General features: G+C 45.8%; 1 protein-coding gene and 1 pseudogene across 4 annotated transcripts; one reads left to right on the plus strand and one right to left on the minus strand.

The window, feature by feature from the left end:
• Positions 1 to 520: 520 nt before the first annotated feature.
• Positions 521 to 14,861, minus strand: LOC146010103 (uncharacterized). Of its 3 annotated transcripts, none has more exons than XM_083151022.1 (2): positions 10,970 to 13,411; positions 521 to 3,080 (listed from the first exon to the last, which is right to left on the minus strand). In XM_083151022.1, the coding sequence occupies exons 1-2, from the start codon at positions 11,208 to 11,210 to the stop codon at positions 2,302 to 2,304; spliced, it is 1,020 nt and encodes a 339-aa protein (XP_083007148.1). In that variant the 5' UTR covers positions 11,211 to 13,411; the 3' UTR covers positions 521 to 2,301. The 3 variants fall into 3 exon arrangements, 2 of the variants coding, with proteins under 2 accessions (XP_083007148.1, XP_083007147.1); XM_083151021.1 differs by having other exon boundaries at positions 521 to 3,083; positions 10,970 to 13,410; XR_014444722.1 differs by lacking the exon at positions 10,970 to 13,411 and adding an exon at positions 14,714 to 14,861 and having other exon boundaries at positions 2,949 to 3,083.
• Positions 14,862 to 14,933: 72 nt separating this feature from the next.
• LOC146010032 (uncharacterized) lies at positions 14,934 to 53,320 on the plus strand (annotated as a pseudogene). The gene is made up of 5 exons (XR_014444717.1): positions 14,934 to 15,143; positions 23,211 to 23,330; positions 32,630 to 32,818; positions 44,137 to 44,815; positions 51,615 to 53,320. The product of XR_014444717.1 is annotated as an uncharacterized LOC146010032 (transcript).
• The last annotated feature ends 242 nt before the right edge of the window (positions 53,321 to 53,562 follow it).

Consider the following 53,562-nt stretch of genomic DNA (forward strand, 5'->3'; position numbering starts at 1 on the left):
AGAAAATGGGGTCTGGGGGGCATTTAACATTGGACCCAATGTAAAATCGGGTCTTAGGGACCATTTAACATTGGATCCAATGTAAAAATCGGGTTGAGAGCATCTGATTGTATGACTTAAGTTAAGGCATACAATCCAAAAATCGGGCGCCCAGATAATACATAAGTACTGACAGTTCTTTAGAACAAGCTGAAATGTGCGAGAATTCCGTGAGTTATAACACTGATGTCTCTCACTGGATGCAATTTCTATAATAATAAAGATACACTTGCCGACAGACAGCGCATTAGTGGTCTTTCCTCGTCGTATGGTAGCCGGCGAGATTTTTTGGTTAAGAGAATAATATTGATAAATGGGTTGACTGTACCCAATAATTATAATGTGACAGCCCGCAGTCCCAAATATTACTATTTGCAGAGAATTTCTTTTTGTTATCAATAACACTTTAGACAGAAAATGCCATACAGTTTATTTGAATTTTTAAGAGGGTAACCGTCTCCCCTAAGTAATAAGACAGAAATGTGAAGAGAAAAGGCTCCCAAATAAATTATTCTGCCCAGATTGCTAATACTCCGCTATATACACCGAAGTAAGCAGTGTAGGTCATTAGGTAGTCATTGTAACCACCTTTTCAATTGCAGGTTACCGCTTAAACAATATTAATTTAACACTTCTATTTCTTTTAGAGTTCTCAAATGAGGAGAGGTACAACCGTGTTTGTATAAAAAAAGGTAATTTTTACTTTCTTGAAAGGCAATTATTAACTTTACAGGGTAATTATAATAACATATAACTTCATGAAACAGACAGAATTCAAAAAACGGCTTTGTAGAACATATACATATGCATAACAGTAAGTACCCTCATAGAACAAGCAGAATATAATCTCACAGAATACAGTTAATAACTTTGTACATTCCCCTCTGTCTCCTATACATAATCATTGCATGCGTCTACAAAAATGACCAATTACTGGCCAGTGAGTAAAAATGATACATTTCAATTAGCAATACACGACAATGCAATACTAGTATTTCGTTGGTGCCCTTACATTACTGAAGATGTAAATAGGGAAGTATATAAACTCAGGCTGCCTTAGAAATCTCTCTGCTAGTCCTCACTAGGTATCCCTAGCACTAGTCTATATATCTCTGTCCCTTTGATATATGATGCTAATTACACAATGTATTTAAGTTACTGAGGTTAGATACAATAGTCTGGCTTTCCCTCAGAGAAGAGAAACTTTCTATCCTTTTCCTATAATTGTTTGGCTGTAAACCCAGGAACAATTCTTGCAAAATCTTTAAGTTAATACTTTTCTCTCCTGTTGTGTGTAGCATAAGGTTTAGTTATTATGCCAAGGCAGCTATCTTTTGGTGCAGCTAATTTAAATGTCTGGGATTCCTTGTGGTGTAAAAGTGCGTTAAAAGGGGTTGTTTTAAGCTCACCCAGTCTGGCAGCTTTAACTGGTCTAGCTAGGTCTCTGGTCTCTTTCTGTCCTCCTCTTTCTCCTAGCTTGGTAAACTGTCCCTCTTTTATCTTTCTCTTACTGCTTGACTATCTTGGATCTGCCTGCCTTCTTTTCCTCAGCCTAAAGTGACTACCTGTCACTCAGTTACCCCACCTCCCGCAGGGTGCTGTTGTTAATACACACAGCCCCTGGGTGTGGAGGGGTGCAACTGGGCTCTGCTTATAGTAAGTGGCAGCAATGGGTGGCCACAGTGTTCTTCTTTAGCTGGATACACTTGCGGTAGGCGGCTGTCATTAGCTGCTGCGCCTCCCGGCTTATGAGAGATGGCGCTTCCCTGACTTGTTACAGCAGATGTCTGATGGGCAGCAGTCTCCTCCCACGGTCACTTTCCCCTCCCGTCTCCCGCAGGGAACCACTAGCTGAATGCAGGCGGTCCCTGGGTGTAGATGGGTGTGAGCAGGGAGGCAGCGGCTTTCTTCTGGCTTCAGCGGTGATGGTGGGCGGCGGCTCTTCTATCTTGCGGGGCTTCTATCTGGGGAGCACTTTCTTGGGCGGTCACCTGGTGTATTCACCTCGCCCCTCCCGTCTCCCGCAGGGCACCTCCGTATGTACTGCGGTCACTGGGTGTAGAGGGGCGCGTCAGGGTTCTCCTTCTTGGGCCATCAATCACTGGCAGTGGGCGGTGACTTCTTCATTCTCCCCGGCTGCAGCGTCTTGGATTAGGGATGGGTAATCATATGATGTTTCATCGGTAACATCGGATTTATGGTTCCAATGTTCGATGTTTAACCCTGCAATGTTCGCTTCAGGTTGCAGTTCCCGATTTGCATTTAAAGTTCTGATTTGCATTTAAAACATTTCCCACACTCAGAGCATGGAAATGGTTTCTCACCGGTGTGAAGTCTTTGATGTTTAAGAAGTTGCGATTTGTATGTAAAACATTTCCCACACTCAGAGAATGGACACTGTTTATCACTTGTGTGACTTCTCTGATGTGAAACAAGATCTGATTTGCATTTAAAACATTTCCCGCATTTAGAGCATGGAAATGGCCTTTCATCTATATGATTTATTTGATGTTTACGAAGAATGGATATCCGTGCAAAACATTTCCCACATTGAGAGCATGAAAATGGCCTCTCACCTGTGTGACTTCTATAATGTGTAAAAAGATTTGCCCTAATTGTAAAACATTTCCCACACTCTGAACATGGAAATTGCCTCTCTCCTGTGTGACATCTCTGATGTGTAACAAGAAATGACTGTGTAAAACATTTCCCACAAACAGAGCATGGAAAAGGCCTCTCTTCTGTGGGACTTCTCTGATGTGTAACATGTGGTTTAGATATTACACATTCCCCACCCTCAGAACAGGGACATTGTGTATCAAGTGTGTGAGCTGCACAATGTGTAACAAAAGCTGAGGTATTAGAAGAACAGACATCACGATTAGAGGGATCAGATGATATATCAGCACTGGGAGGTACTGGATGTATATTTGGGGTACTGGGGAGGTCTCCTGGAGAGTCTTGTGTGATGTCATCTTCTAGTTTAGTATCAGCAGACAAGATGCAATCTTCCTCCAGGACATCCCTGCTTGTGTCTCCCCCTGCTGGAGATAATATAACTATTATTATTATTATGCCCAGGACTTTATACAGTGTAGACACATAACTCCACTCTATAGAGACTATATAGCAATTCCCATCAGTACCTGCCCCAGTGGTGCTAACACTCTATATTCCCTGCAAGACAGCACTGCTCACCCCTACATCACCGTGTCACTATGATGTCATCAATTTGTCAGCTGGTGACATTGCTGAACCACAATATCCATCCAGACTGCCCTCATACGTACATACAGGAAACTTGTGGGCTGAATTACTGGTTGGATATATACATAGATATATCAAATAGGTAGTAGGAATAGCAGCCTCTATATGGTCCTCTGATAGAACACACGAGACCCTGCTACAAAATTAGGCCAATAAAACACTGTATAGAAAAAACTACTAATCCAGAATATGTGCACTGAACTGCATCATCTGATTTATCTAAGTATCTTCAACATTTTCTGCTTGAAAGTATGCCTTTAATTCACAAGAAGATTCTTTTGTTTAGGACTGGATACTATAAAAAAAAAACAAAAAAAACCGGTACTGCAATGGGCACAAGATTCGCTCCAAGTTATGCTAATCAATTTATGGGCAAATGGATATTAGAACAAAACAGACAAACAGCCTATTTGGATATAACCAGGTGTCCCACATAGATAATATTGTTATCATTCGGAACGGAGGGAAAGACCATTTAAAACAATTTTTTGTATTTCTTAATTCTAATCAACAAACACATTCTTGTCACTTTTGAGGCAAATTATAACATGACAACTTAAAAGATATCACTATTTAATAAGAGGAAGAAAAGATGATGCAGCTGGAATTACTTAAATCCAACAGATTCAGTAACACACATTCCAGTCACCAGCTGCCATCATTACAGCCAGATTAATGCTATCCCGAAGGGCCAAATGAAATGGCTTACATGTTTACCCATGAGTGTGGTATGACATCATTGCCTTTATATACTTATTTATACTTGTTAATGTGTGAGTCAGGGTATGCTACCCTCTGTGTCATCTTCTGGGTGGAGCACATGACGTAACAACCTTTCTGGGTGTCACATCAGGTGAGTAATCGTGAGTTTGGGTACAGTACCCCAGGGGTTCTCAAACTCGGTCCTCAGGACCCCTAATAGTTCACGTTTTCCAGGTCAGCCGGCAGGTGCACTCATTACTCATTGACAGATTTTAAAAGATCCACAAATGGAGATAATTGTTTCCCTTGTGATTCTGTGAGGAGACCTGCAAAACATGCACTGTGCGGGGTCCTGAGGACAGAGTTTGAGAACCTGTGCACCACCCCCATCATCTGTGTGATAACGCAGGATTTACACTGATACATATACTTTATATTAATAGACATTTGAGAGACTACTACATATTGTATCTTAAAATACATTCATGGGGGGGGGCGTGGCTTTGACGCCAATGGAGTAGCACATGCTGTGCTGAGCTCCTCCCCTAAATCCTTCATCTATCCTGATTGACCCCCTTCCTGGGTGGCGAAACCGCATATATTGACCTGTAATATGGTGGTGCACCCTCTGCCGTGTCTGCTGTGTGTCTCCATGCAGAAGAAGCCAGTCGCCGCCCCTTGGTTGGAGGTGGAGTGCGGCAATGAGATAGGGCTGTGCCACATGTCCTGCCACCCTTCGCCCAGATCCCCGTACGCAGGAGGTAGCCGGGATAAGACGTCCTGCAGTGACAGGTACCGGGACCTCCTTCTTCACTCCCCGCTATGCTGCTCCAGACCCCGGAAGTTCCCGCCATTTTCCCCCATCGCTGACAGCGTGACAAGGGCCGGCTATTACTATAGACTTATACTCGGCTTCTGCTTCCTGACCACAGGTATAACTGCTCATATACCCGGTCTCTGCTGCCTCACCTCCATTATCCCCCTTTAGCCCCTGGGGGTGACACGGCTCTCCCACACATCGCTGGGAAATAAGCCACTCACTTCACATTATCTCTCCCTACATTATCTACTTAGGGCCTAGACCCCATTTAAACCCGCTCTGTGCACTGCCCGTATGACCCTGATTCACTTCACTATACTGCAATTGCCTATCTGACCGGTCCCATATCCAGGCCTGCTTTCTTTTCTATTGGTACGGAGACCATATTCCCTGCTGGTAATAACCTGTCTCTTACTAGTCATTTATCATTTATTTACTTATACTGCGCGCTAGCTGACAACCAGGGAGAAGCACCATCAACATAACGCTGCATATGCCAAGCTGGAGACATTATACAAGAACCCCCCTTCCCAGTCCAAACAGGGAAGTGATACTCAGGAACCTGCTCCCCCCTCACCCTCTGCAAGCCTAGGTTCCCCAGACCCCTCTGCCAATGCTATTCAAAAGGTCCTGGATGCACTGATGGCGAGTGAGACCAGGCTTGCTTATAAAATTTCCACAGGTACAGTTAGACCTCTCTATCTTCCATCAGGATCTGCAGCGGGTCCGTGGATGGGTGTGGGAAGTCGAAATTCGGGTATCTACAATGGAAGACACACTCACCCCACTGGAACATCGCACGGCTACTATGGAATCTCAAGTGACTGAAGTTCAGAGGAAACTTACAGACATGGAAGGCCGTCTACGTCGTAACAATGTCAGAAGATGGTGTCTCCCCTGAACAGTTCCTGGAGAAATGGCTTGAGGAATTTTTGGCCTAGATGACTTCTCCTACAGTGTAACGAGCGCACGGTGTCCCTATGCGACCGCACACCTCCATAGCTCCACTACCTAGACAGAGACGCAGTACTTCACCTGGCTTGTACCAATGGTCCCTTGAAATGGAATGGATCTAATATCTCAGTTTTTCCGGACTTCATCATTGGTGTACAGAAAGACAGAGCCATATTCTCCCTAATAAGAGACGCCTTTGGGACCTTCACATCCCATATGCTATGCTCTTTCCTTAAAAATTCAGAGTATTTGCCGATGGAGTGAAAAGGTTCTTTCAAACCCCAGAAGAAGCTGCTGCGTGGTTAGACTGTCATAGGCCGGCATGGCCTTCACTGGACAATAGCTGACCTGTATCAACCTGAAATTTGCTCCTGGCGGATAAGTATAACTATCTCTGAATCCTTAATACTCCAACTTGTTGCCAGTTCTTCCTTACTTAAGATCTCTTCCTTGACATAGTTTTATTTATTTGTTTACTTTTTTTTTTATACTGTATTTGTTGTGCTGTGATGCGTATGGTGTTGGAGGCAGCTAATGGTGGGAATGCACTATGTGCATCACTAGCCTCTTCTAATTGTAAGTGACCTCCCCCTCCGCCATTCGTCTCCATTTTACTTTGTTACCATCTGTGCGAAATTTATTTATTGCACCCCATAGTATCAGTACCTTACATTTAAGTTATTATTTTGATGCGGACCTCTCCTGGCTGGAGTCCGAATTTTCTCAGGACGGTCTGGGAGGAGGCCCTGTTGCGGAGTTATTATATTCTTGGCACTACGAGTTACTAGCGGCTGAAACTGGCACATCAGGTGCAGATTATTTCCTGTTTTTTTTATATTTTATTGGTTTGGGAATTAAGTGATATGATGTGAGGGGGAGAGCAGGAGTATAATAGGGGCTGATGGCTCCTGATGTATGAGATACACCAGAGAGTGTGGGGAGGAGACTGGTCAGATCTCTGGGCTGGTAACACACAGTGACATGATGTGAGGGGGAGAGCAGGAGTATAATAGGGGCTGATGGCTCCTGGTGTATGAGATACACCAGAGAGTGCGGGGAGAAGACTGGTCAGATCTCTGGGCTGGTAACACACAGTGACATGATGTGAGGGGGAGAGCAGGAGTATAATAGGGGCTGATGGCTCCTGATGTATGAGATACACCAGAGTGTGCGGGGAGGAGACTGGTCAGATCTCTGGGCTGGTAACACACAGTGACATGATGTGAGGGGGAGAGCAGGAGTATAATAGGGGCTGATGGCTCCTGATGTATGAGATACACCAGAGAGTGTGGGGAGGAGACTGGTCAGATCTCTGGGCTGGTAACACACAGTGACATGATGTGAGGGGGAGAGCAGGAGTATAATAGGGGCTGATGGCTCCTGATGTATGAGATACACCAGAGTGTGCGGGGAGGAGACTGGTCAGATCTCTGGGCTGGTATCACACAGTGACATGATGTGAGGGGGAGAGCAGGAGTATAATAGGGGCTGATGGCTCCTGATGTATGAGATACACCAGAGTGTGCGGGGAGGAGACTGGTCAGATCTCTGGGCTGGTATCACACAGTGACATGATGTGAGGGGGAGAGCAGGAGTATAATAGGGGCTGATGTATGAGATACACCAGAGAGCGTGGGGAGGAGACTGGTCAGATCTCTGGGCTGGTGACACACAGGGCCTTATTCTAGTGCACTCTTTCTGACAAAAACCTTCTTAGATGGACAGAACCATGTGCATTGCAGGGGGGTAGCTGTAACTTGTGCAGAGAGAATTAGATTTTTTTTTTTTTTTTTTAATTAATCTTTATTCCATTTCTTTTTTCTTATCACAAACATTAAAAGACATTACAAACCATTTATGCATTTACGGTGTATTATTACAGTGTTGTCAATATTTATTTTTCTTCACATACATTCTTATGCTTCCCTCCTGCATTCCCCTTTCACCTGTATTTAAAAGAGAAAAAGGGAAGAAGACAAACATTCCCCTCCCCCTTTCTTCTCTTTTTCCATTTCAATTTATTTTCCTTATCGTTGGAGACCCCTCCACTGTACCACCGTCCAAACCATTGCTGACACTTATCCACCAATTTAGTTATAGTTATCAACCATATTAGTACTGACAGATTTCCAAAATTCTATCTCGCTTATATTAGGGAGTGGATTTAACAATTAGAGATAGTAATTTCGTTTCAGGTGGAGTCCCCATATAACCAATTTAACTAGCACCTTTTTTTTTTTTTTTTTTTTAGATACATCCGTGCCAATAATGTGCTTTTCATTATATATAGTTTCTTACATATCCTTATTATTGTACCCTTATTTCGATAGTTCCCCCCCTCACTCCCTCCCTCTCACTTCCCTATGAATTCTGTGACTTTTGTGTTTTTTTTTTTTTTGGTGTTTAACATGAATTTCGGTGTTTAACATTTACGTGGATCCCACACAACCGGATTTTTATACCCTTTTTTTTTTTGTGTCATACTTTATATAATACTTATCTCTACCAAAGTGTATGCTTCTTTGCCAACATATTTATATAATTTGCTCCTTAAACATTTTTCCTATTGCAATAATATTCTGTCCGTTGCCACCCATCCCATATTTCTAAACACCTTTTTGTGCTTTTCCGTGTGTTACTAACATATTTTTCATGTTCAAAGGTGAGGTTCACTTGATTGATCCATGCTCTAACCTCTGGACCGGTATTTGCCATCCAGGAGCGTGCGATCATGACTTTGGCTATTGAACTTAGATATATTGCCAATTGCCTTTGTCCATGCGTCATCTGATCATTTTGCCAGACCCCTAGAACATAGTCTAGTGGTGTAGCATTATGTATCGGGATTCCACTTTTCTCCATCACTACCTCTATTTCTTGCCAGTACCTCTGTATATGATCGCATTCCCAAATTAAGTGATAGAATCCACATCCCGTCTTTTTACATTTTGGACAATTTTTAGGGGAGTTTGGTGAAAATGTATTGATTTTTTCCGGGGTCATGTATGTTCTATGTAAGATGTTAAACTGTATTTGTTGTATTCTCATGGAGTTAGTGGCTACTATGGGGAGTCTAAGGGCTATTTGCCATGATTCTATGTCCAGTCCTGGGATTTCTTTTTCCCATTTATCCCTAAGGGCTTCCAAGTCGTCTCCCTGCGTACTAGCCAGCAGAAATTGATAGCACTTCGATACCATTTTCTCCTTACTTAACCTGTTTATGAATATTTTTATCGGGGTATCTGCTATACAGAACTCTTGCTGTTTATCTAAGTGGGAAAGAGCACTCCTCAACTGTAAATATCTAAAGAACATTTGATTGAGGAGTTCATATTCTCCCTGCAACTGATTAAATGATTTTACTTTATTATTTTCATACACTTGTCCCAACCTTGATATACCATAGTGTATCCATATTCTTACCCCCTGATGTTTTTTAATCTTCTCGAAATATTCGAGTGAGAACAGATAAGTTTCTGGGTCTGTAGTTACTGTACCCATGATTTTACTTGCCCACTGCCAAATTTTCATGGCCTGAATAATAATTGGGGGATAGAATTTGGGTTTGGATTTAAGCAGTAGGACCTGTAGTGGCGTATGTCCCGGTGCTACACAGCCTACTAATTTCTTCAGTTCTGGGGGGCATTCTTGTGTATTTAGCCATTCTTTCAATTGCGCCATTTGTGCCGCAAAATAATACAACCTAAAGTTTGGCAACGCCATTCCCCCCTTTGAGAGAATTAGATTTAGGTGAGTTATTTTGTTTCTGTGCAGGGTAAATACTGGCTGCTTTATTTTTACACTGCAATATAGATCTCACTTTGAAGTAAAACCCAACCCAAATCTAATTCTCTCTGCACAAGTTACATCTGCCCACCTGCAGTGCACATGGTTTTGTCCATCTAAGAAGGATTTTGTCAGAAAGAGTGAACTAGAATAAGGCCCACAGTGACATGATGTGAGGGGGAGAGCAGGAGTATAATAGGGGCTGATGGCTCCTGATGTATGAGATACACCAGAGAGTGTGGGGAGGAGACTGGTCAGATCTCTAGGCTGGTAACACACAGTGACATGATGTGAGGGGGAGAGCAGGAGTATAATAGGGGCTGATGGCTCCTGATGTATGAGATACACCAGAGAGTGTGGTGAGGAGACTGGTCAGATCTCTGGGCTGGTAACACACAGTGACATGATGTGAGGGGAGAGCAGGAGTATAATAGGGGCTGATGGCTCCTGATGTATGAGATACACCAGAGAGTGTGGGGAGGAGACTGGTCAGATCTCTAGGCTAGTAACACACAGTGACATGATGTGAGGGGGAGAGCAGGAGTATAATAGGGGCTGATGGCACCTGATGTATGAGATACACCAGAGAGTGCGTGGAGGAGACTGGTCAGATCTCTGGGCTGGTAACACACAGTGACATGATGTGAGGGGAGAGCAGGAGTATAATAGGGGCTGATGGCTCCTGATGTATGAGATACACCAGAGAGTGTGGGGAGGAGACTGGTCAGATCTCTGGGCTGGTAACACACAGTGACATGATGTGAGGGGGAGAGCAGGAGTATAATAGGGGCTGATGGCACCTGATGTATGGGATACACCAGAGAGTGCGGGGAGGAGACTGGTCAGATCTCTGGGCTGGTAACACACAGTGACATGATGTGAGGGGAGAGCAGGAGTATAATAGGGGCTGATGGCTCCTGATGTATGAGATACACCAGAGAGTGTGGGGGGGGAGACTGGTCAGATCTCTGGGCTGGTAACACACAGTGACATGATGTGAGGGGGAGAGCGGGAATATAATAGGGACTGATGGCTCCTGATGTATGAGATACACCAGAGAGTGTGGGAAGGAGACTGGTCAGAACTCTGGTAACACACAGTGACATGATGTGAGGAGGAGAGCAGGAGTATAATAGGGACTGATGGCTCCTGATGTATGAGATACACCAGAGAGTGTGTGGAGGAGACTGGTCAGATCTCTGGGCTGGTAACACACAGTGACATGATGTGAGGGGGAGAGCAGGAGTATAATAGGGGCTGATGACACCTGACTTCCCCACTGGGCAAATAGATTCCCCTCATAAGTCTGTACTGACAAAGGAGGGTCTAGGATTAGTGACTGGAATATTGACTGAGCGAGGAAAATATAGGACTCTTATGGAATGACTGTTTATTACTCACCTATTCTGGTATCTGTAGGGATTTCCTTCTCCTTACACTGCTGATCACCCATCACATATGGCTCTTCTCCCTCTGTATCTTCTGCTTTCATATCACTCACATCCGTCTCTTCTTCTCCCTCTGTATCTTCTGCCTTAATATCAGTCACATATGTCTCTTCTTCTCCTCCTGTATCTTCTTCCTTAATATCAGTCACATATGCCTCTTTCTCCTGTATATTCTGCCTTAATATCAGTGACATCCGTGTCTTCTCCCTCTGTATCTTCTACCTTAATATCAGTCACATCCGTCTCTTCTTCTCCCTCTGTATCTTCTACTGAAACATCAGTCACATCTGTCTCTTCTTTAATATCAGTCACATAAGTCTCTTCTTCTCCCTCTGTATCTTCTTCCTTCATATCAGTCACATCCGTCTCTTCTTCTCCCTCTGTATCTTCTGCCCTAACGTTACGACGGTGTGAAGAGCGCCCGTAGGGCGCGATGAATCGCCTAGTTGTATATATGTGATTATCCTGGGAATACAGAGGATGGGGACATCTCTCTGGGGTGTTCCTGTTACTGGCCCCATCTGCAGGAGACACGCAGTGACTGAGGACATTGTATATATGTGATTATCCTGGGAATACAGAGGACGGGGACATCTCTCTGGGGTATCTCTGTTACTGGGCCCATCTGTAGGAGACACACAGTGACTGAGGACATGGTATATATGTGATTATCCTGGGAATACAGTGGACGGGGACATCTCTCTGGGGTATCTCTGTTACTGGGCCCATCTGTAGGAGACACGCAGTGACTGAGGACATGGTATATATGTGATTATCCTGGGAATACATAGGACAAGGACATCTCTGTTACTGGCCCATCTATAGGAGACACACAGTGACTGAGTACATTGTATATATGTGATTATCCTGGGAATACAGAGGACGGGGACATCTCTCTGGGGTATCTCTGTTACTGGCCCATCTGTAGGAGACACACAGTGACTGAGGACATGGTATATATGTGATTATCCTGGGAATACAGAGGACGGGGACATCTTTCTGGGGTATCTCTGTTACTGGGCCCATCTGTAGGAGACACACAGTGACTGAGGACATGGTATATATGTGATTATCCTGGGAATACCGAGGACGGGGACATCTCTCTGGGGTATCTCTGTTACTGGGCCCATCTGTAGGAGACACGCAGTGACTGAGGACATGGTATATATGTGATTATCCTGGGAATACAGAGGACAGGGACATCCCTCTGGGGTATCTCTGTTACTGGACCCATCTGTAGGAGACACACAGTGACTGAGGACATGGTATATATGTGATTATCCTGGGAATACAGAGGACGGGGTCATCCCTCTTGGGTATTCCTGTTACTGGGCCCATCTGTAGGAGACACACAGTGACTGAGGACATGTATATATGTGATTATCCTGGGAATACAGAGGACGGGGACATCTCTCTGGGGTATCTCTGTTACTGGGCCCATCTGTAGGAGACACACAGTGACTGAGGACATTGTATATACTGTATGTGATTATCCTGGGAATACAGAGGACGGGGACATCTCTCTGGGGTATCTCTGTTACTGGGCCCATCTGTAGGAGAAACGCAGTGACTGAGGACATGGTATATATGTGATTATCCTGGGAATACAGAGGACGGGGACATCTCTCTGGGGTATTCATGTTACTGGGCCCATCTGTAGGAGACACGCAGTGACTGAGGACATGTATATATGTGATTATCCTGGGAATACAGAGGACGGGGACATCTCTCTGGGGTATCTCTGTTACTGGGACCATCTGTAGGAGACACGCAGTGACTGAGGACATGGTATATATGTGATTATCCAGGGAATACAGAGGACGGGGACATCTCTCTGGGGTATTCCTGTTACTGGCCCCATCTGTAGGAGACACACAGTGACTGAGGACATGGTGTATATGTGATTATCCTGGGAATACAGAGGATGGGGACATCTCTCTGGGGTATTCCTGTTACTGGCCCATCTGTAGGAGACACACAGTGACTGAGGACATGGTATATATGTGATTATGCGCAGCTTCCTCTGCAAGCTCCCCGCGACACAGCTTACACACCTGGAGATCCCATCCCTGTGCCAGTGTAGCTGCTGCAGTCCGGGTGGCCCCCGCCAGGAGCAGAGAGGTACATTCACAGGCCGCTCCCCCTGAAGAGTAGGACACACCACAGGTCGCTCCCCCTGTATAGTAGGACACACAACTGGCCGCTCCCCCTGTATAGTAGGACACACCACTGGCCGCTCCCCCATTATAGTAGGACACACCACAGGTCGCTCCCCCTGCGTAGTAGGACACACCACTGGCCGCTCCCCCTGCATAGTAGGACACACCACTGGCCGCTCCCCCTGCGTAGTAGGACACACCACTGGCCGCTCCCCCTGCGTAGTAGGACACACCACTGGCCGCTCCCCCTGCGTAGTAGAACACACCACTGGCCGCTCCCCCTGCGTAGTAGGACACACCACTGGCCACTCCCCCTGCGTAGTAGGACACACCACTGGCCACTCCCCCTGCGTAGTAGGACACACCACTGGCCGTTCCCCCTGCGTAGTAGGACACACCACTGGCCGCTCCCCCTGCGTAGTAGGACACACCACAGGCAGCTCCCCCTATATACTTTGAACACAATAAGCCGCTCCCACTATATAGTAAGGAGACCAAAATTCCACTCCCCCTGTTTAGCAGGATGACACAGGCCACTCTTCCTGTACAGTAGGACAGTACATGATGCCCCCCCTGTATAGTAGCATACCGCCCAACTTTCTTCATTGTAGAATAGGAGGCATGGTCTATGCTAATGAGGGCACAGCTAATGCTAATTAAGCCGCGCCCCCGTTTTGGGCCGTGAATAGACGCTGTGCGCATGCGCACAGCGTCTATTCGGTCAGATTGGGGGGAACTCCCAACTCCCCCCCCCCCCCCCCGGGACACCGACGGCCGCGTGAGGGACGCGGGAACGTCCCCAAAAATCGGGACGTTCCCGCGGGGACTAAGTAAAAACCGGACCCGGATAAGACATCGGAACGCCGGACCAGACATCAAACTCTGTATTCCGGAGCTTATAGTGTCTGGTCCGAGGGGTGTCCCATGCGGGGGGTGTCTTGTCCGGGGGGATGCCTGTGATTGCTCACACCAGGGACATGGGGAAGGGGAGATTACAGCCTCCCCGTGTGGTCTGGACCGTTCCAGTTTTTATTACACCCCCGGACCATGCGGTGAGGCTGTATTCTCCCCCCTCTCCTCTCCCAGGTGACAGGCGCGAGAGCAGCCTCATCAGATGGAGCACCCCCGGACAGGACACCCCCGGACCGGATACTACATGCTCCGGAAAGCAGAGTTTGATGTCCAGTCCGGCATTCCGGTGTCTTATCCGATTCAGGATTTTACCCATACCCCGTTCCCGCGTTTAGCGGGACAGTTGGGAGGTATGTAGTAGGACACCACAGGCTGCTCCCCCTGTATATTAGGACACCACAGGCTGCTCCCCCTGTATAGTAGGACACCACAGGCTGATCCTCCAGTATAGCAGGACACACCACAGGCTGCTACCCCTGTATAGTAGGACACTGCATGCTGCTCCACCTGTATAGTAGCACACCACAGGCCGCTCCCCGGTCTAGTAGGACACTAAATGCTGCTCCCCCTGTATAGTAGGACACTAAATGCTGCTCCTCCCCCTGTATAATAGGCGCCATTATTACCTGCTGTTGCCGGACGGCGAACGCAGACTCGGAAGATGCAAAACTAGGGCGAGCCCGTGAGGGTGCATGCAGCTGAAATAATAGAAAATAAGCCACACGGTCACCTACGTAAATTACAGATAAAATAATAAAAACTTGTGAGGGCATCTACCTACTTCCGCCCTCACCTGACGTCACATCCTGGACAAAGATTAGAAGTTGATCTAGAAACAACCAAAACTATTGTCGATTCCACCCGATATCTGTGCGTTCCAATCTACACCACTTCCGCCTTTTCCACGCGAATTTCACAGTTTGCGACCTAATTTCCTCCCTGTGCGTTCCACCCGACTTCCGCCCTGTGCGCTCCAAGGATCTGTCTACATCCGGGTCCCGGCGGAGTCGGTACTCGGTGGAAGCGGGGTGGAGGTGACGCTGTGCCTGACAGCAGGTAATGAGGTTTATTGCTATTACTATGCAGGAGGAGCAGCCTTTGGGGTACTATGATTGTTATTATTATCCCCCGGTGGCCTGGTAACATGCAGCTGGTGGAGGGGACTATGGTGTCCTGCTGTTTGGATACAGTGGAGCTGACTGCTGCCATGTTACCATAACACAAGTGGAGCAGACGCTGGTGTCCGATAACTATACATATAGAGCAGACTGTTGTGTTCTACAGTTATCATATGAGTGTCCCAGCTATAATATGCTGCTGTTATTATAATATAGTACATGTGGAGCAGACACTGATGCCCTATGATTATAATCAGGGCTATTTTTGTGCAGGCTCCAGCAGGAACTGAGGCCCTTATTCTAGTTCACTCTTTCTGACAAAATATTTCTTAGATGGACAAAACCATGTGCACTGCAGGTGAGGCAGGTGTAAAACCCCACCCAAATCTAATTATCTCTGCACAAGTAACACCTGCCTCACCTGCAGTGCACATGGTTTTGTCCATCTAAGAAATATTTTGTCTGAAAGAGTGAACTAGAATAAGGGCCTCAGTTCCTGCTGGAGCCTGCACAAAAATAGCCCTGATTATAATACATGTGGAGCTGGCTCTGGTGCCGTGTTACCATTACGCAGGTGGAGTATAATGTGGTGACTTGCAGTTATATTGCTGGTGGAGCAGACTCTGGGCTTCTGGTGTAATGCTGACAGTGCAGAATTTATTGTCCTGTTATTATTATACAAGCGGACAAGTCTGACGTCCCGTTATTATAATGTAAGGCAGGTGGAGCAGCTTTTGGTGTTCTGTTATTATTATACAAGTTGATTAGTCTGACGACCCGTTGTTAAATATAACATATACACAGGCCGGGTGCAGGATTTCATTTTAGTCTTGAATTTTCTGTGAAGCAAGAAAAATGTAACATAAATGTCCTGGAATTGGCTAAATCGATGCTTTATTTATGTCACCCGTCTCTTCATCCTGGGCACAGTGCAGAGACAATGGTGACAGCGGCTTCTTATCACAGTCCTAACTTGTGACCTGATATTGGGACTTCCTCTCCTCCCCCCTAATTTGCACACACCTTGCTCTAAAGCCCCCAGTATAAAAAAAAATGTGGTACAAAGAAAATGTCTCCGCTCTCTGATGAAGCTGGTTGAATGCCTATGAAACGCATCACAAGCAACATTATACTATAAATCCTCTACTATTTAAAGCACATGCCCTGCTCATGCCCATGGAGGACAGATGCAAATTCGGAGGTCTATTTACTAAGCATTGGGCAGAGATAAAGTACCAGTCAATCTGCTCCTAGCTGCCATCTCTAATTAGCCCTTTATCCATCTCTAATTATTCACTATGATCTCAGAACTTGATTATTCTAGACCAGAGTGTACTAGAACCACCAGATTAGAGACAGCGACACCACAGGCAGGATGGAGGAACTGCAGGGGATGTGACCGGTACAGGACTCTGAGTGATGACAAGGTGCAGGTCTTACTTTAAGGAAAAGGGGAAATATCCCATAGTGGGCTGCCATGGGATCTCTAGGAAGAAAAGGAATTATCGGGAAGTGTAATTCGACTCTTCTACGATCCCCATGGCAGCCCACTATGGGTCATACCAAAGCAACAAAAGGCTGGGGCACATGAATGCAAAATTATTTATTTAAGGCACAATTTAACTCTTGACCACCAAACACATTGGAAGAAACATCCAGGGCATAATGTCTGGTAAACGTGTTGATGGAAGACCATGTGGCCACTTTACAGATATCAGCAACTGAAGCTTGTGCCTTCCTAGCCCATAATGTTGCTACTGCTCTAGTTGAGTGTGCCTTAATGTGGTACGGTCCGACCTTCTTGCTCCTAAATGTATGCAATTAACTCTCTGGTCCACCTAGCTAGAGTTTGCTTGGAAGGAACCAAACCCTTTCTTGGACCTGCCGGGACTACAAACAGATGTTTAGTCCTTCTGAATTCCTGAACTCTGTCAAGATAGATGGAAATAGCTCTGACTAAATCCAACAAGTGCCAGTTCCTTTCCTCGTCATCCCCTGGTTCTGCATGGAAGGCTGGTAGAATGATCTCTTGATTCAGATGAAATTTAGATACTACTTTGGTCAAGAAATCCGGATGAGTTCTTAGTAACACCTTGTCTGGTTACAAAAGCAGATAAGGCTCCTCAGCCCATAGAGCTTGGATCTCACTTATCCTTCTGGCCGATGTGATGGCCACTAAAAAGACAACCTTCCGAATCAGGAATTTTACTTCAGTCTCTTCTAGTGGTTCAAATGGTGCTGTCCTAAGTGCCTTCAGAACCATAGTGAGATCCCATGGAGCAACCATCGACTTAGTTTGTGGTCGTAGTCGTTTGACTGCTCTGCAGAATCTAACAATAAGATTATCTTTAGCCAGTTTGCGCTCCAGCAAAATACTGAATGCGGAAATCTGACACTTCAAAGTGGAAATAGTCAATCCTAAATGATATCCTTGACAGAGAAACTGTAAGACTTGTGCAACAGAAACTTCTGCCAATACCACTGGCTCTTCCAACCATGCTAAGAATTTCTTCTAGATCCCGTAATATGCCATCGATGATACCTGTTTTCTTGCATGCATCAAAACTTCGACCACCTGGTCTGATAAACCCTGGCTTTTCAAGGATTGCCTCCCAATCTGCAGGCCCTGATACAGAAAACTCCCGGCTTGGGATGGAAAACCGGGCCTTGATGTAAAAGATCTGGTACCACCGGCAGAATCATGGGTTCCTGAACTGCCAACTTCAACATCATAGGGATCCACAGTCTTCTCGGGCAGAATGGAAGTATGGCCATCACTGTTACTTGTTCTTCCTGAACCTTCTTCAGTACTAGACCTATGAGTTGGATTGGTGGAAAAACATATCCCAGCTGGAATTTCCATGGAATCGATAGGGAATCGACTGCCATAGCTGCTGGATGGTAAAATCTGGAGCAGAATGTTTTCACCTTGCAGTTGGATCTGGTCGCCATGAGATCCAGCTCTGGTACTCCAAACTGTTTCACCACCATCTGGAATACCTCTTGACTTAGTTCCCATTCTCCCTGCATGATGTCTTTTCTACTCAGGTAATCTGCCAGAACATTCTCTTTTCCTGGCACGTAAATTGCTGACAGAGACCGCAAGTTCTTTTCCGCCCAGTATAATATCTTTCCGACTGCGGACATCAGAGATCTGCTTTGTGTGCCCCCTTGATGATTCAAGTGGGCCACCACTGTCACATTGTTCGAAAAGACCCTCAGATGAGTCTGACTCAAATGCTTTTGAAAGTGCTGTATTGCTCTCCAAACTGCAATCAGTTCTCTCATATTGGAGGACATTAGACTTTCCTCCTAAGACCAGGAGATGAAGAGAAGTAGACCTCTCCCGAATTCCTTGTGACCACCAATTCAGAGATTCTCTCACTCTCGAATGTAATCGGATTCTTGTTAACTTGTGTCTCTTGCATCTGATATATGGAAGAAGTTCCCACTGAAGGATCCTCATTATCCATTGTGCCCAGGAACAATGTTGATTTCAGATGCCATCATCCCTAGAAGCTGTAACCCCATCTCCAATGTAATGTGTTGACGCTTCAAACAGCTTAATGCAAGATCCTTTATCTTCATACATCTTTCTGGCGATAAAGCCACCTGGAATCTTGATGTGTCTATCAGGACACCCAGAAACTGTATTGTTTGAGATGGCTGAAGTTTGCTTTTCTGCATGTTGATTATCCAACCATGTCTCTCTAGGTACTCTATTACTATCTTCAGACTTACTTGTTTCTGCTTCTGTATCCCCCGCAATCAGCAAGTTGTCTAGGTATGGCCATATTTGAATTCCTATATCCCTTAGCTTCGCTATCAGGGTGTCACGATCCAGAGTCTAAAGAACACTTACCTTTCATCTAAGTGACTGTCCAGACTTGCTCTGAGGTATACACCTAATAAACTTCAGTGCAGTACTCTTGCTGTGGATGGTCCATCATGCCCGTAGGCCGCAGCCATACTCACAGCATGCCGGGATTTCCTCCGGTTCCCTGACATGGGCACGGCCATCTTGCTTTCTCTCACATGACATTCAGAAACCAAAACCTGTCTGCCTGATTCTGACATCATCCAGCTAGGTCCAATCAGCCCCGCCCTGATTCCTATAAGTATGCTGGGAAAATGGTCTGGAGTTGTCAGTGCAATGGAGTCTACAGCCTAAGTAGCATCTAAGGGTCTGCTCCTGTGTTATTCAGCCTCCAGACCAGTGCTATTGTCATCTCCAGCACAGACTAACTCCTAGCAGTTCTGCTGCATTCTCTCCTGCTGATTCCAGTCAGTTCTGCTCCTGCAGTTACCACAGTGTCTATCTGGTTCACCATCGGTTTGCCATCGGCTCACCAACGTTGTCATCGACCACTGCGCTTCCCATCCACCTACAGCTCTACTACCCGGTACCATCTTCTATTACCAGACACCCTTCAGAGAGTCATCATCGATTACAGCCACCATCGGTGACCCAACATCGAACAGCTATCCTCATCGGTGTACTTTCTTTCAGTGACTGTGTTGTTGGTACTTTCCCGAGCTACATACTTACCTGCAGTGCTCCATTGTTGTCTCCGACACGCCATCGATGTTCAACATCGGTTTCTGCCAAGTGAACCTCCAGAATCCAGATCACTGTGATATTGTGTTATTGAACATTTCTAGTTACTGTGTTGCTGGCTCCAGTCCAGTCCTCATCATCTCAGTGATGTTTTGCTAATCTCCAGTCTTCTGAAGTTACTTACCTGTCTATGTGTGCAAAATTCATTAAACAACCAAGTTTTCATTTGACCTCAGCCTCAGTGTCAAGTCCGTCCTCAAGTGTGACACAGGGTTACCGATACTTTTGAAAAGACTCTCGGTGATGACGTCAGACCAAAAGGTAGGCATGTGAACTGGAAGTGTTCCCGGAATAGGCAAAATCTCAGATACTTCCTGTCCTGCTGGCATAAAGGTATGTGGTAGTATGCATCTTTTAGATCCAACGCTGAGAGGAAGACATTGGTCCTGATCCCTGTCAGTATGGACATTAATGTTTCCATTTTGAACCTGAGATCTAGGATCGATCTGAAGCCCCCAGTACTTTTTGTTACCAAGAATAGGTTTGAGTAAAACCCTGTTTTCCACTGACCATGGGACTCTTTCTATTGCTTTCATTGCAAGAAGTTGTTCCAGAATGCTTGTTAATGCTTCTCTTTCTGTTTTTCCTTGCGGAGGCCGAGATATCATTGTTCCTTCCAGGACGCTGACGGAATTGAAGTCTGTAACCCTCTCTTACAATAGACATCACCCATCTGTCCTTTATTGAGTTCCGCCAAACCTCCGCAAAGGTCAAGAGTATTGCTCCTACTGGAGGGACTCCGGCATAGTCATTGTTTAGAATAACCTCTGACTGGTTGACGAAAGGACTGCCGTCCAGATGCGTGCCTCTTGCCATACTTTCGCCCTGTTCAGTAAGACATGGGTAATGGAAACCTGTTCCTCCTGTCTTGTGGCAGACGCACAGACTTGCCTCCTGATATTTTATGTATCATCGTATCAAGCTTCTGACCGAACAGCAAGGCTCCTTCGAAAGGTAAGGATGCTAGACGATTCTTAGAATGTACGTCCGCATTCCAGCTTTTTAGCCACAAGGATCTTCTTGCGACTACACCTGCGACCAGGGTTTTAGCCGAGAAGGATACAACATTCAAGGAAGCCTCACATATATATCCTATAGCTCTCTGCATAACCTCCAGGTTTTTTTAGCAGATATTGTCTGGATATTCTATCTTCCAGATCCTTATGCATATCTGAGCCCCATAGCCTCAATGCTCTGGCTGATGACACAATAGCAGAGGCGTAACTAATATTGTGGCGCCCCCCCCGCCAAAAAATTACCTTACCCCTCCGCATGCCGCCGCCGCCCCGCATTTAGTCCGGCACCGCAGATAGCCTCCGGGCTCGGTCTCCTGCAGTAATGAAAAATGACACGACAAAATGGCTGCCCCCGTACAGCAGACAGTTTTTTTAGGGATGTTAGATGAGGGGGCGGCCTCCTCTAGCATCCTTAAAAACTGTCTGCTATTAGGGGGCAGCCATTTTGTTGTGTCATTTTTCATTACTGCAGGAGACGGAGCCCGGAGGCTATCTGCGGTGCAGGACTGAATGCGGGGCCGGCGGCGGCATGTCTGTCTGCTATTAGGGGGCAGCCATTTTGTTGTGTCATTTTTCATTACTGCAGGAGACGGAGCCCGGAGGCTCTCTGCGGTGCCGGACTGAATGCGGTGGCGGCGGCATGCGGAGGGGTAAGGAGGGGTCTGACCAGAGTGCCCGGGCACCGGGGGCGCCCGCTCCCCCAAGCAGCCGCGGTGGCTGCCTTACGGTAGCTACGCCTCTGCGCAATAGCCATGCCTGCCTTCATTGATACTGCTGCTGACATGTGCAATTTCTTTAAAGAATGGTCAGCCCTCTTATCCGTGGCGTCCTTAAAAGAGGCACCATCTTCTAAGGGTATAGTGGTCTTTGAGGTTAATTCAGCCACAGCTGCATCGACTCTTGGTACAGAACACCAGGATGCCAATTGATCATCTTTGAACGGGGACATCCTCTACAGTCTGGGTAATCGACCCAGCCTCTTCTCCACTGTATTCCATTCTTTAAGGATTATTTCCTTCATCACCCGATGACCCGGAAAGCACCTGCCTTTTCTCGTTCGATCTTCAAACAGTCGATCCTGGGCATCCACCGGTTCCGCCATTTCTTTATATTCAATGGCTTTATGTATGCTTTTTAACATACATTCTACCAATTCCAGGTCATAAGAGCTCTTCTCCTCTCTGACCTCTCCTGGCTCTTCACTAGAGGAACCTGGTAGATCCTCTTCCGAAAAACCTTCTACATCGCGGCCCAAACCTGCCTCTGACCTAGATCTTTTGGACTGCAATAACGATAGTTCTTCCTTGGTGTCGAATGATTTTTTTCATCCAATCCATCAATTGTTTTATCATGTCAGGTTGTACCGTATCCACGGCAAGCGCAGGTTTATTACTATCTTCGCACTTGCCATTCTTCGTAGCAGTTGGCAGTACCTTGTCACATATCACACAATTGATAGCTGCTCCTTTTTTGTTTGCAAGTCTTCTTCTTAGGTGGAGATGAGGACACACTAAAATAAGTGTATGACTAATTATTATCTAACTAGAAATAAAAATGAATTCTAATAGCCCAATAAAACACAGGCTTACCTTGAATGGGCAGACTCGGGCTCATGGGGTGAAGGCTCCATGGTATATTCAGCAATCACCAAAGAGCACAGTAGTACTAACATACCATACTACTCTCCTGATGGTCTCATCGCTATCAGGGAGTTAATACAGTTGTTTAATAACTTCAGTGTCACTGCAGCAACCCCTCCAGCTGGAAGTCCAAAGTGACATTTCTCCTTGCTCCGGTTCGCCCGCTGCTAGTCAGCGCAAAGCGCTACACAGGCGTACACAGTGGCAGGCGCCGAATGGACACAAGCTCCGGCGTATGGGGAGACACAGCGGCGGGCGGGAGCCGCGTCTGAAGACACATGCAGACACAGCCCGGCATGCAAGTACAGCGGCTCTTGGCTTAGCTCCCGGTTGGGGCATCATATATATTGAAATATATATACATAAAGGTTCTTACTCACCTCCCAAGTAGAAAAACAGGGATAGTGGCAGACCAACCTTTTTTTAAGTGAATCAGGAATGCCATAAATAGCCATCTTCACTCCTTCTTCACCCCCAGCCTGGTCAGGTAAGCCTGGAAATAAACCAACCTACACTGTCTAACCTAGGAGACAGGAAAAAAGACGCCCTGGAAGGGGAGGAGCTGGGCTATATACCAGAGGTGGGCGGTCCTAGGCGGAGAGAAAAATCAACCTGTCTACAATTAAGGAGAAGGGGAAATATCCCATAATGGGCTGCCATGGGGATCGTAGAAGAAAGGAATGTGTTACATGTGCACTCTGGGATGTTTATTATGTTCTTCTTATTTCTAGGCAGATGAGCTGAGTTCAACCAGAGTCTACAATAATTCCAGGATGGAGAAGTACAGGAGTCACGTGACAGAGAGGATAATAAGTCTGACACTGGAGATCATTCACCTGCTGACCGGGGAGGTGAGGGGGTCTGGGAGCATCACAGTGACATCACTCTTATCTCTATTACTGACACAGGGACCTGACCGGGGAGGTGAGGAGGTCTGGGAGCATCACAGTGATGTCACTCTTATCTCTATTACTGACACAGGGACCTGACCAGGGAGGTGAAGGGGTCTGGGAGCGTCACAGTGACATCACTCTTATCTCTATTACTGACACAGGGACCTGACTGGGGAGGTGAGGGGGTCAGGGAGCATCACAGTAACATCACTCTTATCTCTATTACTGACACAGGGTCCTGACTGGGGAGGTGAGGGGGTCTGGGAGCGTCACAGTGACATCACTCTTATCTCTATTACTGACACAGGTACCTGACCGGGGAGGTGAGGGGGTCTGGGAGCGTCACAGTGACGTCACTCTTATCTCTATTACTAACACAGGGACCTGACCGGGGAGGTGAGGGGGTCAGGGAGCATCACAGTAACATCACTCTTATCTCTATTACTGACACAGGGTCCTGACTGGGGAGGTGAGGGGGTCTGGGAGCGTCACAGTGACATCACTCTTATCTCTATTACTGACACAGGGACCTGACTGGGGAGGTGACGGGGTCTGGGAGCGTCACAGTGACATCACTCTTATCTCTATTACTGACACAGGGACCTGACTGGGGAGGTGAGGGGGTCTGGGGGCATCACAGTGACATCACTCTTATCTCTATTACTGACACAGGGACCTGACTGGGGAGGTGAGGGGATCTGGGAGCGTCACAGTGACATCACTCTTATCTCTATTGCTGACACGGGGACCTGACTGGGGAGGTGAGGGGGTCTGGGAGCGTCACAGTGACATCACTCTTATCTCTATTACTGACACAGGGACCTGACTGGGGAGGTGAGGGGGTCTGGGAGCGTCACAGTGACATCACTATTATCTCTATTACTGACACAGGGACCTGACTGGGGAGGTGAGGGGGTCTGGGACCGTCACAGTGACACCACTGTTATCTCTGTTACTGACACAGGGACCTGACTGGGGAGGTGAGGGGGTCTGGGAGCGTCACAGTAACGTCACTCTTATCTCTATTACTGACACAGGGACCTGACTGGGGAGGTGAGGGGGTCTGGGAGAGTCACAGTGCCATCACTCTTATCACTATTACTGACACAGGGACCCGACTGGGGAGGTGAGGGGGTCTGGGAGCGTCACAGTGACATCACTCTTATCTCTATTACTGACACAGGGACCTGACTGGGGAGGTGAGGGGGTCTGGGAGCGTCACAGTGACATCACTCTTATCTCTATTACTGACACAGGGACCTGACTGGGGAGGTGAGGGGGTCTGGGAGCGTCACAGTGACGTCACTCTTATCTCTATTACTGACACAGGGACCTGACCGGGGAGGTGAGGGGGTCTGGGAGCGTCACAGTGACATCATTCTTATCTCTATTACTGACACAGGGACCTGATTGGGGAGGTGAGGGGGTCTGGGAGCTTCACAGTGACATCACTCTTATCTCTATTACTGACACAGGGACCTGACTGGGGAGGTGAGGGGGTCTGGGAGCGTCACAGTGACATCACTATTATCTCTATTACTGACACAGGGACCTGACTGGGGAGGTGAGGGGGTCTGGGACCGTCACAGTGACACCACTGTTATCTCTGTTACTGACACAGGGACCTGACTGGGGAGGTGAGGGGGTCTGGGAGCGTCACAGTAACGTCACTCTTATCTCTATTACTGACACAGGGACCTGACTGGGGAGGTGAGGGGGTCTGGGAGAGTCACAGTGCCATCACTCTTATCACTATTACTGACACAGGGACCCGACTGGGGAGGTGAGGGGGTCTGGGAGCGTCACAGTGACATCACTCTTATCTCTATTACTGACACAGGGACCTGACTGGGGAGGTGAGGGGGTCTGGGAGCGTCACAGTGACATCACTCTTATCTCTATTACTGACACAGGGACCTGACTGGGGAGGTGAGGGGGTCTGGGAGCGTCACAGTGACGTCACTCTTATCTCTATTACTGACACAGGGACCTGACCGGGGAGGTGAGGGGGTCTGGGAGCGTCACAGTGACATCATTCTTATCTCTATTACTGACACAGGGACCTGATTGGGGAGGTGAGGGGGTCTGGGAGCTTCACAGTGACATCACTCTTATCTCTATTACTGACACAGGGACCTGACTGGGGAGGTGAGGGGATCTGGGAGCATCACAGTGACATCACTCTCTTATCTATTACTGACACAGGGACCTGACCGGGGAGGTGAGGGGGTCTGGGAGCGTCATAGTGACATCACTCTTATCTCTATTACTGACATAGGGACCTGACTGGGGAGGTGAGGGGGTCTGGGAGCATCACAGTGACATCACTCTTATCTCTATTACTGACAGCAGGGACCTGACCGGGGAGGTGAGGGGGTCTGGGAGCGTCACAGTGACATCACTCTTATCTCTATTACTGATACAGGGACCTGACTGGGGAGGGGAGCGTCAATGCACATAATACAGAGATGTGGGTATTACAGTAACAGACAATGCACATAATACAGAGGATGTCGGTATTACAGTAACGGACAATGCACATAATACAGAGGATGTAGGTAGTACCAGTGATAGCGAAAACCCCCCAAAATTATGGGTCCCTGGGACCCCTCACTTGAAAAAATCGGGGTCCTACTTGACCTTTTCTAGGTTTCAATGGAATAAAGCCTCCTCTCCCCTTCCCCAGCATGGCGCATACAGAAGCCTCCTCCTCTCTTCCATATGGCATATACCCTGAGCCAAGGGCCAGCCTGAGCCTATTTATTTTGGCAAGCAAACATAGATTTGGGTAACCCAAAATTGTGGGGGGGGGGGGGGGTTGGGGGGGCAATATAAATTGGCAATTTGCCCACTCACATAAAGCAAGATACACATATGCTAGAAAAAGGCATAATGTCGGAATAGGGACACCTGTACTGCACCAGTCAGGATTCTGCCCCTGTCCACTGTTTCTAGAACAAAATTAAAAGTAATGGCAACAGGAACAGGAGGGATAGGGTTAGTGAAATCCCAGCAGAGTCTATAGGTTCCTCTCCTACAGGCAGCTCTGTCTGTTAAGAGTTAATTGGTGAGCTGCAGCCTCTCTGCCAGCCGTGCAGTGAGGGGAGAAGGGGACAAGTGGGCTATTAACAGCCAGCATTCAGAGCCTGGAGGATGTGACAGTGACACACAAGATAGCAGCACCGCGAGGTAGGAGAGGAGGAGTGAAGTCTGCAGCCCGAGTCCTGCTAGCAATAAATCCCCTTACATGACACAGCCAAGCAGCCTGCTAAATGGACCACACACCCCTCTTACCTCTACTTCCTGCCAGGGTCTGCTCTGTCCCCACTGTCACACCTCCCTGGTTCTGGCCCCCAAGGCTGGTTTCAGTTCCTCATGCTCCGTCCTCACACCAGCCGCAGCTCTGTCCCCTGCTGAGCAGCTGCTTCTGGTTTTGGCTCCAGCCGTCTGTTGAGGCACAGTGCAGGAGCCAGCTTCCGTGCACTGCTGCCTAAGACTCTGCGGTGACAGGGACCCTTTCATTTTCGCGCCCAGCAGATGTGTGAAGCGGACGTAAGTCACGCTGTGTCTTCTCCACGGTCACATCCCAACTGAGGGGGAAACAGATCCCTCCGCCCTTGTCACACATATTAACACGGCGTGCACGCCGAAATGGGCGGAGCGGGTCCCAGGGGACCCAGCCATTCATAAAATATGAGTCCCTGGTGCTACAAAGTGTGTAAAATACTCGCTATAGCGAGTATTTGCGAACCCTGAGTACAGTAACAGACAATGCACATAATACAGAGGATGTAGGTGGTACAGTAACAGACAATGCACATAATACAGAGGATGTCGCTAGTACAGTAACAGACAATGCACATTATACAGAGGATGTAGGTGGTACAGTAACAGACAATGCACATAATACAGAGGATGTTGGTGATACAGTAACAGACAATGCACATAATACAGAAGATGCTGGTGGTACAGTAACAGACAATGCACATAATACAGAGGATGTTGGTAGTACAGTAAAGGACAATGCACATAATACAGAGGATGTCGCTAGTACAGTAACAGACAATGCACATAATACAGAGGATGTTGGTGGTACAGTAACAGACAATGCACATAATACAGAGGATGTTGGTGGTACAGTAACAGACAATGCACATAATACAGAGGATGCTGGCAGTACAGTAACAGACAATGCACATAATACAGAGGATGTCGGTAGTACAGTAACAGACAATGCACATAATACAGAGGATGTCGGTAGTACAGTAACAGACAATGCACATAATACAGAGGATGTTGGTGGTACAGTAACAGACAATGCACATAATACAGAGGATGTTGGTAGTACAGTAACAGACAATGCACATAATACAGTGGATGCCGGTAGTACAGTAACAGACAATGCACATAGTACAGTAACAGACAATGCACATAATACAGTGGATGTCGGTAGTACAGTAACGGACAATGCACATAATACAGAGGATGTAGGTAGTACAGTAACAGACAATGCACATAATACAGAGGATGCCGGTAGTACAGTAACAGACAATGCACATAATACAGTGGATGTCGGTAGTACAGTAACAGACAATTCACATAATACAGAGGATGTAGGTAGTACAGTAACAGACAATGCACATAATACAGAGGATGTAAGTAGTACAGTAACGGACAATGCACATAATACAGAGGATGTAGGTAGTATAGTAACAGACAATGCACATAATACAGAGGATGTTGGTAGTACAGTAACGGACAATGCACATAATACAGAGGATGTCGGTAGTACAGTAACAGACAATATACATAATACAGAGGATGTAGGTGGTACAGTAACAGACAATATACATAATACAGAGGATGTTGGTATTACAGTAACAGACAATGCACATAATACAGAGGATGCCGGTAGTACAGTAACAGACAATGCACATAATACAGAGGATGTAGGTAGTACAGTAACAGACAATGCACATAATACAGAGGATGTAGGTATTACAGTAACAGACAATACACATAATACAGAGGATGTAGGTAGTACAGTAACAGACAATGCACATAATACAGAGGATGTTGGTAGTACAGTAACGGACAATGCACATAATACAGAGGATGTCGGTAGTACAGTAACAGACAATGCACATAATACAGAGGATGTCGGTAGTACAGTAACGGACAATGCACATAATACAGAGGATGTCGGTAGTACAGTAACGGACAATGCACATAATACAGAGGATGTAGGTATTACAGTAACAGACAATGCACATAATACAGAGGATGTAGGTATTACAGTAACAGACAATGCACATAATACAGAGGATGTTGGTAGTACAGTAACAGACAATGCACATAATACAGAGGATGTTGGTAGTACAGTAACGGACAATGCACATAATACAGAGGATGTCGGTAGTACAGTAACAGACAATGCACATAATACAGAGGATGTAGGTATTACAGTAACAGACAATGCACATAATACAGAGGATGTAGGTATTACAGTAACAGACAATGCACATAATACAGAGGATGTAGGTGGTACAGTAACAGACAATGCACATAATACAGAGGATGTAGGCGGTACAGTAACAGACAATGCACATAATACAGAGGATGTCGGTAGTACAGTAACAGACAATGCACATAATACAGAGGATGTAGGTATTACAGTAACAGACAATGCACATAATACAGAGGATGTAGGTATTACAGTAACAGACAATGCACATAATACAGAGGATGTAGGTGGTACAGTAACAGACAATATACATAATACAGAGGATGTAGGTGGTACAGTAACAGACAATATACATAATACAGAGGATGTAGGTATTACAGTAACAGACAATGCACATAATACAGAGGATGTAGGTAGTACAGTAACAGACAATTCACATAATACAGAGGATGTAGGTATTACAGTAACAGACAATGCACATAATACAGAGGATGTTGGTGGTACAGTAACAGACAATGCACATAATACAGAGGATGTTGGTGGTACAGTAACAGACAATGCACATAATACAGAGGATGTAGGTAGTACAGTAACAGACAATGCACATAATACAGAGGATGTAGGTCGTACAGTAACAGACAATGCACATAATACAGAGGATGTAGGTATTACAGTAACAGACAATGCACAGAATACAGAGGATGTCGGTGGTACAGTAACAGACAATGCACGTAATACAGAGGATGTCGGTAGTACAGTAACAGACAATGCACATAATACAGAGGATGTCGGTAGTACAGTAACGGACAATGCACATAGTACAGAGGATGTAGGTAGTGCACTAACAGACAATGCACATAATACAGAGGATGTAGGTAATACAGTAACAGACAATGCACATAATACAGAGGATGTAGGTAGTACAGTAACAGACAATGCACATAATACAGAGGATGTAGGTATTACAGTAACAGACAAGGCACATAATACAGAGGATGCCGGTAGTACAGTCACAGACAATGCACATAATACAGAGGATGTAGGTAATACAGTAACAGACAATGCACATAATACAGAGGATGTAGGTATTACAGTAACAGACAATGCACATAATACAGAGGATGTCGGTAGTACAGTAACAGACAATGCACATAATACAGAGGATGTAGGTAGTACAGTAACGGACAATGCACATAATACAGAGGATGTAGGTGGTACAGTAACGGACAATGCACATAATACAGAGGATGTAGGTAGTACAGTAACAGACAATGCACATAATACAGAGGATGTAGGTAGTACAGTAACAGACAATGCACATAATACAGAGGATGTCGGTAGTACAGTAACAGACAATGCACATAATACAGAGGATGTAGGTAGTACATTAACGGACAATGCACATAATACAGAGGATGTCGGCGGTACAGTAACAGACAATGCACATATTACAGAGGATGTCGGTAGTACAGTAACTGAATGCACATAATACAGAGGATGTCGGTAGTACAGTAACAGACAATGCACATAATACAGAGGATGTTGGTGGTACAGTAACAGACAATGCACATAATACAGAGGATGTTGGTGGTACAGTAACAGACAATGCACATAATACAGAGGATGCTGGCAGTACAGTAACAGACAATGCACATAATACAGAGGATGTCGGTAGTACAGTAACAGACAATGCACATAATACAGAGGATGTTGGTGGTACAGTAACAGACAATGCACATAATACAGAGGATGTTGGTGGTACAGTAACGGACAATGCACATAATACAGAGGATGTAGGTAATACAGTAACAGACAATGCACATAATACAGAGGATGTAGGTAGTACAGTAACAGACAATGCACATAATACAGAGGATGTTGGTAGTACAGTAACGGACAATGCACATAATACAGAGGATGTTGGTAGTACAGTAACGGACAATGCACATAATACAGAGGATGTTGGTAGTACAGTAACGGACAATGCACATAATACAGAGGATGTAGGTAGTACAGTAACAGACAATGCACATAATACAGAGGATGTTGGTAATACAGTAACAGACAATGCACATAATACAGAGGATGTCGGCGGTACAGTAACAGACAAGGCACATAATACAGAGGATGTCGGTGGTACAGTAACGGACAATGCACATAATACAGAGGATGTCGCTAGTACAGTAACAGACAATGCACATAATACAGTGGATGTAGGTAGTACAGTAACAGACAATGCACATAATACAGAGGATGTATGTATTACAGTAACGGACAATGCACATAATACAGAGGATGTAGGTAGTACAGTAACAGACAATGCACATAATACAGAGGATGTCGGTAGTACAGTAACAGACAATGCACATAATACAGAGGATGTCGGTAGTACAGTAACAGACAATGCACATAATACAGAGGATGTAGGTATTACAGTAACAGACAATGCACATAATACAGAGGATGCTGGTTGTACAGTAACAGACAATGCACATAATACAGAGGATTTTGGTAGTACAGTAACAGACAATGCACATAATACAGAGGATGTGGGTATTACAGTAACAGACAATGCACATAATACAGAGGATGTCGGTAGTACAGTAACAGACAATGCACATAATACAGAGGATGTAGGTATTACAGTAACAGACAATGCACATAATACAGAGGATGCTGGTTGTACAGTAACAGACAATGCACATAATACAGAGGATTTTGGTAGTACAGTAACAGACAATGCACATAATACAGAGGATGTGGGTATTACAGTAACAGACAATGCACATAATACAGAGGATGTGGGTATTACAGTAACAGACAATGCACATAATACAGAGGATGTAGGTAGTACAGTAACAGACAATGCACATAATACAGAGGATGTAGGTATTACAGTAACAGACAATGCACATAATACAGAGGATGCTGGTTGTACAGTAACAGACAATGCACATAATACAGAGGATTTTGGTAGTACAGTAACAGACAATGCACATAATACAGAGGATGTGGGTATTACAGTAACAGACAATGCACATAATACAGAGGATGTCGGTAGTACAGTAACAGACAATGCACATAATACAGAGGATGTAGGTATTACAGTAACAGACAATGCACATAATACAGAGGATGCTGGTTGTACAGTAACAGACAATGCACATAATACAGAGGATTTTGGTAGTACAGTAACAGACAATGCACATAATACAGAGGATGTGGGTATTACAGTAATAGACAATGCACATAATACAGAGGATGTGGGTATTACAGTAACAGACAATGCACATAATACAGAGGATGTAGGTAGTACAGTAACAGACAATGCACATAATACAGAGGATGTAGGTAGTACAGTAACAGACAAGTCACGAACAAAAGATACCCTTGAGCACACAGTAATGCAGGAGTGGTGCAGCATTTTGGATAATAACTTCCATGGGTTTTGTAGTCCACCATGACAAGGAAGCCATTTTAGGCGCTCTAGTTAGGATTACCCTGGGTGCAATAGATTACCCCTAAAAGAAATTACCCCAAATGACCGAACTTGTAAGATCATTTACACAAGGGATATATAACATTTCTCCCAGTACTTTATTTCCTAACTCTAAAACAAATGTTAATAATTATGTGAAAGTTGCGGTATACTATGCACTGTCCTTTGGGTCAGAAGCAGCTACAGATAGGTTACAGATTATATATGTAATAAAGACCCTCCTTGTATATTATACTTGTAAAACTCCTAAATGTAGTTACATTTAGATTTTGATTGAGGTCTCTCATTACACAGGATTACACAGTAGTGAAGCAGACATCCAGTGATCATGTGACATCCACCAGTTCCCTAGTGACAGAAGGATGGAGCAGGACCCAGAGCACAATCACAGAGCCTCCACCTCACTCACTGGTCCATGAGAGAGACATTGACCAGAAGATCCTGGAACTCACCAACACGATCATCCAGCTGCTGACTGGAGAGGTAACTGCTGGGAATGGGACATTATACAGCAACACCAGGGGATGTGACCGGAAAGGTGACTGCTGGGAATGGGACGTTATACAGTAACACAGGGGGATGTGACCGGAGAGGTGACTGCTGGGAATGGGACATTATACAGTAACACCGGGGGATGTGACTGGAGAGGTGACTGCTGGGAATGGGGCATTATACAGTAACACCGGGGTGTGTGACCGGAGAGGTGACTGCTGGGAATGGGACATTATACAGTAACACCGGGGGATGGGACCGGAGAGGTGACTGCTGGGAATGGGGCATCATACAGTAACACCGGGGGTGTGACCGGAGAGGTGACTGCTGGGAATGGGGCATCATACAGTAACACCGGGGGGTGTGACCGGAGAGGTGACTGCTGGGAATGGGGCATTATACAGTAACACCGGGGGGTGTGACCGGAGAGGTGACTGCTGGGAATGGGGCAATCTACAGTAACACCGGGGGGTGTGACCGGAGAGGTGACTGCTGGGAATGGGGCATTGTACAGTAACACCGGGGAATGTGACCTGAGAGGTGACTGCTGGGAATGGGACTTAATACAGTAACAATGGGGGATGTGACCGGGGAGGTGACTGCTGGGAATGGGGCATTATACAGTAACACCGGGGGGTGTGACCGGAGAGGTGACTGCTGGGAATGGGGCATTATACAGTAACACCGGGGGGTGTGACCGGAGAGGTGACTGCTGGGAATGGGGCATTGTACAGTAACACCGGGGAATGTGACCTGAGAGGTGACTGCTGGGAATGGGACATAATACAGTAACACCGGGGGATGTGACCTGAGAGGTGACTGCTGGGAATGGGACATTATACAGTAACACTGGGGGATGTGACCGGAGAGGTGACTGCTGGGAATGAGACATTATACAGTAACACCGGGGGGATGTGACCGGAGAGGTGGCTGCTGGGAATGGGACATTATACAGTAACACCGGGGATTTGACCGGAGAGGTGACTGCTGGGAATGGGGCATCATACAGTAACACCGGGGGGTGTGACCGGAGAGGTGACTGCTGGGAATGGGGCATTATACAGTAACACCGGGGGGGGGGGGGGGGGGTGGTGACCGGAGAGGTGACTGCTGGGAATGGGTCATTGTACAGTAACACCGGGGGATGTGACCTGAGAGCTGACTGCTGGGAATGGGGCGTTATACAGTAACAATGGGGGATGTGACCTGAGAGGTGACTGCTGGGAATGGGGCGTTATACAGTAACAATGGGGGATCTGACCGGAGAGGTGACTGCTGGGAATGGGACATAATACAGTAACACCGGGGGATGTGACCTGAGAGGTGACTGCTGGGAATGGGGCGTTATACAGTAACAATGGGGGATGTGACCGGAGAGGTGACTGCTGGGAATGGGGCGTTATACAGTAACACCAGGGGATGTGACCGGAGAGGTGACTGCTGGGAATGGGACATTATACAGTAACACTGGGGGATGTGACCGGAGAGGTGACTGCTGGGAATGGGATGTTATACAGTAACACCGGGGATGTGACCGGAGAGGTGACTGCTGGGAATGGGACATTCTACAGTAACACCGGGGGATGGGACCGGAGAGGTGACTGCTGGGAATGGGGCATCATACAGTAACACCGGGGGGTGTGACCGGAGAGGTGACTGCTGGGAATGGGGCATCATACAGTAACACCGGGGGGTGTGACCGGAGAGGTGACTGCTGGGAATGGGACATTATACAGTAACACCAGGGGATGTGACCGGAGAGGTGACTGCTGGGAATGGGGCATTATACAGTAACACCGGGGGGTGTGACCGGAGTGGTGACTGCTGGGAATGGGGCATTATACAGTAACACCGGGGGGTGTGACCGGAGAGGTGACTGCTGGGAATGGGGCATTATACAGTAACACCGGGGTGTGTGACCGGAGAGGTGACTGCTGGGAATGGGACATTATACAGTAACACCGGGGGATGGGACCGGAGAGGTGACTGCTGGGAATGGGGCATCATACAGTAACACCGGGGGGTGTGACCGGAGAGGTGACTGCTGGGAATGGGGCATTATACAGTAACACCTGGGATGTGACCGGAGAGGTGACTGCTGGGAATGGGACATTCTACAGTAACACCGGGGAATGTGACCTGAGAGGTGACTGCTGGGAATGGGACTTAATACAGTAACAATGGGGGATGTGACCGGAGAGGTGACTGCTGGGAATGGGACATTATACAGTAACACCGGGGGGTGTGACCGGAGAGGTGACTGCTGGGAATGGGGCATTATACAGTAACACCGGGGGATGTGACCTGAGAGCTGACTGCTGGGAATGGGGCGTTATACAGTAACAATGGGGGATGTGACCGGAGAGGTGACTGCTGGGAATGGGACATAATACAGTAACACCGGGTGATGTGACCGGAGAGGTGACTGCTGGGAATGGGACGTTATACAGTAACACCGGGGGATGTGACCGGAGAGGTGACTGCTGGGAATGGGGCATTATACAGTAACACCAGGGGATGACAGGAGAGGTGACTGCTGGGAATGGGGCATTATACAGTAACACCGGGGGATGTGACTGGAGAGGTGACTGCTGGGAATGGGACATTATACAGTAACACCGGGGGATGTGACCGGAGAGGTGACTGCTGGGAATGGGACATTATACAGTAACACCGGGGGATGTGACCGGAGAGGTGACTGCTGGGAATGGGATATTATACAGTAACACCGGGGGATGTGACCGGAGAGGTGACTGCTGGGAATGGGACATTATACAGTAACACCTGGGATGTGACCGGAGAGGTGACTGCTGGGAATGGGACATTATACAGTAACACCGGGGGATGTGACCGGAGAGGTGACTGCTGGGAATGGGATATTATACAGTAACACCGGGGGATGTGACCGGGGAGGTGGCTGCTGGGAATGGGCCATTATACAGTAACACCTGGGATGTGACCGGAGAGGTGACTGCTGGGAATGGGACATTATACAGTAACACCTGGGATGTGACCGGAGAGGTGACTGCTGGGAATGGGACATTATACAGTAACACCGGGGGATGTGACCGGAGAGGTGACTGCTGGGAATGGGATATTATACAGTAACACCGGGGGATGTGACCGGGGAGGTGGCTGCTGGGAATGGGACATTATACAGTAACACCTGGGATGTGACCGGAGAGGTGACTGCTGGGAATGGGACATTATACAGTAACACCGGGGGATGTGACCGGAGAGGTGACTGCTGGGAATGGGATGTTATACAGTAACACCGGGGGGATGTGACCGGAGAGGTGACTGCTGGGAATGGGACATTATACAGTAACATCGGGGGATGTGACCGGAGAGGTGACTGCTGGGAATGGGACGTTATACAGTAACACGGCGGATGTGACCGGAGAGGTGACTGCTGGGAATGGGGCATCATACAGTAACACCGGGGGAAGTGACCGCATCCTCGGCTACCTCTCTCCTTCCTGCCCCTTTCCACCTCCTCAGTCTCCCTCATCAGCCGCTGTCCCCTCTGCCTCCAAACATGCTCTCATCTGTCCTGTTCTTAAAAACCTCCCCTTGATCCTACCACCCTCTCCAACTACTAACCCACCTCTCTCCTCCCTTTTGCCTCCAAACTCCTTGAGTGTCCCCCAAGGTTCTGTTCTTGGTCCTCTCCTTTCCTCTCCCTATACGCCCTCCTTATGTGAGCTCATTAGCTCTTCTTACCTCTATGCTGATGACACTCGGATCTACCTCTACTCCCCTGACCTCTCCACACGCATCTCTCCAGCTGTCTCCTGTCTGTCGCTTCTTACCTCTATGCTGATGACACTCGGACCTACCTCTACTCCCCCGACCTCTCCACACGCTTCTCTCCAGCTGTCTCCTGTCTGCCGCTTCTTACCTTTATGCTGATGACACTCGGATCTACCGCTACTCCCCTGACCTCTGCACACGCTTCTCTCCGGCTGTCTCTTGTCTGTCGCTTCTTACCTCTATGCTGATGACACTCGGACCTACCTCTACTCCCCCGACCTCTCCACACGCTTCTCTCCAGCTGTCTCTTGTCTGTCTCTTCTTACCTCTATGCTGATGACACTCGGACCTACCGCTACTCCCCTGACCTCTCCACACGCTTCTCTCCAGCTGTCTCTTGTCTGTCTCTTCTTACCTCTATGCTGATGACACTCGGACCTACCTCTACTCCCCTGACCTCTCCACACGCTTCTCTCCAGCTGTCTCTTGTCTGTCTCTTCTTACCTCTATGCTGATGACACTCGGATCTACCTCTACTCCCCCGACCTCTCCACACGCTTCTCTCCAGCTGTCTCTTGTCTGTCGCTTCTTACCTCTATGCTGATGACACTCGGATCTACCTCTACTCCCCCGACCTCACCGCACGCTTCTCTCCAGCTGTCTCTTGTCTGCCGCCTCTTACCTCTATGCTGATGACACTCGGATCTACCTCTACTCCCCTGACCTCTCCACACGCTTCTCTCCAGCTGTCTCCTGTCTGTCGCTTCTTACCTCTATGCTGATGACACTCGGATCTACCTCTACTCCCCCGACCTCTCCACACGCTTCTCTCCAGCTGTCTCTTGTCTGTCTCTTCTTACCTCTATGCTGATGACACTCTGATCTACCTCTACTCCCCTGACCTCTCCACACGCTTCTCTCCAGCTGTCTCTTGTCTGTCTCTTCTTACCTCTATGCTGATGGCACTCGGACCTACCGCTACTCCCCCGACCTCTCCACACGCTTCTCTCCAGCTGTCTCTTGTCTGTCTCTTCTTACCTCTATGCTGATGACACTCGGACCTACCTCTACTCCCCCGACCTCTCCACACGCTTCTCTCCAGCTGTCTCCTGTCTGTCTCTTCTTGGATGTCCCAGCGCTTTCTTACGTGTAACATGTCTGACACTGATCAGGTCAGGGCAGTAAATTAACGGAACTCTCTTCCATGCGAGGTGATGTCGGCAGATACAATAACTACATACATGTAAATTAAGGATAGACAATCATTTATTGCATAAAACCATCCAGGGATATCATTGTTATTAAAGGTTGGACGTGATGGGCGTAAGTCTTTTTTTCAATGTAAACTTCTATGATGATCTTCTCACACAACCTGGTCACCTCCAGACTGGACTACTGTAATCTCCTCCTATCTGTGGCCTCCCTGACATCCTCCTTCCTCCACTTCAGTCTATCCTCAGTGCTGCTGCCCGGCTCATCTTCCTCACCAAATGTACTACATCCACCTCCCCTCTCCTACACGCCCTACACTGGTTCCCCTTCCCTTTCAGAATCCAATTCAATCATCTTGCACTTGCTTACAAAGCTCTCACCCATTCCTCGCACATTTATATCTCTCTTACACCCCCACCCATCCTCTTCACTCCTGCCAACTGAGTGCTTCCTCCCACTCCTGCCTCCAAGATCTTTCACGTGATTCTCCCTACCTCTGGAACTCTCTACCTCTCCTCTCCCTATTAGAATCTCCACCTCTGTACAAAGCTGCAAACGGACTCTCAAGACTCACAACCAATCCCAGCCATCTCTCACCCTAAACCTCTGTTCCACTCTCACTGCACAGCCTACCCCATCTAGATCACCCCTTTACCTTTACAATGTAATCTCACAGGCGGGTCCTTCATGTGCTTTTCCTCACTTACAGATCCCTTGTGGCGCCATATAGACAATGTATAATAATTATTATTATTCCAGTATTATCCTGACTCTTCTGGAGGATATTTTACATATATATATATATATATATATATATATATATATAATATATATATATATATATATATATATATATATATATATATATATACACACACGCACATATCTATATCTATATATATATATATATATATATATATATATATATATACATACACACACGCACATATATATAGTCATTCTGGAAAAGGTGCAGGAGAGTTCAGTTGTGCTCACCAAATTCTGGTACACTCCTCCCCCTTTTTTCCAGCGCCCTATTCTGCCAAAAGGGCCCTTATTGAAGGCCTGTCTACATTGGAATTTTACAAAGTCCTTTCCGAACTCTGTTTGATTCTTACAAAGAATTTTAAAAGATTGTTTTTACAACATACCGCATTCTACCGTGTACCCCTGAGGAAGTCTCTTCGGAGACGAAACGCGTCGGGTTGTTTCCTTGCAGTTCACAAGAATATGAATTTGTAAATGTCATACATTTGTATTTTTAATAAATGTGATTGAATTATTACTCTACCTATCTGCTTGAAACTTGAGCACACAATAAGGTGGTGGGAATTCCTACAGCGCCCTCTACATCTTTTTCTCATATATATATATATATATATATATATATATATATATATATATATATATATATATATATATATTATATATATACACAACAAGGAATGTCCTTACAGCGCTGATCGTTTGTAGAGAAAAATATCATCCAAGAAATATTTATTTCAGGCTTGTGTAGCTCTCCTTATACAGGGCTTTTCCAACTAGCCCAAACTGTAAAGCATAGAGAAATAGAAAGAAAGGAGGCGCACCATAGTGTAGTATTTCAATTTTTAAAAACAGCAATCCTTTACTTGATGGATTAAAAACACTCACAAGAGTAAACGTGTTATATTGCTATAACACAAATATTGCATAAAACACAGTGTATCACAGTATATCACCGCATCGGCAGCAAACACGTCTTTCCAGCCTGGCTCCCGGACCTCGCCGCGTCACCGCGTCACGGCCAGCGTCCTCTCAGCTCCGCCCAAACGCGTTTCGTTCTATCGGGACTTCGTCAGTGGGTGTGTTTGATTCACGGACTTGCGTGTACATTTATAGCAGTGGTGATTGGTGATTGTTAGTATCATGTCATTAGGAGCGTTGCCTTATGGGAGTGCCGAGTTTGTTTTCCGCTAGAGGAGAGACATACTAAACTCATTGATTGTTCTATTAGCGTGGTATATCTAATGGTAGTTACGGCGGCCATTTTCTTGAGGATTTTGTCCCCATTTTACATGGCGGCCATATTAATACTATTTATTTCTATCTAGCACGGCATTTCCATTAGGCAGCACCCTTACGCTATTAACCATAGCGCCAATACGTATAATATGCAATGATCATTACATATAGATACATTTCATAAAATAACATATATAATTCATAAATAACAAACAATCTGTATAATTCATATGTCACGCCAGTTTATATGGCAATAATAAAGGAATGGTTAAATGAATATCTTAAAGGTATATTAGCATCATTTCTTTGTCATGAAAATTGGTTTCCTTTTTTATAGGTATAATCTGAATTTGATAATTACATGACTATAAATAGAGATAAGAATAATTATAAATGTATAAACAAATATATACATATAAATACACAATTTATACAAAAATGTGCAAAAAAGTGCAAAAAATTGGAGAGATAAATGCCAATGGAATATAGATACATATCGATAAAATAAGATAGGAATTAAGAAATGGACAAGAGAGATGAATTTAAAGACAAGAAAAGAATCTTGTCTTTAGATTCATCTCTCTTGTCCATTTCTTAATTCCTATCTTATTTTATTTTAACGATATGTATCTATATTCCATTGGCATTTATCTCTCCAATTTTTTGCACTTTTTTGCACATTTTTGTATATATTGTGTATTTATATGTATATATTTGTTTATACATTTATAATTATTCTTATCTCTATTTATAGTCATGTAATTATCAAATTCAGATTATACCTATAAAAAAGGAAACCAATTTTCATGACAAAGAAATGATGCTAATATACCTTTAAGATATTCATTTAACCATTCCTTTATTATTGCCATATAAACTGGCGTGACATATGAATTATACAGATTGTTTGTTATTTATGAATTATATATGTTATTTTATGAAATGTATGTATATGTAATGATCATTGTATATTATACGTATTGGCGCTATGGTTAATAGCGTAAGGGTGCTGCCTAATGGAAATGCCGTGCTAGATAGAAATAAATAGTATTAATGTGGCCGCCATGTAAAATGGGGACAAAATCCTCAAGAAAATGGCCGCCGTAACTACCATTAGATATACCACGCTAATAGAACAATCAATGAGTTTAGTATGTCTCTCCTCTAGCGGAAAACAAACTCGGCACTCCCATAAGGCAACGCTCCTAATGACGTGATACTAACAATCACCAATCACCACTGCTATAAATGTACACGCAAGTCCGTGAATCAAACACACCCACTGACGAAGTCCCAATAGGACGAAACGCGTCTGGGCGGAGCTGAGAGGACGCTGGCCGTGACGCGGTGACGCGGCGAGGTCCGGGAGCCAGGCTGGAAAGACGTGTTTGCTACCGATGCGGTGATATACTGTGATACACTGTGTTTTATGCGATATTTGTGTTATAGCAATATAACACGTTTACTCTTGTGAGTGTTTTTAATCCATCAAGTAAAGGATTGCTGTTTTTAAAAATTGAAATACTACACTATGGTGCGCCTCCTTTCTTTCTATTTCTATATATATATATCTCCTATATATTTGGCTACATCTGTCACTCAAAGTGGGTGTCTGTGTCTATAACGCTCTGTTCCTGGACTTTCCTCTTAATGTGTGATTGCCTTCATCTGTGCTGAACACCTTTCTGAGAAATTAACCTGTTTAAAACAGGTGATGGCAATCATACATTAAGGGGAAGTCTAGAAACAGAGCATTGTGTCCCTCCTGGAGAGGGTCATGTTGGGAGGTATGTGACAGAGAACCAGCCCAGTGAGCCCACAGACAGTGCCAGACACCCACTGCCTTCCCATGTTGCCCAGCACTGCTACTCCACAGCCACCAGGTGAGCGCCCCCCTCCCGCGATTTGCGGCAAAACCTCCCCCCCCGCGCGCGCCCCCCCTCCCGCGATTCGCGGCAAAAACACCCGCTCCCCCGCGACCCCCCCTACCGCGATTCGCAGCAAAAACACCCCCGCGACCCCCCCTCCCGCGATTCGCTGCAAAAAGAACCCCCCCACGACCCCTCCCGCAATTCGCGGCATAACCACCACCCCGCGACCCTCCCGCGAATCGCGGCAAACCCTCCCCCGTGACCCCCCCCCCCCCCCCCCGATTCACGGAAAAAACACCCCCCCCCCCCCCCCCCGCGACCTCCCTCCCGCGATTCGCGGCAAAAAGAACCCCCCGCGACCCCCCCTTGCACGATTGGCGGCACCCCCCCTGCGACCCCCCCTCCCGCGATTGGCGGCACCCCCCCCCCCCCCCCGCGCAATTCGCAGCAGCCTCAGGATTAAATGGCACATGCAAAACACTGACATGGCTACGGTCGACAATGAAAAAGGTTGACATGAGTTTTTGAAGATTTATTTTTAATTTTTTTAATTTTTTCATATTCATTGTCATGTGTCGACATGGACACCAATGAAGTGGTACACTTATGTCAACATTTACATGTGTTGACCTTTCTGTGTTGATTTTTTCTTGTGGCGATTCGCGGCACCCCCCGTGACCCCCCACCTCCCGCAATTCGCGGCAACCCCCCACCGGAACCCCTGTGAACCCCGCCCTCCCGCGATTCGCGGCACCCACCCCCGCGACCCCCCCTCCCGCAATTCGCGGCACCCCCCCGTGATTCGCGGCAGCTCCAGAATTAAATTGCACATGGAAAACACTGACATGGCTATGGTCGACAATGAAAAAGGTTGACATGAGTTTTTGAAGTTTTTTTGTCATTTTTTGAATATTTTCATATTCTTTCTCATGTGTCGACATGGACACCAATGAAGTGCCACACTTATGTCAACATTTACATGTGTTGACCTTTCTGTGTTGATTTTTTCTTGTGGCGATTTGCGTCACCCCCCCCCCACCCCCCCCCCCCCCACCCCCCCCCCCCCCCCCCCACAACCCCCACGGCACACACACACACACACCTCCCCCGCGATTCTCGGCACCCCACCCCGTGACCCCCCCTCCCGTGATTCACGGCACACCCCCGCGACCCCCCCTCCCATGATTCGCCGCAACCCCCGCCCCGTAACCCCCCCTCCCGTGATTCGCGGCACCCACCCCCGCGACCCCCCCTCCCGCAATTCGCGGCACCCCCCCCCCCCCCAGCTTCAGAATTAAATTGCACATGGAAAACATTGACATGGCTATGGTCGACAATGAAAAAGGTTGACATGAGCTTTTGAAGTTTTTTTTTTCATTTTTTGAATGTTTTCATATTCATTCTCATGTGTCGACATGGACACCAATGAAGTGCCACACTTATGTCAACATTTACATGTGTTGACCTTTCTGTGTTGATTTTTTCTTGTGGCGATTTGCGTCAACCCCCCCCCCCCGCAACCCCCACTCCCGCGATTCACGGCACACACACACCCCCCCGCGATTCTTGGCACCCCACCCCGTGACCCCCCCTCCCGTGATTCACGGCACACCCCCTGCGACCCCCCCTACCATGATTCGCCGCAACCCCCGCCCCCGTAACCCCCCACCCGCGATTTGCGGCAACCCACCCCGCGACCCCCCTCCCGCGATTCTCTGCAATCCCTCCCCTCCCGCGATTCGCAGCATCCACCCCCCCACAACCCCCCCCTCCTGCAATTCGCGGCACCCCCCGCGACCCCCCCTCCTGCAATTCGCGGCACCCTCCGCGACCCCCCCTCCCGCGATTCGCGGACACCTAAGTTGCAATACAGGGCATCTTTCATACAATTCTAACCATATTTCTCATATACAAACGTTCACAAATTAAGGGGGCGCAGCCCCTTACGACGGTGTGAAGAGCGCCCGTAGGGCGCGATGAATCACCTAGTATATATATATATATATATATATATATATGTGGGCAATGGCAATATACCTGTATACTTACATAACCCATGACAAATTGATTGTACAGGGAATACAGGAAATATATTATGCCATGGGCCAATAGCTGTGACCTAATGACGGGACTATTATATTATATATTTAGACAACAGATTACTGTAGTCTCCACAACCTTAATGCTCTATAGGTCATGTGACATACATACGTGCAGGTCATGTTTAGAGGAGGAGCTTAGTCACTACCAAGTGGTGGAATTCGGTGCAGAGCTTCCACATATGGTGACATTATATAGTGCTGTGTTATTTCTTCCTTTAGGTTTTATAACTAATATTTGCCATTTTATGGGTTGTTTTGTGGGGATTTATATAATAGTTGTTAATAGAAAGTTTGTGTGTTTTATACAATGATATTATGTTGTTCAATCTCCGATACTAAAGTTGTTACCATTTCTTGCTTTACTTAGGGTGAAGATCTGACTGTTATGAAGGCAGAAGATACAAAAGGAGAAGAACAGACGGATGTGACTGATATGAAGGCAGAAGATACAAAAGGAGAAGAAGAGACGGATGTGACTGATATTAAGACAGAAGATACAGAGGGAGAAGAAGAGACGGATGTGACTGATATTAAGACAGAAGATACAGAGAGAGAAGAAGAGACGGATGTGACTGATATTAAGACAGAAGATACAGAGGGAGAAGAGACAGATGTGACTGATATTAAGGTAGAAGATACAGAGGGAGAAGAAGAGACAGATGTGACTGATATTAAGGTAGAAGATACAGAAGGAGAAGAAGAGACGGATGTGACTGATATTAAGGTAGAAGATACAGAGGGAGAAGAAGAGACGGATGTGACTGATATTAAGGTAGAAGATACAGAAGGAGAAGAAGAGACGGATGTGACTGATATTAAGACAGAAGATACAGAGGAAGAAGAAGATATATATGTGGCTGATATTAAGGCAGAAGATACAGAGAGCAAAGAAGAGATGGATGTGACTGATATTAAGGTAGAAGATAGAGAGGGAGAAGAAGACACAAATGTGACTGCTATTAAGGTAGAAGATACAGTGGGAGAAGAGACATATGTGAGGGCTGATCAGTGTAAAGAGGAGGAAATCCCTACAGATACCATCACAGGTGAGTAATCACTAATTACAGAGAGTCACATATTCTCCTTGTTCTGTCACTACAGCGGCCTCTTATCCTGCACCCTCCTCTGTCTCTACAGCAGCCTCTTATCCCGCACCCTCCTCTGTAAGTACAGACTAATGAGGGGAATATATCTGCCCAGTGGGGGAGTCAGAAGTCATCCGCCCCTATTACACACTCCTGCTCTACCCCTCACATCATGTCACTGTGTGTTTCCAGCCCAGAGATCTGACCAGTCTCCTCCCTGCACTCTCTGGTGTATCTCATACATCAGGAGCCATCAGCCCCTATTATACTCCTGCTCTCCCCTCACATCATGTCACTGTGTGTTACCAGCCCAGAGATCTGACCAGTCTCCTCCCTGCACTCTCTGGTGTATCTCATACATCAGGAACCATCAGCCCCTATTATACTCCTGCTCTCCCCCTTATATCATGTCACTGTGTGTTACCAGCCCAGAGATCTGACCAGTCTCCTCCCTGCACTCTCTGGTGTATCTCATACATCAGGAGCCATCAGCCCCTATTATACTCCTGCTCTCCCCTCACATCATGTCACTGTGTGTTACCAGCCCAGAGATCTGACCAGTCTCCTCCCCACACTCTCTGGTGTATCTCATACATCAGGAGCCATCAGCCCCTATTATACTCCTGCTCTCCCCCTCACATCATGTCACTGTGTGTTACCAGCCCAGAGATCTGACCAGTCTCCTCCCCGCACTCTCTGGTGTATCTCATACATCAGGAGCCATCAGCCCCTATTATACTCCTGCTCTCCCCCTCACATCATATCACTTCATTCCCAAACCAATAAAACATAAAAAAAAAAAAACAGGAAATAATCTGCACCTGATGTGCCAGTTTCAGCCACTAGTAACTCGTAGCGCCAAGAATATAATAACTCAGGAACAGGGCCTCCTCCAGATCATGCCAAGATATTCGGACTCCAACCAGGAGAGGTCAAACCGCAGCAACATATTATCATAAACATAAGGTACTGATACTATGATACTATGGGGTGCAATAGAGAAGAGCAACAAAACTAAAATTTTGGCACAGATGGTAACAAAGTAATATGGAGACGAATGACGGTGGGGGAGGGGGGCGCACTCACAATTAGAAGAGGCTAGTGATGCACATAGTGCATTCCCACCATTAGCTGCCCCCAACACCATATGCATCACATCACAACAAATAACAGCCGATACTGTATAAAGCAAAAAAAAGGTAAACAAATAAATAAAACAATGTCAAGGAAAAGAGCTTAAGTATGGAAGAACTGGCAACAAGCGAGAGTGTTGAGGATTCAAATATCAGCAAATATCAGGTTGATCCAGGTCAGCCATTGTCGAGTGCATGCCATGCCGGACTATGATGGTCTAACCACGCAGCAGCTTCTTTTGGGGTTTGAAGAACCTTGTCACTCCATCGGCAAACACTCTGAATTTTTAAGGAAATAGCATAGCATATGGGATGTGAAGGTCCCAAAGGCGTCTCTTATTAGGGAGAAATTAGGCTCTATCTTTCTGTACACCAATGGTGAAGTCCGGAAAAACAGAGATATTAGATCCATTCCATTTCAAGGAACCGTTGGTACAAGCCAGGTGATGTACTGCATCTGTGGCTTGGTAGTGCAGGAACTTTGCTATGGAGGTGAGCGGTGTGAAGCCTGTGGGGGAGCGGTCGCATAGGGACACGGTGCGCTCGTTCCACTGCAAAGTGTGAGAAGCCATTTCTCCAGGAACTGTTCAGGGGAGACACCATCTTCTGACATTATTACGACGTAGACGGCTTTCCATGTCTATAAGTTTCCTCTGAACTTCAGTCACTTGAGATTCAATAGTAGCCGTGCGATGTTCCAGTGGGGTGAGTATGTATTCCATTGTAGATACCCGAGTTTCGACTTCCCATACCCATTCACAGACCCACTGCAGATCCTGATGGAAGATAGAGAGGTCCAACTGCACCTGTGGAAATTTTATAAGCAAGCCTGGTCTCACTCGCCATCAGTGCATCCAGGACCTTTTGAATAGCATTGGCAGAGGGGTCTGAGGAACCTAGGCTTGCAGAGGGTGAGGGGGGGAGCAGGTTCCTGAGTATCACTCCCCTGTTTGGACTGGGAAGGGGGGTTCTTGGGATGTCTCCAGCTTGGCATACGCAGCGGTATGTTGATGGTGCTTCACCCTGGTTGTCAGCTAGCGAGCAATATAAGTAAATAAATTATGAATGACTAGTGAGAGACAGGCTATTACCAGCAGGGAATATGGTCTCCGTAACAATAGAAAAGAAAGCAGGCCTGTATATGGGACCGGTCAGATAGGCAATTGCTGTATAGTGAAGTGAATCAGGATCATACGGGCCGTGCACAGAGCAGGTATAAATGGGGTCTAGGCCCTAAGTAGATAATGTAGGGAGAGATAATGTGGAGTTGGGTGGCTTATTTCCCAGTGATGCACAGAGTCAAGAGTAACAACAATAATGACACTAACAACCAGAGACAAGTGGCGGACATCCACATTGGTGGAACAGTGAAGGATGAAGGGTAGAGCCATCCCAGCAGACGTGTGGGAGAGCCGTGTCACCACAGGGGCTAAAGGGGGATAATGGAGGTGAGGCAGCAGAGACAGGGTATATGAGCAGTTATACCTGTGGTCAGGAAGCAGAAGCCGAGTATAAGTCTATAGTAATAGCCGGCCCTGGTCATGCTGTCATGTATGGGGGAAAATGGCGGGAACTTCTGAGGTCTGAAGCAGCGTAGCGCTGCACCTCAGCAGCGGGGAGTGAAGGAGGAGGGTCCCGGTACCTGTCACTGCAGGACGTCTCGTCCCGGCCACCTCCTGCGTACTGGGATCTGGGCGGAGGGTGGCAGGACATGTTGCACAGCCCTATCTCAGCGCCGCACTCCACCTCCAACCAAGGGGCGGCGACTGGCTTCTTCTGCATGGAGACACACAGCAGACACGGCAGAGGGTGCACCACCATATCACAGGTCAATATATGCGGTTTCGCCACCCAGGAAGGGGGTCAATCAGAATAGATGAAGGATTTAGGGGAGGAGCTCAGCACAGCATGTGCTACTCCATCGCCGTCAAAGCCACGCTCCCATGAATGTATTTTAAGATACAATATGTAGCACTGTCTCTCAAATGTCTACTAATATAAAGTATAGGTATCGGAATTCAGTGTAGATCCTGAGTTATCACACAGATGATGGGGGTGGTGCACAGGTTCTCAAACTCTGTCCTCAGGACCCCGCACAGTGCATGTTTTGCAGGTCTCCTCACAGAATCACAAGGGAAACAATTATCTCCATTTGTAGATGACCTGACCTGACCTGTAAAGCGTCAACTATGTGGGGTCCTGAGGACCAAGTTTGAGAACCCCTGGGGTAGTGTACCCAAACTCACAATTACACACCTGATGTGACGCCCAGAAAGGTTATGTTTATGGTTGTTACGTCATGTGCTCCACTCAGAAGATGACACAGAGGGTAGCATACCCTGACTCACACATTAACAAGTATAAATAAGTATATAAAGGCAATGATGTCATACCTCACTCATGGGTAAACATGTAAGCCATTTCATTTGGCCCTTCGGGATCGCATTAATGTGGCTGTAACGATGGCAGCTGGTGTCTGGAATGTATGTTCCTAAATTTGTTGGTTTCAAGTAATTCCAGCTGCATCATCCTGCCTTCCTCTATTTAAATAGTGATATCTTTTAAGTTGTCGTGTCATAAGTTGCCTCAAAAGTGATAAGAATGTTTTTGTTGATTAGAATTAAGAAATACAAAAAATTGTTTTAATTGGTCTTTCCCTGTGTTCCGAATGATAAAAATATTGTCTATGTGGGACACCTGGTTATATCCAAATAGGTTGTTTGTCTGTTTTGTTCTAATATCCATTTGCCCATAAATTGATTAGCATAACTTGGAGCGAATCTTGTGCCCATTGCGGTACCTGTTTTTTTATAAAATTGAATCATAAACAATAGGCTCTTATTGTGAATTAAAGGCATACTTTCAAGCAGAAAATGTTGAAGATACTTAGATAAATCAGATGATGCAATTCATTGCACATATTGAGGATTAGTACTTTCTTCTATACAATATATTATTGGCCTAATTTAGTAGCCGTGTCTGGTTGGTCTGCAGAACAACAAGTGATATAGGAGAAGACCCCTATTTGGCACTTTGCTGCCCCTGGTTCGTGCTATCCCGTGGTTATCACCAAACATCCAAAAAAAGTCACAATAGAATACAGAATTGAGATTTCCAAACTGTCTGAGGCGCAAATGATCCTGATGGTGTTCGGACCGTCAATATTTTCAACCAACTTCTCCGTGTGTATGAATCCCCTCCGTGAATATTTTGAAATATAAACCAGAGAAACCAACAGTTAAGCTGAGTTCAAACACATGGACAGATTTCACCAATGAGGCAAAGTGGAGAAAATGAGGGTGAGCGTACCCCTACTCACTCTGTGAGCGGCACTGTAAATGCACGTAGCGTGTACTTTCTCCTGTTGAGATCAACCTTCTCTATTTTCTCTCCTCGCTCCCAATGGTGTATATGTCATAAAGGAAAAAGTAAATAGTATTGTGTAAACCCGTTTACTTCTGGGTATATATAGAATTTTCAGTGAAAAGAACAGTATTAGTGGGCGCACCTCACTCACCCGATCTCAGGGGAGGTACACATATAAAGGTATCTTTTTATAAAGTGAACGAACTTGCAACACAATTCAATGGTGAAAAATGGGCGTACCCCACTCACGGTGAATGTAGATAGTGTATATGCCCGTAGCAGGTTCTTTGTGTCTTCTTATTTGACGAGAGATTCTGAATTTTTCTCCAAAGTGTAAATATGAAACATAAATAAAAAACAAAACAATGGGTAGTCTTGTCCTGACTGATATGTGTATATATAAATGTTCAACCAGGGAACCAAGACGGTGTGTACAAATCGTACCAGGTTTATAAAGTGTATAAAGGTATCTTTGTGGGGGGTGGGTTTATAGAAGATTCCTCCACCAAGACCAAAGTGTAGTAGGTTTTCTTTACCCAGAGGTGACGAGAATTATGAAGGATGATGGCGTACCAGACTTACGAATTAGTAAGGCTTTACACTCCCATAGCGTTTTCTTTATTGGGCCTGTGTTCGTAACCCCACTGAAAAAGGCTTCATCCGACCATATACACCAATTGGTGCAGGATAAGACAAAAGAAAAATGTTTTTGTCTCCGTGTTCTTTGTTCAAAAACAGGAGAGGGTCATCAATTTATCTCTTATTGACCATAAGCAAAATGTGTTCCTTTTTTAAAAAAATTTATTTAAACAAGCAAGTTAAAAAGTTCTCCCTCCCTTTGATGGTCACACACCATACAACAGGGAGAAAAACGGTACAGAAATGACCCACGCGGTCATATAGAAAAAACAATACTTTTTAAAAATTCAAAACACCAAGTGTAAAAAATGAAATAAAAAATACATACATCCAATGAGGGTTTGTGGAAATAGGGTGATGGCTGCTCACACTCCACACTAGGCAGCTGGTGTGTAAAGCCTTACTAATTCGTAAGTCTGGTACGCCATCATCCTTCATAATTCTCGTCACCTCTGGGTAAAGAAAACCTACTACACTTTGGTCTTGGTGGAGGAATCTTCTATAAACCTACCCCCCACAAAGATACCTTTATACACTTTATAAACCTGGTACGATTTGTACACACCGTCTTGGTTCCCTGGTTGAACATTTATATATATACATATCAGTCAGGACGAGACTACTCATTGTTTTGTTTTTTATTTATGTTTCATATTTACACTTTGGAGAAAAATTCAGAATCTCTCGTCAAATAAGAAGACACAAAGAACCTGCTACGGGCATATACACTATCTACATTCACCGTGAGTGGGGTACGCCCATTTTTCACCATTGAATTGTGTTGCAAGTTCGTTCACTTTATAAAAAGATACCTTTATATGTGTACCTCCCCCTGAGATCGGGTGAGTGAGGTGCGCCCACTAATACTGTTCTTTTCACTGAAAATTCTATATATACCCAGAAGTAAACGGGTTTACACAATACTATTTCTTTTTTCCTTTATGACATATACACCATTGGGAGCGAGGAGAGAAAATAGAGAAGGTTGATCTCAACAGGAGAGAGTACACGCTACGTGCATTTACAGTGCCGCTCACAGAGTGAGTAGGGGTACGCTTACCCTCATTTTCTCCACTTTGCCTCATTGGTGAAATCTGTCCATGTGTTTGAACTCAGCCTAACTGTTGGTTTCTCTGGTTTATATTTCAAAATATACACGGAGGGGATTCATACACACGGAGAAGTTGGTTGAAAATCTTGACGGTCCGAACACCATCAGCATCATTTGCGCCTCAGACAGTTTGGAAATCTCAATTCTGTATTCTATTGTGTCTGGTGGGTCTGTTCTACCAGAGGATCATATAGAGGCTGCTATTACTACTACCTATTTGATATATCTATGTATATATCTATCCAGTAATTCAGCCCACAAGTTTCCTGTATTTACATATGGTGGCAGTCTGGATATTGGGGTTCAGCAACGTCACTGGCTGACATAATGATGACATCATAGTGACACGGTGATGTAGCGGTGAGCAGTGCTGTCACGCAGGGAATACAGAGTGTGAGCACCACTGGGGCAGGGACTGATGGGAATTACTATATAGTCTCTGTAGAGTGGAGTTATGTGTGTACACTGTATAATGACCTGGGCATAATAATAATAATATTATCTCCAGCAGGGGGAGACACAAGCAGGGATGTCCTGGAGGAAGATCGCATCTTGTCTGCTGATACTAAACTAGAAGATGACATCACACAAGACTCTCCAGGAAACATCCCCAGTACCCCAAATATACATCCAGTACCTCCCAGTGCTGATATATCATCTGATCCCTCTAATCGTGATGTCTGTTCTTCTAATACCTCAGCTATTGTTACACATCATGCAGATCACACACGTGATACACAATGTCCCTGTCCTGGGGGTGGGAATAGTGTAATATCTAAACCACATGTTGTTACACATCAGAGACTTCCCACAGGTGAGAAGCCATTTCCATGCTCAGAGTGTGGGAAATGTTTTACACAGAAATCAAATCTTGTTACACATCAGAGAAGTCACACAGGTGATAAACCATTTCCATGCTCTGAGTGTGCTAAATGTTTTGTACATGAATCAAAACTTAAATTACACCAGAGAATTCACACTGGTGAGAAACTATTTTCATGCTCTGAGTGTGAGCAATGTTTTACATACAAAACACAACTTGTTATACATCAAAGACTTCACACAGGTGAGAAATTATTTCCATGTTCAGAGTGTGGTAAATGTTTTACAAGTAGGGCAAATCTTGTTACACATTATAGAAGTCACACAGGTGAGAGGCCATTTTCATGCTCTCAATGTGGGAAATGTTTTGCACGGAAATCAGTTCTTCGTAAACATCAAAGAAGTCATATAGATGAAAGGCCATTTTCATGCTCTAAATGTGAGAAATGTTTTAAATACAAATCAGATCTTGTTTCACATCAGAGAATTCACACAGGTGAGAGGCCATTTCCGTGCTCTGAGTGCGGGAAATGTTTTAAATGCAAATCAGATCTTGTTTCACATCAGAAAATTCACACCGGTGATAAACTGTTTACATGCTCTGAGTGTGCTAAATGTTTTATACATAAATCAAAACTTTATTTACACCAGAGAATTCACACAGGTGAGAAACCATTTCCATGCTCTGAGTGTGAGAAATGTTTTATGTACAAATCAGGACTTGTTAAGCATCAAAGACTTCACACAGGTGCGAAACCATTTCCATGCTCTGAGTGTGACAAATGTTTTACATACAAATCACAACTTGTTATACATCAGAGAGGTCACACAGGTGAGAGGCCATTTTCATGCTCTGAGTGTGGGAAATGTTTTTCAGATAATTCAAATCTTGTAAGACATCAGAAGAGAAGTCACACGTGAAAAGCCATATACATTCTGAGTGTGGGAAATGATTTCCATGCAAATCACATCTTGTTACACATCAGAGATTTTACACAGGTAAGAGACCGAATGTATGCTCTGAGTGTGGGAAATGTTTTACATACTTATCAGATCTTGATAACCATCAGAACTCACACAGGAATAAAACATTACTATGAGCTGTTACACAACAGGGTTGTAACAAAATTCCAGGAACATTTTAAGTAATAATATTTATATTTTCCAGTAGATCTCTGCCCCACTCACCACATTACTAACAGACCATAGTGTTACAGAAGTGTCTACATGTTATCCATGTCAGTCACACACGTAACAGAGAACATGCAGGACCATTTATACAGACATTCTGGAACTGTATGGGTAGAATCCAGCTCTGTAATGGTGGTTTATGGGAAGTATTTCTTCCTGGTGGGGATAAACAATAAAACATTCACTTTCTTTTCTCTGTCTTGACATTGAAGTGATTTTGTGGAGAATATATTGTTTTTAGGAGAAATAAGCAACTAATGGTGTTTTCTTGATAATAAATGTCATTATATTGTGTGGACACTGCAGAAGTAATACACAGCCCAGTGATTGTCAGCTCTTGTCACTGCCGACTGTATGTGTCCAGCAAATGTCAGCGTCCTTATGTTTCCAAAGTTATGGAAGGGAAAGGGCAGAGGTAGGGGAAAGCCAGTTATTGATGGATGCAC

This window comes from Crinia signifera, chromosome 6 (assembly GCF_055691185.1).
Source record: "Crinia signifera chromosome 6, ASM5569118v1, whole genome shotgun sequence".
Lineage (NCBI taxonomy): Eukaryota > Metazoa > Chordata > Amphibia > Anura > Myobatrachidae > Crinia > Crinia signifera.

Coding starts and splice junctions, on each gene's coding strand:
- LOC146010103 (XM_083151021.1), bottom strand. CDS start 11,210: ATGTCACTGATATTAAGGCAGAATATACAGGAGAAAGAGGCATATGTG. Junction 3,084..10,969: donor CCCTACAGATACCAGAATAG/GTGAGTAATAAA, acceptor TATTATCTCCAG/CAGGGGGAGACACAAGCAGG.